Here is a 72,089-nt window from a genome sequence, read left to right as displayed (position 1 = left end):
CATTATTTCACCACGATGTTAACCATCCAAGTGCCTCATCTCTTGGCCAACCGGACACTTACGTGGACCGACTGGTCGAGGGGCGGCGCTCATCCGGCCACATTTGGGATGGATGATATGTCTGAAGCTTTCTTTCAGAGAATCTTTGAAGGTCAAGAATGTCTCTATAATGGCCACCCAACAACTGTTTGTTTCCTTTTTGCTAGGAAGTTTGCTCCCAGTGCTTTGGATCCTTTGTTAGAATTATCGTCCAAAGTTTTTGGATTTTGACTCAGATTTTAGTGCAAATGTTGGATAGGAACATGCATCCGCACAAGAATGTTCAATTATTTTGAAAATTTTTCATGAATTTGGAGATCCTTAGAGAATCAAATCCTGCTGACGTCCAGATATGCATTGAATATGGGCATAGACTACAAGCACCTAAAAAAAGAGTTAATTGCACCATATGTCCTTAAACTATGATCCTCATTTAAAATTAGACCCTAAACTTTTAAATATTCTAATTTCATCCTTAAACTATGCTTTCATTTTAATTTAGTCCACAAAGTTTTGAACATACCAAATTCATCCTCAAACTACAACCCGCATTATTTATTGATCCCCAATTATAATTTCAACTTTGAAGTTTTGAATGATTTAGGGGGTATTATTGGAATGTACAAAAGTTTGGGGACTAATATAGAGCAAGGGTCATAGTTTGTGGGTAAATTTGGAATGTTAAAAAGTTTATGGACCAATTTAGAATAAGAGTCGTAGTTTGGGGATAAAATTAAAATGCTCAATAGTTTAAGGATCAATTTAGAAAGCGAGTTATACTTTGGGGATGTATATTGCAATAACACAAAAAAGAAGGAAAAATCGGATTGTATTGGATTAAATAGGTTTTGACCAGGATTGGTAATCAGGGCGAGCGATTGAGCTGTGCAAATCCTGTGTATGTTGCTAATGATTAATCCATTTTTCCCTGAGTTCACAATCCAGCTTTTGGAAACACTAGAGATAGAATGTTTGATCTTGAATTGATATTTTAAGACGTGGATCTGATTTAGTTACTGTCGACACGTTCCTAAAAAAAATTTAAGGTTGTTTAGACGGATTTGGGTTCCTTTTTAAAGTCGAAAAATGTGGTTTGTGGTGTAACCCAGATCCGATATGTAAGTTAGACCCAAACTTAAATGGTCATATATCTCATTCAGAGATTTTTTTTTTATTTAAAACAACTTATAATACATTAGATATAATATAGAACAAAATATTAATAATACAAATATATCCAAAACGATAGCAAATACATATCACCAAACATAACCGAAAAACATATAGAGATATACGTTCGTACAAAATAAGTAGTTGATCTCCCCTGATGCCAAATCTGATAGCTTATGGTCTGTTGTTATCTGAAAAAGGGTAAAAAGCTACGTAATGAGCTAAAAAAAACCCAGTGTGCTCCATACAGTATAAAAAATATACAAATCAAATTTTTCAATAAAATCGGTTTATGCAACATGTTTTTATTTTTAAACATGAACACTACCCCCGTCCGTTCACATCATAAATGTGTAGGTTCCCCATAACTATACACCTAACCGCACATGCCATTTAGACCCTGAGCACAAAGCCGAGAAGTCTGCAGATAATTTTCCTTCAACAATACCTCCCAATGACAATATTAAAAATGAATGTATTCAAGTGAAAACAATGATTAATCACTTAAAACATAAAAATGTTTCATATGCAGAAATACGGAAATCTGAATTCAAAACAGTAATTTATGGTAATTCAGATGTCAGATAATCAGATCTCAGAAATCGGTATGAAATACCTTAATCTATAAATTATATCAGAATATATAGTAAATCAGATATCAAATACTTGGTATTCAGATGAATCATTTTGAAACAGTAATGTAATACTGTCAGGAAACACACCTGTAACAATCTGAGAAATCAGATAGGGAAGCCTACTACTGGGTCTGTCGATCACGCTCTACTACAGCGCTAGATCCTACGAATAAGAAAAATCCATATTGGAATCATAATATAAATAATCTAAATATTATTTAAATAATATACGGAAACCTACGGGTAATTCTCGTAGTATGCAGTCCAGGTTGATCTAACGAACGAACAACTCCGGACCTAGCTGATCCTCGCTCAGGTGAAACACGAGTACCTTCATAAAATATTTTATTGAATCAATTCCTTAACCAAATCTCAAATAAATAATCAAAATACTAAAATACTAAGCCTTTTGGGTTCACATGCTCGATTCGGGGATTTCAGATCATAATTTGGCAAAACGGACTTCGGAATCATATTCAGGACGTCGAAAAACATAAAGTATGACCTTTCGGTAATTTGAATTATTGGTCAAAATCAAAGTCAACAGGTTTGAATGACGATTTGGAGACTTTCGGGTTCGAATTTGGTGAAACGGACCCCAAAAACGGATTCGGGACGTCAAAAAATGTCAGGATAAATATACTCGGAAAATATTAACAGTCGTTTAATGGCCGGTCAAAGCCGATCAAAGTTCTGGTCAAAGGTGATCAAGATATGATTAACCATTTACAAATTTATCACCCATTTTAAAAAATTTTACAAAAATATCACCCTTTTCAAAATAATTACTAATATCATTTTTTTAAAATTTACGAAATTATCACTTTTTTTAAAAAAAATTACGAAAATGCACCATTTTCAAAATAATTACCAAAATATCACCATTTTCAAAATAATTACTAAAATATCACCTGATCAACGGTCAACGGTCAACGGGTCGGGTCAGAACCGATCAAACCGGTTCAAAACCGGTCATTTTAACCTTCCCCCTGCACAGTGGCGGCGCGTGGGACATGTTCCGGTGTCGGTAAATTCACGAAAAAATCCTAATAATTATTTTAAGTGATTTCGAGGCACTTACAAAGCTCGGTTCACAATTTTGAACGGTGGAGTGCTCGATTTCAACAAATCAGAAACTTTGACCACTTCACCTCCTCACGCGCCACCGTCTACGGAGACCAAGGATGACACCGGTGAACTCGGAACCACAAGGAACACGATGGTGCAGGAGGTGTCAAAAACCAAGCGACGATCGGTGATGAATTTAAGATTTTCTCAGCGATGGTGCTAAAAAAACGTCGAGACTTTGACTTGAAATTCACGACGTTTGGCAGCATTTTACTTCAATTAACTTAAGGGGTTTGTTCCTCGCTCGATGATGAACACGATGGTGTTTTCAAAACAACGATCAGAGGTCGGACGACATCAGGATCGTGGTTGAAAGTTGGGGCTTTGAAGGAGGAAATTTGGTGAAATTCATTCTAATTTCATAATGAATTTCACGCTTATAATGCGTGTATGTCGACACTCCAAGGGTAAATTCAGGGCTTGGTCCCTGAATTTCCTTCATCTCTAAAATAAGCTACAAGTTTTAAAAACTTTCAATTTAGTCCCCAATTTCATCGAATTACTTAATTAAATCTTTAAATTTTAATTAAATATATTTTTTTTCAAATTTTGTGGGTTGTTACAATTCTCCCCCTCTACAAGAAATTTCGTCCTCGAAATTTACCTTATAAAAATAGATGAGGAAATTGAGCCTCCATTTACTCCAAAGTCTCTTAAGTAGCTTTTGAGGGACTACGATTACTCCACTGAACTTTGACCATTGAAATACGCCTATTCTGAATAACTCGCTCATCCCTCTCTAAAACCTGAAGAGGCTCCTCCTCATATAAAAAATCAGGTCTCAGCTTTACCTCATCAACCTAGATGATGTGATCCGGATCTGGACGGTATCACCTCAACATATACACATGAAAAACATCATGAATACGACTGAGCTGGGGAGGCAACTCAAGCTGATAAGCAACATGTCCAACTTTCTTCAAAATACGATAAGGCCCAATAAATCGCAGACTCAGTTTACCCTTACGTCCAAATCTCAATACCTTCTTCCATGGGGATACCTTGAAAAAACCTGATCTCCAACCTCAAACTCGATATCCTTACGTCGTTTATCTGCGTATGATTTCTGCCTATCAAATGCTTCTTTTAAGCGATCACGGATCAATCTGACAGTATCTTCTGTCTCTTGAACCAAGTCTGGACCCAAAGTTTTTCTATCATGCAACTCTGTCCAACATATAGGAGTACGACATCTACGTCTATACAAAGCCTCGTACGGTGCCATGCGAATACTTGCCTGATAACTATTATTGTAAGTAAACTCAGCTAATGGTAAGAAATCTTCCCAACTACCACGGAAATCAATCACACAACCCCGTAACATATCCTCCAACACCTGAATAACTCGCTTAGATTGTCCATCAGTATGAGGATGAAAAGCTATACTGAAATTCAAACGAGTACCTAGAGCCTCGTGCAAAGCGTTCTAGAACCTGGAAGTGAACCTCGGATCTCGATCAGATATGATAGACAACGGTACACCATGAAGTTTAACGATCTCGAAAATGTACAACTTAGCTAGTTTGTCCAGAGAATAATTAATTCGGATAGGAATAAAGTGTGTTGACTTGGTGAGTCAATCAACAATCACCCAAATAGAATCATTTTTGGAAGGAGTCAGAGGAAGACCAGTAACGAAGTCCATCGTAATGCGCTCCCATTTCCACTCAGGAATCTTAATTGACTGTAATAATCCAGATGGATGCTGATGTTCTGCCTTAACCTGCTGACAAGTCAAACACCTTGCCACAAAATCTGAAATATTCTTTTTCATACCAGTCAAAAAGTAACACTCCTTGAGATTATTGTACATTTTGTCCCCGCTAGTATGCATAGCATAAGGACTACTATGAGCTTTCTGAAGAATAATTTGTCTCAACTCATCATCTTTAGGGACGTAACAACGACCGTGAAAACACAAAATACCATCTTGATCCACAGTATAATCTGGACTCGATCCGTACTTAACTTGTTCAATAATGGGAAGCAATGAGCTATCCAAAAGTTGTTTGGTCTTAATCTTCTCGGCCAAAGTAGGTTTAACCCGTAACTCTTCTAACAGACTATTATCATCAAATAAACTCAAGTTGGCGAATAAGGCTATGAGATCTGATATCGCTTTACGGCTTAAGGTGTCTGCCACTACTTTAGCCTTCCCTGGATGATATTCTATCTCTAAATCATAGTCCTTTAGAAGCTCCAACCAGCGACGTTGTCTCAAATTCAATTCTTTTTGAGTAAGAAGATACTTCAGACTCTTATGATCAGTATAAATATAACACTTTTCTCCGTATAGGTAGTGTCTCCATATCTTTGAAGGAAAAACCACAGCAGCTAACTCCAGATCATGAATAGGATAGTTACACTCATGCGGCTTTAACTGACGCGAAGCATAATCGACAACCTTTCCATCTTGAATCAAAACACATCCTAATCCAGAGTGAGAAGCATCACTGTAGACAGATAAATATTTCCCAAATTCAGGCTGAATCAACACTGGGGCATGAGTTAGAACAGTCTTTAATTTCTCAAATTGGTTCTCAGACCAGACAAATGGAACATTTTTCCTCAATAGTTTCGTTAGAGGAGTTGTAATAAGAGAGAACCCCTCAACGAAACGACGGTAGTAACCAGCTAAGCCCAAGAAACTACGGATCTCATAAACGTTCTTGGGTTTCTTCCTTTTCAGAATAGCCTCCACTTTGCTTGGATCCACCCGAATACCATCAGCAGAAACAATATGTCCAAGAAAAGTCACTTCGCTGAGCCAGAACTCACAGTTGCTCAACTTAGCGTATAACTTATTCTCCCTTAGAGTCTGTAGAGCAATCCTTAAATGCTCCTCATGTTCTGCTTCACTTCTAGAATACACCAGTATGTCATCAATGAACACAACTACAAACTGGTACAAATAAGGTTGAAACACCCTATGCATCAGATCCATAAAAGCAGCAGGGGCATTTGTTAACCCGAATGACATCACAAAAAACTTGTAATTTCCCATACCAAGTACGGAAATCAGTCTTCGGAATATCTGAATCTTTCACCTTGAGTTGATAATAACCAGATCTCAAGTCTATCTTTGAAAAGATAGAAGCCCCTCGAAATTGGTCAAATAGATCATCGATCCTAGGCAGAGGATAATTGTTTTTAACCGTGAGCTTGTTCATTTTCCTATAATCAATACAGAGTCTCAATGTCCCATCTTTCTTCTTGACAAATAGAACTGGGGCTCCCCACGGTGATACACTGGGTCGGATAAATCCCCTATCCAACAACTCCTGAAGTTGGACTTTCAGTTTCTTAAGCTCCTTTGGGGCCATACGATAAGGAGCCATTGAAACTGGAGTGGAACCAGGATAACTTCAATTTCAAACTCCACATCTCTATCCGGCGGTAATCCAGGCAACTCCTTGAGAAAAACATCGGGAAATTCCTTACAATCCGGATGCCTTCAATATCATATTGAGAACTCCTAGTATCCAATATATAAGCAAGAAATGCCTCGGAACCTTTCCTGATCATCTTCTCAGCTACCAAAGCAGACATAATATTCGTCAGAAATCTACGGTGTTCCCCGATCATTACAATCTTTCTATTATCTAGGATCTTCAGAACAGCTTTCTTGGTCTCAAAATCAATATTTACTTGATGTTTGTCCAACCAATCTACGCCGAGAATCACATCAAACTCTTCCAAAGGTAACTCCATCAGGTTAGCTAGAAAAATCTCCCCATTGATCTCAATAGGACATTCTTTAAAAATATGATCCAATATTATGGACTTGCCTAAGGTTCTTTGAACTATCACTAAATGCTCAGTATTCTCAACAGGAATATTTAGACCCTCAGAAACAGAAAGCGATACATAGGAATTGGTAGAACCACTATCAACATGCAAAGTGGAACTGAATGAATAATAGTCCTGCAGTCACATATGCCCATCACGATCTTGTCGAAGTCTGGCAGTGTAAACCAATACAGGCTGTCTGGCCTCAGATCTGACTGGACCCCTACTCTGAGATGCTCGGCCTCTGCTAGCCGATCCCGATGATCTCTCTTGAGTACGACCACCTACAGGAGTATGAACAGTACTCTGAGAACGAGCGGGAATATGAGCTGGTGTCTGAACTGTAGAAACTGACACTGGACAATCCCTTATAATATAGTCACCAGAACCACATCTAAAATAGGTGCCAAATTTTTCTCCTGCATTCCCCAAGATGATGTTTCCCACAATAATCACATGTCTGCAAAGGTTGTAACCTAGAAGATCCACCATGTCTAAAAGAATGTACAGCTGAAGAACCGGATGCCACAGGCCTGACACTTGCACCACCTCTCTGAAAGGATTCACCCCTGCCTCTCTTGCTGGGGTGTGTAGAAGAATCAACAGAACCAGAAGGCCTCCTGAATTGGGTTTGAGCTCGATCATTATCTCTCTTGCGCTCTATACCCAATCGCTCTATTTCCTCAGTAGTCTTGGCTATCTCAACCAAGGCATCAAAATTCCTCTCCCGGTGAGTAGCAACTTGGCTCCTGATTTTATACCTGAGTCCATTCTCGAACCTCAAGCATTTATCTGTCTTTGTGTCAACAAGTCCAGGAGCATAACGGCTCAATCGGATGAACTCAACCTCGTAGTCTATAACAAACATATTACCCTGCTCCAGATCCTGAAACTCCTGGCGTCTCTCATGCATATCTCTCTCCCCAATATAGTGACTCCGAAAACGTGTCTTGAAAAAATCCCATGTTAACTGGTTTCTCGGTATATTACCAGAAATTTATTACCACCATCTAAAGCTCTATTTCTTCACCATAATTAGGGCCCTCTTCAACTTCTACTCAGGTCTAAGATCCATTTCATCCATAATCCTCTCTGTGTCATCCAGCCAATACTCAACGTCTGTCGGAGGTCCACCAATAATACCCTCGAATGGAACTACACCAGCAGCGACCAAAGAATTTGAAATCTCAACCACAGTCATATTACTAGGGGCTCTGGCTCTCTGAAACATGCGGAATATAACTCTATTAATGGCATCTTCGTTCATATTAGTATCGTCATCTTTAGTGATGGAAGGGTCTCTCACATGAGTAAACTGATCATTATGAGAAAGGGTCGGATCTACTTGCAGAACAGGAGGATCACGTGGTGATATTGGATCATCGAACGTAAAAGAAGGTCGAGTGACTCGCCCTCGACCACAGCCACGTCCTATCCTACGACCTCTAGCAGCACTCATCGTTGGATCTATAAGGCTCTACAGAAAGAATTTGAAACATATGTCAGATTACCATCAGGGATCTCGAGAAAACTTTGCATCATAAAATAAGGTGACACATTTTTTTTTCTTCAAATTTTCTTAAAAATCCAAATTTCAGGACCCACATACAGTCCGAGCGTTAAGAACCAAAAGCTTTGATACCACTAAATATAACCCCCCAGACTCGTTCTGTAAGTTAGACCCAAACCTAAGTGGTCACATATCCCATTCAATGATTTTTTTTTATATTTAAAACAACTTATAATACATTAGATATTATATAGAACAAAATATTAATAATACAGATATATCCAAAACGATAGCAAATACATGTTACCAAACATAACCGAAAAATATATAGAGATATACATTCCTACAAAATAAGTAGTTGATATCCCCTGATGCCAAATCTGCTAGCTTATGATATGCTGTTATCTGAAAAAGGGTAAAAACTACAGAATGAGCTAAAAAGCCCAGTGTGCTCCATACAATATAAAAAACATACAAATCAAAATTTTCAATAAAATCGTTTATGCAACATGTTTTTTTTTTTAAACATGAACACTACCCCCATCCGTTCACATCATAAATATGTAGGTTCCCCAGAACCATACACCCAACCACACATTCCATTTAGACCCTGAGCACAAAGCCGAGGAGTTTGCAGATAATCTTCCTTCAACAATACCCCCCAATGACAATATTAAACATGAATGTATTCAAGTGAAAACAATGATTAATCACTTAAAACATAAAAATGTTTCATTCTTGGAAACCATATACAAAAATACGAAAATCAGAATTCAAAACAATAATATACGGTAATTCAGATGTCACATAATCAGATCTCAGAAATCGGTATGAAATACCTTAATCCAGAAATTATATCGGAATATACAGTAAATCAGATATCAAATACTTGGTATTCAGATGAATCATTTTGAAACAGTAATGTAATACTGTCAGGAAACACCTGTAAGTCTGAGAAATCAGATAGGAAGCCTACTCTGGGTTTGTCGATCACGCTCTACTGCAGCGCTAGATCCTACGATAAGAAAATCCATATTGGAACCTAATATAAATAATCTAATATTATTTAAAAATACGGAAACCTACGGGTAATTCTCGTAGTACGCAGTTCAGGTTGATCTAACGAACGGACAACTCCGGACCTAACTGATCCTCACTCAGGTGAAACACGAGTACCTTCATAAAATATTTTACTGAATCAATTCCTTAACCAAATCTCAAATAAATAATCAAAATACTAAAATACTAAGCCTTTTGGGTTAACATGATCGATTCGGGGATTTTGGGTCGGAATTTAGCAAAATGGACTTCGGAATCATATTCAGGACGTCGAAAAACATAAAGTATGACCTTTCGGTAATTTGAATTCTTGGTCAAAATCAAAGTCAACGAGTTTGAATGACGATTTGGAGACTTTCAGGTTCGAATTTACTGAAACGGCCCCAAAAACGAATTCGGGACGTCAAAAAATATCAGGATAGGTATACTCGAAAAAGATTAACGGTTGTTTAATGGCCGGTCAAAGTCGGTCAAAGTTCTAGTCAAAGGTGATCAAGATATGATCAACCATTTTACACATTTATCACCCTTTTTAAAAAAATTTACAAAAATATGACCCTTTTCAAAATAATTACTAAAATATCATTTATAAAAAATTAACGAAATTATCACTTTTTTTAAAAAAATTACGAAAATGCACCATTTTCAAAATAATTACCAAAATATCACCATTTTCAAAATAATTACTAAAATATCACCCGATCAACGGTCAACGGGTCGGGTCGGAACCGGTCAAACCGGTTCAAAACTGGTCATTTTAACCTTCCCCATGCGCAGTGGCGGCGCGTGGGACACGTTTCGGCGTTGGTAAATTCACGAAAAAAATCCTAATAATTATTTTAAGCGATTTCGAGGCACTTACAAAGCTCGGTTCACAATTTTGAACGGTGGAGTGCTCAATTTCAACAAATCGGAAACTTTGACCGGTTCACCTCCTCACGCGCCGCCGTTTACGGAGACCAAGGATGACACCGGCGAACTCGGAACGGCACAAGGAACACGATGGTGCGGGAGGTGTCAAAAATCGAGCGACGATCGGTGATGAATTTAAGATTTTCTCGGCGATGGTGCTAAAAAAACGTCGAGACTTTGACTTGAAATTCACGAAGTTTGGCAGCGTTTCACTTCAATTAACTTAAGGGGTTTGTTCCTCGCTCGATGATGAACACGATAGTGTTTTCAAAACAACGATCGGAGGTCGGACGGCCTCAGGATCGTGGTTGGAAGTTGGGGCTTTAAGGGAGGAAATTTGGTGAAATTCACGCTTATAATGCGTGTATGCCGACACTCCAAGGGTAAATTCAGGGTTTGGTTCCTGAATTTCCTTCATCTCTAAAATAAGCTACAAATTTTAAAAACTTTCAATTTAGTCCACAATTTCACCAAAGTACTTAATTAAATCCTCAAATTTCAATTAAATATATTTTATATTTGTTTTTCAAATTTATGGGTTGTTACATGTGGAGTCATCATTTAGAGTGATTGAAATACCTAAAAATATATCATTTTAATAAAATTTGATAAACATTTGCTAAAACAAAATTTTTTTTAAGTTTGTGTACTAAAAAAATAGTTCATAAGTTAATTACGTGTGAGGAATAATATTACCACTCTAACACCATAAATTAATAATTAACCGATTAATATATTGTATTTGCAATGAAAAAAATCAAATTCAAATTTAATTCAATTAAAGGTCTCTTTTATAAACCTACGATCATATTTTTCTCCATTCAAATTAAAAAAGAATTTGTATTTTCCCAAGAGAACTCAACTACTACACTTATTAGGTCAAAATTAAAGAATTAAGATATTAAACAAATTAATTAAAATTACTTATCCATTTAAAAAAAGTAAAGAATATTCGATTATAGAAATATTAAGAGTAAGGTCTTAATATAAATTAAATGACTTTTTTTTCCAATAAATTTAAATAAAGAAACATTTTCTTTCCTCTTCTTTATTTCGATTGATTTTAAACTTTATGAATTTTTTTTAGTTTCGTTGAATAGAGTATTCTTTTATTTTAAATTATTGAAATATGATTTCTAGTTATATTTAAACATTTTTTCAATAATTTAAAATAATAAAATATTATCATTTTTTAACCACTGGTATTCGATCTATTGGTTGACTATTCCAAATCGGGTTTTACAGAGATTTTTTTAACAACTACTATTCATGATCTATTGATCAACTATTTCAGATCTGTTTTGTAGAGACCTATAATGGTGGCAACCCTCCCAACCCAATTTACTCCATTCACAAACGTCATGATTCGAACTTCTAACATTGCTTAAGGGATCTAGTATCTCATCCCACTTTACTAACAATTTTCTCTCCTATTGGATATTGAACTCATATTCTAATGAAGAGGAGATTGTATCAACTGAGAACTTTTAACCGTCTGCTCTTGAGATTGTTGATAATCAATAAAAAAATTTATGAGAAAATATACTTAAATAAAATACTTGCATGAAAATATATATATTGATCGAAAAATATTTAACATAATTTACACAAAATATAACTTATAATATAATAATCAAATCATGCTTAGATATAAATACATATATAGATGTAGATGTAGATGTAGATGTAGATGTAGATGTAGATGTAGATGTAGATGTAGATGTAGATATAGATATAGATATAGATATAGATATAAGATACAAAATATATTTAATATATATAATGTACTATATATATATATAGTATAAAGTAACAATATGGTGGATAAAATGAAATAAACAAAAAAATAAAGGTGCTGGAAATTAAATAAATGAAATTAAAGAAAGGACTAAAATGTAAGAAAATAGAATCAAAGGAAGAAATTAAAAATTGCATGAAGATATAAAGAAATAAAAATGCTAAAAGATAAACTGCTGAAAAGTAAATTGCAGAATTAAATGGAACTAAAATGAAAAGGAATAAAATAAATAAATGAAAATTTAAATTGTGGAAATATAAATACCAAAAACTTAAAAGGGATTAAATAGTAAATAAATAAATAAACATAACAAGGGACTAAAATATAATCTACAAAAATTAAAGGGCGAATGTTCAAATAAATGAAAATAAATAAACATGGATGAAAATGAAAAAAATAACAAGGCATGTATATGAATAGTAATGAAAACATACTAGATTGAAATAAAATCAAAACTAGGTGCATTAATTAGAAAATAAATAAAATGGAAAGTGAATAGCCAAAGCAATAGGGATTAAATTGATTAAGAAATCAAATTATAGTTTACAAATGGGTGATTAGTGCAGTGACTAAATTAAAAAAGGCTAAAATTCATCGAGCGGCGGAAACAGTTTTCCCCTCTCAATTTTAAAACACATGTGCTACATACAAAGGGTCGGGCTGCCCTAAGTCAAACTATGTAGGTTCATTTTTTTTTGAGAAAATAACCTCAGTGATCAAAAATGCCTTATAATATACGATTTTAACCAATTTTTTTTGGATTGCCAAATGACAACTAATCGCAATGCGATCGATAATTCGCAACGCGATCTCCGGTATCGCAAATCAGTTTCCAGATTCGCAACGCGAACATCGACTATCGCAACGCGAACTTCGACTATCGCAATGCGATTTTCCAAATTCGTTGCGATAGTCCAAGTTCGCGTTGCGATAGTCCAAGTTTGTTGCGATAGTCGAAGTTCGCGTTGCGATTTATTCCAAATTCGTTGCAATAGTCCAAGTTCGCGTTGCGATAGTCAAAGTTCGCGTTGCGATTTATTCCAAGTTCGTTGCGATAGTAGAAGTTCGCGTTGCGATTTATTCCAAGTTCGTTGCGATAGTCGAAGTTCGCGTTGCGATTTATTCCAAGTTCGTTGCGATAGTTGAAGTTCTCGTTGTGATTTATTCCAAATTCGTTGCAATAGTCCAAGTTCGCATTGCGATTTATTCCAAGTTTGTTGCGATAGTCGAAGTTCGCGTTGCGATTTATTCCAAGTTCGTTGCGATAGTCGAAGTTCGCGTTGCGATTTATTCCAAATTGCGATAGTCCAAATCGTAACGGGTGGATTGCATTTGTTTCTTAAGAATTTTCTCTAAAAAGATAGTATTCGCGTGGACGTGTTGAAGACACGTATTACCACGACCATGACCACGACCCGAGACGAGACGAGACGAGACGAGACGAGACGAGACGACGGCGGCAGCGCGCGAGAGTCCCCCTTGTTCTCTATCACTCAACAAGGAAGTGGGAAAGCCAAGCCTTAAATACCATTGCCAATAGTGTTTCCAATACTATGTGGGATTGAGCATTACCAACACTTGTTCCCAATACCATGTGGGATTGAGCCTTAAATAGTGATATTATTTGTGAATTATAGTTAATGACTTTAGTATTTGTATGAAAAGTATTTGTGGTTCGTTTAGTTTTCATGCAATTCTAATTTATTTTTAATTGATTGTAATTGCACGATAACAATTCTTTTTATTCTCGCGAGTGATGCAATTTTTTTTGAATGTTTTGCTTAAAATTGTAATAATCGCGATTGATTGTAGATTGACTTTTAATTATGACATATTTAATCGTAATACTAATGCATTGGTTGCTGATTCAGTTAGGTGCATGATTGTTATTGTTTCCTGAATAATCACATAGTATTGGAAACAAGTGTTGGTAATGCTCAATCCCACATAGTATTGGAAACACTATTGGGAATGGTATTTAAGGCTTGGCTTTCCCACTTCCTTGTTGAGTGATAGAGAACAAGGGAGACTCTCGCGCGCCGCTGTCCGTCTCGTCTCGTCTCGTCTCATGGTCGTGGTCGTGGTAATACGTGTCTTCGACACGTCCGCGCGAATACTATCTTTTTAGAGGAAATTCTTAAGAAACAAATGCAATACCACCAGTCGTTGCGATTTTGGACTATCGCAACGAATTTGGAATAAATCGCAACGCGAACTTTGACTATCGCAACGATCTTGGAATAAATCGCAACGCGAACTGGGACTATCACAACGAATTTGGAATAAATCGCAACGCGAACTTCGACTATCACAACGAATTTGGAATAAATCGCAACGCGAACTTCGACTATCGCAACGAACTTGGAATAAATCGCAACGCGAACTTAGACTATCGCAACAAATTTGGAATAAATTGCAACGCGAACTTCGACTATCGCAATGCGAATATGTAAATCGCAATGCGATAGTCGAAGTTCGCGTTGTGAATCTGGAAACTGATTTGCGATACCGGAGATCGCGTTGCGAATTATCGATCGCATTGCGATTTAGTTGGTCATTTTGGCAAATCCAAAAAAAGTTGGTTAAAATCGTATATTATAAGGCATTTTTGGTCACTGAGGTTATTTTCTCTTTTTTTTTAAATCCTCGTAATCTCCAAACCAAAGAAATAAAAAGGAAAAACTCTCTGAAATCCCTATTGCTTTAGGCTTTTAGAGGCTTTTAGAGAATGGGGGAAGCCATGCTGCCGCCGCCGCCTTTGGCCATTCATTAGAGATCGCCTCAAGTTCTCTTCTCTTTGGTGTCCAAGGCTACACAATTGAAGGCCAAGAGACCATTTGCTTGGCTCGAAGCACTTCGAAAACTATTATAGGATGTGCAAGGGTTTACAAGTACTCTCTATAATTGTTCAAAATATGGTTATATGTGTGTATTTATATGAATAAATTATGATGTTTCTTAATAATATTTAGATATAAAATTCGTAATTATCGACTAATTCAATAAAAATATTTTGTATAATTATTGATGATGTGACTATATAGTAATGAAATTATGTTTAGTATGCATACATGTGTGATATAAAAGTGTATAACATCTTTAGAGATGATTATATGTATATGAAATTAAAAAAATAATGGTTTGTTAAAAGGAGTATATGAATATGATTAAGTTGACTTTGTGTCTATGTGTTACATGCATATATTATGTATAATATATGTTTTTCAGTATTTTTAATCTTTTTATAACTTATAATTTATATTTTATAATTTTTGATTTTTTTAATTTTTAATAGTGTTTTTAGTTTTTTTTACAAAAATTTTAATAATTTAATTTTTATTTTTAGTATTTTTATATTAATTTTTTTGAAATTTTGAATATTTTTATATTTTAAATTTTAAAAAATATTTTTCTAAAAAATTGAATAAGTTTATGAACTTTCAAAAAAAATAATTTGACCCTTAATCTTAAAGCAAAAAAAATTAATTTAGCACATCTGTCAAATCATTAGCTACTGTGGATTGTCACGTTAGTAATGTGGATTGTTACGTTAGTAATGTTGATTGTCACATTAGTACGTAACGACCAACATTTGATTTTGTTGGTTAATAGGCCAAATTGTTTTCCCCCTTAACTTTAATGGCCATATTAGTTTTTTTTTAAAAATATTTTGGAGGCTTCATATACCATTAAGCAAAAAAGAAAAAAAAATGAAGAATTTTTGTGTCTTCATAATATTCTTAATCTTAGATATCCTAAAAGTATTACAAAAATGATTTTTTTCTCTCCTTTAGTTTAAGCCTAAACCACCTAATTATATTAATTCAACAATTCAACTAAAAGAAAAAGAAAAAATGTTGATAAAGGATTTCAAAATTAAATTGTTAAGGAGAAATTATCGGCGTCCAGGAAAGATTCAAGAGACTTGACGATATTATCCATGGACTTATTGATGGTGGACTTATTGATAAGTTAAAACCTTGGGTTGCACGTAAAAGCTCGGCAAGCATGGATAATCCAAGATGTTTGTCGCTGATCAAGTAGTTGGTCATGAATAATGCCTGGGTTCAAGAGAAAATAGAATCAAAATCATGTTTGATTGAAGTGTGTCTAATCAGAATTTTCAGTTAGGACGAGCTTCTGTTGATTTTCGTACCCAAGATTTAACTAAATTACAAGACAGTCGACAAAAGAGAGTTCTCATTTGAAAGAAAAAAAGGAAAATACCCTAGAATTGCACCATTGCACACATTTTAGGCATAAATAGGATCATAACATTCATAAAATACATGATAATGATAAATGCAATTAAGTACTTGCAGGTTCTCTAAAAGGAAAGGTTGGAGAAGTTGAGACCCAATATAAAAGTAACTAATTCAGATTCCCATAGTTGGTGTTTGTGAGACAAGCTCCAGCAAGAAAAATCAATTTGCCAAAGATTATCCTCCCAAAACGTACAAGTAAAATGTTTTCAAACATATACTAACAAGGGTTAATGTTTAATTTTCATATTTTATATTCTTAAAGAAAAGAGAAGCAAATCGAACTCGATTCAATATTCCCTGAAGAACGGTGGAATGAATCAATGTCTTCATATCTGATTTTCCCTGAAGAAGAAATGGAACAGATCCCCTCTTTCCATATTTGATCTTCCCTGAGCAGCAGTGGAACAAGTCTGCCTCGATTCAATCTTCCATGAAGAACAGTGGAATGAATCAACGTCTTTAGATCTGATTTTCCCAGAAGAAGCAGCGGAACATATCCCCTTTTTCCAGATTTGATCTTCCCTGAGTAGTACTAGAACAAGTCTACCTTGATTCAATCTTCCATAAAGAACAATGGAATGAATCAACGTTTCTCGATTTTATATACACTAAAGAAGCAGTGGAGCAAATCTCTTTTCAAACTACATCTTCAAAAATCTCTCTTGAGATGTTCATTTCCCATCTCATTTGAGACAATATCAGATCGCCAAGTACATATTTGATTGGGCGAAAACTCATTGTCTCTTCGTCTTTGCCCTATGCTTGTTAACACAAGGATGGTCAAAGAGGGGCAACTGTCGACACCCATTTTTATCCCGACATCATCATCATCATCATCATCATTATTATTATTATTATTATTTTATATTATTATTATTATTATCATTATCATTATTACTACTACTACTACTACTACTAATTTGTACATGCATATACAACCAGCCCAAAATCGGGCCCCAAAATAACATCCAAACCCGAGCCCAGCTACCAATCAAACCTAGGTCCAAACAAAACCAAGCCCAGACAAAATCCTAACTCTCTTCTCTTTCCCTGGCACCACACGACCACAGTCGTTGGATCTGAGAGAGATCCAACGACCCATATTAATCGCCAGCTAGGGTTTTACCTTTAGCTCCAGCCTTCACTCATCGTGAATCGTCCGATCTGGACCCCATCCAACGATCCTCTTCAAGCAAATCAGATCTGTCACCACCTTGCTACACCAGTCCCCTACCACCGTCAATTCCACCAACCCCGCGCTAATAGCCCTGTTGCCAACCCTGCCATATCGGTTCACCCAAATCAGCAAGCAACCAAATCTACATGAAAACTGTGTAATGATTTCATTTTATTGAAAAGAAAAAAAGAAATATCTATAATATCAAGGGTTATAAAACCCGAACGCTATTGTCCCTTTTTCAATTTTCCAGAAAAGCAATACATCCAGAAAACCAAAACTTTAAGGTATTTTTTCTTTTTTAGTTTAAATAAAAATAAAAGAACCAAGCATATTTAGGAAGCAAAAAAATAGAAGATGAGGGTAGATCTATTTACCTTAGAGTGGGGAGTCGAACCGGAGGACCAATTCGTCTTCGCAGCGGCTGGAGCATGTGAGAACTGAAAGGTCAAGGCTCTTTGGGGGTCTTTAGGGAGCTTTTTAAGTGGTTTGGATCTCAAATTTGTGTTTAGGAGGGTATATCGGAGTGAAAGAAACATTTTTAGGCTTGGTTAGGGGTTCTGACAGTTGTGTGTGGTGGCGAGAAAAACGGTCGGACGACGGTCGAGTTGTTGTGAGACGAGCAGAGAGGGATCGATCGAAGGGAAAAAGAGAGAGGGGAGAGATTCTTTTAGGTTTTTTATAAATATCGGTTGAAATGAAAAAAAAAATGAGAAAGTGGAATATATAGGGGAACTTTAGGGAAAATCACGCTTCCCCCTATTTTAGCCATGTTTTTTCATGTTAGTCACCTGTAAGGACCGAACTTGCTATTTATCCATTTTTATGCATGCTTTATATTTTTGGGATATTTTCTCTTTAGTCCCACATAGTTTAGCGTGTTTTTGCATGTTGGGCACCTGTAGGGATTGAGTTGTTATTTACCCTTTTTCGTACATGTTATGTGTTTATTGGGTTATTTTCTTTTTAATCCCTCTATGTTTAGTGTGTTTTTACATTTTGGTCATGTGTACTGATGATTAATTTTTTTAAATGTTTCTAGACTGATTTAGTAATTTACCAATTTTTCTTTAAAAACATGTTTTAGGCTAGAAAAAAGGGAATAATTATGAAATGGTCCATGTAGTTCCACATGTTTTATCGACCTATGATATGTTTTTTATTTAATTTAATTTAACCATGCAATTTCATTTTATTTTAATTCGGTCCGCATGTTTTATTTATTTTTATCTTTTGTAATTTGAACATTTAATATTAAAAATGTTAATTTTAGTCACTTTTGCATTTTATTTTATTTTAATTTTTGACATGATGATTTGTTTGTTTTTATTTTAGTCCTATTTGCTTGTTGTTTTATTTCAATTTTTGCATGTCACTTTCATGTTATTTCATTTGTCTCTATTAATTTGCATGATACCCTCATAAGCATTTATTGACTCGAATCAAAATAATTTGACTATAGGCAATATTCATTCATTTTAATATTGTCGTAAAGTGACTGTCTTAACGTATAAGAAAGTTACTTTCGATAATTTTAAAATGAAAGTCTATCCCATTTAATGACACGAATTAAATTGAATCCATTTTAAATTTTGTGGATTGAGAATAAGACCTTGTTCTTTTAATTAAGTTCACCAAGAAAAGATTGTTAGATCGAATCTAAGGTCTCGTCTCGTTGTATTTAAATAAATGAATATCCTTATTCTCATTAAATGTTGGTAAAATAAATAAATTAATTGTACTTGTTTGATGTATGCTTTTAATTTATTTTATTTTTACATGTATTTTTCAATGAGATTTCAAAATAAATAACACTCAAATTAATATTGAAAATAGTAAACCTTTTCATTTCGGTTGGAGTAATAAATGACTGCTTTAAGGCATGAGATGTCATTTATTCTTGATTGGAAATAATTAGATATTATCGTTTTCTCTCGAATCAATATTGAATTTTAAGATGAAATAGTGATATCACTTCATTTCGATTGGAGTAATAAATGACTGCTTTAAGGCATTAGAGGTCATTTATTCTCGATTGGAAATAATTAGATATTACCATTTTCTCTCGAATCAATATTGAATTTAAAGACAAAATAATGATATCTCTTCATTTCGATCGGAATAATAAATGACTGCTTTAAGACATGAGAGGTAATTTATTCTCGATTACAAATAATTAGATATTATCGTTTTCTTTCATGAAATTATTTTGTGTTGTTATTTTGAGTTAATAATGAACTTTAGGATTTAATTATAATATTTCCTTATTCCGATTGGAGTAAGAATCGACTGCTTTAAGGCATGAGATGTCGATTCTTCTCGATAGGAAATGATTAAATATTATTATGTTTCGTCCTAAAATTCACAAAATATTATGAGTATGAGATCTTAAATTAAATTAGACTCGAATTCTTAAATTTCATTGCAAAACTAACTATTTAATCGACTAGGTATGTATTTAGGGCGCTGTGAGGTGCTAATCATTCCCACACGTAACCGACTCATGAACTCTACTTTTTGGCAATGCAGATCACACATTTTTTGTTTTAATTAAAATTAATATTTTTATTAAAAAATATTTTTTGAATGCCCAATCACACTCTGATCAAAGATTGGTGACGAATCCTCGAATCACGATTTATTGTTAACCGATGATCAAATTACTCAAAACGAGACTCCTTTTCTAAAAATTGTTTCGACAAACGTAATCAACCATCAATAACAATAATCTGATAGCTCACCACGTTCTTCCTTGCATCATAATATAATATAATCTTTTATAGCGTCTTTAGGACATTTATTGTCCATAAGGGTTCTAGTAATTTTCCCTTCTTAGGGGTATTTTAATCTTTTCTAAACAGAGGCCTCTCCAATCACATTATTCTTATATGAGTATTCTTTCTCATTACTCTTGTATTATTTCTTAGACCACGTTATTTCGGCCATTTCAATATGTTAGGCTATTTTAGTAATTTCACCTCTAAAAGCCTTTTTTCCTTTTACTCTAATTACATGATTATTTCAGATGATTTACGACTTGAAGCCTTTTGTTTACATTTTTTAATAATTTCTTTAATACTTTAATCATCTCGCCTTTGAGGTATTTCAGAACTTACTCTAATTTATTCCTTTAACACTTAAGGGTGGTCTAGTAATTTGGCCCATAAAGGGCATTTCGGACATTCACTCATCCGTAGGATTGCTACAGTTATTTCCATTTAGTATCCCATATTCCGTTCACATAATTAAGCCCATAAAGGCAATTTAGTTATTTTAGACACGTTTGGTTCGCTGGAATATTTATGAGGGAATTGAAATCTGTAGGAATTAGAATCCAATTTCATATTCTGTTTGGTTGGCAGGAAATGGAATTGGAATCCAATTCCATATTCTGTTTGGTTCGCAGACATGTCAGATGAATTTGATTTCAGTAATGTAAAATGACAGAATTGTCCTTTTTTTTGCTTTATTTTAGTTTATTTTATAACTTACATGTAGTAATATATTTTAAAAAATTAAAAAATATTAAACTTTCATTTTATTGATTGATTATTCATTTCAATAAATTATAAAAATCATGCTAATAAACATTATAAGTTAAAATCATCGCAATCAAAATATGTTAATAAGTTACCAAAAGATAGAGCAATATTTCGATACATTCCAATCGGAGTATGTTAATTAGTTAACAAAAAATATACCAAAAACTATTTTTATTCAATATATGAATTAGAAAATCGACCCGACACGACTCAAAATAATAAAAAATTATTTTTATTCAATAAAAACATTGACTTAATTGAAAAAAATTATATATAGAGGGGTATTAATGTAATTATTCCTAAATATATAAGGTAAAATTATATATTTTTTTTGGGTCGGTCCGGTTTTTTTCACCCTAAACCTGAACCCGACCCGACCCGAATATCACACTTAAAAAACCCCGACCCGACTCGACCCGAATATCACACTTAAAAAACCGACCCGACCCGAACAAAATAAAGTTTCATCCGACCCGATCGGACCTGACCCGAATATATGAATTAGAAATCCGACCCGACCCGAAATAATAAAAAATTATTTTTATTTAATAAAAATAGTGACTTAATCTGACCCGACCCGAATTATATATATTTTCGGGGCGGTCCGGTTTTTTTCACCCTAAACCCGACCCGACTCAACCTAAATATCACACTTAAAAAACCCAACCCGACCCAAACAAATTAAAGTTTCATCCGACCCGACCTGAATATATGAATTAGAAATCCAACCCGACCAGACCCGAAATAATAAAAAATTATTTTTATTTAATAAAAACAGTGACCTAATCCGACCTGACCTGAATTATATATATTTTCGGGTCGGTCCGGTTTTTTCATCCTAAACCCGAACCCGACCCGAATATCACACTTTAAAAAACCCGATCCGACCAGACCAAAATAAAGTTTCACCCGACCCAGCCCGACCTGAATATATGAATTAGAAACCCGACCCAACCCGAAATAATAAAAAATATTTTTATTCAATATATGAATAAGTTACCAAATGATTGATGAGGGTAGTATGGTCAAATTTCAATTCCCTCCAACAAGAGAATTGAATTTCATCCATTTTTTGATGGAATTCACTTTCCCTCATTTGATGGAATCGAATTCCATAAGGGATTTCAATTCCCTTGAAAAACTTGAACCAAACATGGAAAAGTGGTGGAATTGAATTCCAATTTCCACCAATTCCAAAGGATTTCATCCAACCAAACGCTACCTAAACATATTTTGGCAATTATTCATATATTAGAGAATACAAGACATTCTACCGCTTATGTGGGAGTATTTAATAGTTCATCAAATTTCTAGAATGTTTACCTCACAATTAGTGATTTTCTTATTAATTATTATGACTAAGGGCATTTTGGTTATTTTATCTACTCGAAGGCAATTAAGTAATTTATTACAACTTATCACTTGATTGTTATCGTCTTACGACTTTTCCTTAATCCTCGCTACTCTCGTAGTCATTTCTGATAACTTAAACCTATTATTCGTAACTAGGGGTAGTTGGTAATTTACCTTTTTTTCTAATTGAATATTAAATCGAGTGTCCACACATGACGGTCAATGCATCATAATTATGAAAGCCATGAAACAGTTTGAAGTCTAAGAGATATTCACCTTAATTTCTTGAATTCGGGCTTACCCGACTTTAATTCCAAGCTTCTAGCCTTCTCCCACAAATACGAGTTCTCCACAACATGGACACGACTCTAACCAATTACCCTCGATAATAAAATCAGTTATTAATATCCAATTAACAAATTATTGAGAGTAACTCGATAGAATAGAAACTATCAGGGCTTAATTTGCATTTAAATAACTTCAAATGTAAGCAATTAGAACCAAAATAAATTATGCTTTAAACTATGAGGGACCAAGGACGAAATTACCTCAATTATAGCAGAAACACGCGGAGGTGGGTCGGGCGCTTCACGAATCTTCCTTTCATCAAAATGGCTATGTTTTGATTTGGGTCTATAAACCCCCAATCAGGCCTATTATAACCATTTCTTTCCTCTTATCCACACTCTCGTCGGGATTCTCTCCACCATCAACGGATTCCTCACCGCTACTTCACTAGCCGTCGTAGCCAATCACCAACACATTCAATTGATTCGTCGTGGTCTCCCCAACATGGGTTCGGTTTCGAAATCTCCAAACGGCGAACTAATTGGCGTAAATCTACGCCGAACCCTTCAGCTGCGAAGAAGGGAAATCCTTTTTTCCCGTCGCAATCTGTCATCCGATGAAGTTGACTTTGTAGTATGTTGTTTGCCTCAACGAGAAGAGTCTTTCCACCAAACTTATTTCCCATTAATATATGAACCTGACTCATCCTTCAGACTATCATGTTCAAAGCAGAACGATGGTAAAATGATGTGTTATAGTCACCTACACACATCTAGCTCTTTTGTCCACATTGAGTCTAATACAATTCATCACATATAGTATTAAATTATAGCTGCAATGTAGCATAAAAACCAAATCATAATAGTTTCCAAGATCACCAAAATGCAACATTGATGCAACACGAAGAGAAAATCGCATAATGACTTTTGAATTATTTATATGTTATCCGTTAAAGATTTAATACAAAAATAAGTGTTTAAATAATGTCTCAAAAAATATTTTTGTGTCTAAAGAAATTTTTGTTAAAAATATGTATATAACATTTTCTCATTTACACTTTTAGGTGTCTACCATAATATTTTTTTTAATTTTTTAATAATAAAAATATTATTTTAAAAAACTTAAAAAAACTTAATTTATTTATAAAAAATCCAAACTTTTAATGAAATTATAAAAAAAAAACTCTAAAAAAATTAAAATATCTCATTTCAACCCCATTACCAATGGTCACCGTCCATTTCCAGCTACCATCATCACCGAACACTTAGGTTTTGATCATAATTGTACGGAGGATCGAATGGTGGTGGCAATGTGCCTTTTGGACGTCGGGATTGGCCAAAATCAATGAAAAACAGTGACGGTGGCTTAAATTTGATGAATCTTTGAACTCTCTATGGCAAACGGTGGTACTTTACGATGAAATGCAAATGGGGGTTTGGTCGGGGGTTGACGCCCTTGTCGATGAAGGTGATAGTGACAGTCACTGATGGTCGGCCAGTGATCATGGAAAGGGAAGGGAAATGAGAAGGAAAAGAGAAGAAAGGAGGGGGAACGCGAGGCTGTGGTGTTTTCTAAATAAAAAATATTTTTTAACTTTTTAAATAAATTTTTAAAATTACCAGAACGTGACATGTGCCACTTAACGACTAAATTTAACGCTCGTCACGATATATGCACCTAAAAATCTCCGATGAAAACATTAGACACCTATTTTTTAAAAAAAAAATTATTTAGGTACTAAAACGTTTTTCGAGACAAAGTTTAGGTACTTGTAATGTACTTGTAATGAAAACATGTATTAAACTTACATATACAATAAAAACAGATAATATACATTTCACCATTATACATTAGTTTAATTCAAAAGCTTTTCAAAGCGTCTTTACTAAAAAAAATATATTAAATATACTTGAAATTTATAAACCATTATAATGTACTTGTAATGAAAACATGTATTAAACTTACATATACAATAAAAACAGATAATATACATTTCACCATTATACATTAGTTTAATTCAAAAGCTTTTCAAAGCGTCTTTACTAAAACTATTACATGCCAACCAAAATATATCAAAAGCAGACAAGTATGTCATACTGTTACTGATGAGGCGACTCTGACTTGATGTCTGACGATCTCCTTACTTAGTTAGTATTCCACCTACGCGTGAAATAAAAACATGTTAAGTATTACTTAGTGAGGCATAAGTAATCACAAGTAAAGTTCTAAACACAAATTATTTCCCATATGGAAATTCATTCACTTAGTATGAATTTCTTATCATTCTAGCACATAAATCACCCTATATGGAAATTCATTCACTTAGTATGAATTTCTTATCATTTTAGCACATGAATCGCCCTATACGGAAATTCATACACTTAGTATGAATTCCATCTGATGTTAGCACATGAAGTGCCCTATATGGAAATTCATGCACTTAGTATGAATTCCTTCTCATGTTAGCACACGAAGTGCCCTATATGGAAATTCATGCACTTAGTATGAATTTCTTCTCATGTTAGCAAACGAAGTGCCCCATACGGAAATTCATACACTTAGTATGAATTTCTTCTCATGTTAGCACACGAAGTGCCCTATATGGAAATTTATACACTTAATATGAATTTTTCTCATGTTAGTACACGAAGTGCCCTATATAGAAATTCATACACTTAGTATGAATTTCTTCTCATGTTAGCACACAAAGTGCCCTATATGGAAATTTATACACTTAGTATGAATTTCTTGACATTTTAGCACATGAAGTGCCCTTTTAGTAATCACCATACATACATCAATATTTCATACCATTATGACTATTATAGCATATACGTACATAATTAAATGCACTCACCTGGTTCGCCTTGCTTAGATATCCAAACTGGGAAGATAATTACTCCGGAACTTGGCCCTTGCCTTTTGCCTTACTCGACTCGGGAGCTTGATTTCGATCTATCCCAGATTCATTAAATATATGTATAATATCAATTGTTCGTGTATTTATTAACAATTATAACTTATTATTAATCAAAAGTACTTATTATTAACCTTTCTACAACAATATCAACATAACTTAAAATTTCTGGTTCCTCAGTATCGATACTCCCACATGATACTACCCCACTATGGTATCGATACCCCTTCCAGTATCGATACCAAAATTAGATTCGATGTGGCCCAGTATCGATACCCTTACCATGGTATCAATTCTACTATACTATGGTACCGATACCCCTATATGGTATTGATACCAAAATTAGGTTCGATGTTACCTGGTATCGATACCCTTACCATGGTATCGATACTACCTCATTCGGTATTGATATTGATTGAATCAATATAGATACTTCTCAGCTGATTCAGCCCATTTTTTGCCTATAGTATCGGTACTGTTCTATCAATACCGATACTCATGCCCAGGTTTTCTAGTTTTCAACCTGATACATACCCAATTTTGGCCAATTTTCCTCTCATTTACCTCTAACAATACTATGTAACTCTTCTCTACTTAACCATACTAACTTTCCTTCATTTAGACACTTAAAACATCTAGTATTCCTCAATAGCATTTGATTCTAAGAATCACACCAAAATTTCTAACTTGTTTTTACACTCATCCAATGCTTCTAATCTTTCATTTACCTATTTAACAAGTCAAAACTACTAATAATCATCTATAAATACCAATATACTAACATATCATAATAAAACCCATTTTCTAAAATCTCCTTTATTTCCCTTATCTCATTGTTTTAATCCCATCTAAACCTTCCTTAAGCTTCCATTATATACAAGGATTCAATAGCCAACAAAAATTGAAGGAATAAACCATTAAATTAAAAACTTGCCTTTGAGCTATGGGAGAACACTTCTACGGGGAAAGAAGAAGAAGAAGAAGAAGAAGAAAGAGAACTTTTTGCAACCTAATTCTCTTTTCCCCTATCTTTAATACCAATTTAAAAATACATTTTAATTTCTCTTTCATTTAAAAGACTAAAATGCCCTCTTAATAATCCATTGTCACAATTTAGTCTAAATCAATAATCCTAATCATTCTCATCTTATATCATTTAATCAAATAAATCCTCCTATTTTTGAATCATTTCAATATAGTCCTTAAATCGATATTTGGGGCATTACAGTTTATATACTAAAATTGATAGTTTAAGTACTAAACACGCAATTTACCCAAATATTAAATTATGATTAAATATCTATTCTAGATGTAATTATTATATTAGAATTTATGAATATGATGTCTGAAATATTTTTTTAGAAATTAAAATATTTTTAAATTATGAATATAATTTTAATATTAGTATAATTATTTTAAAAATCGTTATAATATAAGAGTAATTATTATGTGATGTTGTTGCATTTAGTTCTATGATAAAAAGAAAAAAAAGTAAACTACACATTTAGTACTTAAATTGTTACTTTTATCATGTTTTGGTATTAAACTTAACGGAACTATTATACGTGGCATTTTTTATGGGTAAATTACATTATTCATCACTCAACTATCTTATCAATTCTATTTTAGTCACTAATTTGTTTTTTAATTTAGTCACTTTAAAATTTATTTTTTATTTTAATTATATATTAATAAAATATTTATAAAAATGTCATGTCTCAAAAATTATTAATAAAATAAATTAGAGTGATTAAAACATGAAAAATTTGAAAGTTGAGTAGTTAAATTAAAAAGTTTTAAACTTTAGTGACAAAAATATGAGTGAAAAGATAGTTAAGTGATGAATGATGTAATTTACCCATAAAAATGCAACATACAATGGTAGAGGTGGCAACCGGGTCCTTTGGATCGGGTTCGGGTTAGGTTGGATCAAATTTGGTTCGAGTTTGGTCTATGGAAATTCAGTTTGGGTCAGGTATCGGGTCGGGTTAAAATCGGATTAGTTGGTTTTTGGGTTGGACCAAAATCAGATCGGTTAGTTTCAGGTCGGGTTAATATCGGATCAATTGGCTTAGGGTCGAGTCAATATCGGATCGATTTGTTTCGACTCAAGTCAACCCTTAGATTTTTTAGGTCAGGTTAATATCAAATCAGTTGGCTTAGGGTCAGGTCAATATCGGATCGATTTGTTGCGGCTCGGGTCAACCTTTAGATTTTCAGGTTAGTTTCAATTCGAGTCAACCTTTAGATTTTTGGGTCAAACTTTATATTTTTAGGTCAGCCGTTGTCGCTCTATGTCGTCATAACTTTTGGTGTTGCTCTATTACTTATAATTCAAAAATTTTATGTGAATATATATTGTCACATCCTAAATTCACAGCTAGAAATTTTAGTTTAAATCAATTGAATCATTAAATCTTTAAAATCAAAACTTTTATGTGAATATATATTGTCATAGTCTAAATTCAGAGCTAGAAGTTATTGCATCTGTTATAGAGATGATCTTTTAAATGAGGAAAGATTATATTCACTTAGACTCAATTATCATGTTAAAATCAGGTTGAAGTTCGATTCAGATTGGATATGGGTAAACTAAATTCGGGTTGCTTTCGGTTCAGACTTATTTCATTTTAGGTAGTTTCGGTCCAACTAAAATTTGATTCTATTCGGGTTATTTTGGGTTTGGATCAATTTCGGGTCATCTTGTTCAGGTCTCGAATTTGGTAAATTGGTTCGGGTAATTGGGTATGGGTCAAATTTGTCTGGTCTATAAAACATTTCGTTAAGTTTATAACGATGGGATATCAAAATGAAACTAAAACTAAATGTTAGATATGATTTAAGAAAATAAAGTTTAGGTACCAAAGCAGATCAAAAGTAATAGTTTAGATATTAACCGTTTAGTTTACCCCAAAAATAGAGCACAATCTGATTTGGACTGACAAACTCGTCTAAAAGAGTAACGTATATGGTTGTAAAATCAGGCAATCATTCAAGTTTCAGTCGAATCTTGTCATGCCAGGTCAAATCAGATATAGGTTGAGTCAAGTTGATTTAATGGTTCAACTCGGATCAGGTCGGATCTTTGTTAAATAAGTTCGGGTCTTTTTCAAGTTGATTTAACATCAGATTCAGGTCGGGTTAATTTCAGCTCGAATCGATGTCAGTTCAGGTCAAAACAGTTCAGGTTTGAAGCAGTTAAATACCATGTTAATGGAATTCAGTCGGATCTCGATCAGATTTGGTCACATCATTGTCAAACAAAATTTAGGTCGGATCTTACCGGATACGGAGTGACTTCAAGTCGGGTTATTTTTGGGTTAATTATTTTTCATCTTTTAATGTTTCATGAACGTGAGAACGTCAAATTGTAATTTGTAATTGTATATGATTTAGAATAAATTACAAAAAAAATAAATAATTATGGGTCAAGTTTTATAAAAATATAATTAATTTGAAGTACTAAATTGAAAAAATATGAAATTAGAAACAAAATTTTAAATAAATTAAAACACACACATGAATGAGGGATCAAATCGAATTAATTATAAAATGTAAAGTTGAAATTAATATAAAAATGAACTAAATTGCATACATTTAAAAGGTTGGTGAACAAAAGTTTATAGAATTCGAAATGAAATTTATTATGTGATTTATAGGGTTTGAAGTAAATTACAAAAATATAAATAAGTATGAGTCTATTTCAAATACAAATATACTTTTAAGGATTAAATTGAACAAATATGAAATTATAAATTAAAATTAAAATAAATTAAACAACATAAAATGATCAAATCAAAATAATTGTAAAATGTGAGAAAAATTATAAAATGAACTAAATTTCATTCATTATATATATATATATATATATATATATATATATATATATATATAGTATAAGTGGCAAGGAATAATGCCCATTGGATCAAATCCTATCAAGAGTCCAAATTGATTTGATTTTTTTCACTAAGATTGGTGACTTAACACCTAAAAAGATGAAGTCGTTTAATGGATTTGACTTTTGTATCATGTTAAGCTTGTAATTTGAACCAAAGATATTTTTTTGGTAATGGATTTCATTTATTCGGTCCTAATATATGTAAATGGACTTATGTGTAATATAAATGGGTTTTTATTATTTTTGGACTTGAATAAAAGTAGGCTATATTTATTTATAATATGGGTAATATATGTATATGGATATGGAATATGAAAGTGGTATATATATATATATATATATATACTAATATATAGTTTATATTAATGCCATGACCCGGATAAAATGGGTGATGACAAGAGCATGATTTTTAACATAAATTTGTCTAGTTGATTTTATTGTAATTTTAATGTATTAAAGTGTAATAAATTTTATTTATTCATTTATAAATTATTAGTTTTATTATTTGTTATGTTATTCAAATTTCCAAACTCAAATAAATTCATCATATATATATATATATATATTAAAATTTTAAGTTAAATTATATTTATATTATTAATCAATTATTACACAAAAAAATAAAATAGACTTATTAATATCTTAATTAATTTTATATAATCTAATAAAACATTTTTAATAACTAAATTATATAATAAAATTAATTTAATAATTATAATTAAAATTTATAATAGAAGAATTATAATTAATATAGAAAGAAAATTTATTAATTTAGTTATCATAACTAACAATTTATTTTAAATTTCAAAAATTAATCATATAATTTCAAAAATTATATTTTACATTTCGGTTTTCTCAATATTGGTCTCATATTCGTGGACTTCGGAGCATGTACTGACAAAATGGATGTAAGATTTGGACTCAGGGAATTGAGGCGAAGCGACCCATGAAACCTGGGATTGAACGATCACCATATAAGATGATCGATAGCGGTATGCATTTCGATTTTCTCACTTTTGATCATATTCAAAGCATATTCCGACAAAATGGAGGACAGATTCGAACTCAGGGGATCGAGACGAAATGATCGATGAGATATGGGATCGAATGGTCACTATCTACGACCTCGACGGTGGCGTCCAACACCGAGAAACAGTGGATGACCATCATCTAATTTTATTTTATATTTTAAATTATTTTTATATTAAAGAATAATAAAAAAATCTATGACATACCAAAATCAAGTGAGAAATGGTCTAGTTTACCCTTTTTAACGTATAATTCATCCCTATAAAAGTTAGAATGAACAATTTACCATTAATATTTTATTGAAAATTGACCTAATTAAAAATAAATATCTAAATCATATTTATTAAATGCTTAATATTTTCCATGTTATTATTTAAATGTTTAATTTATCATAACTGTTAAAAAATTCGTTAACTATTCAAACTATGACACATGATACACTTATAAATTTTGGCTTAATATAAAAATAAATGCCTAAATTATACTATTTTACCCAAAGTTGTGCCTAAACTTTTTTTTGGGTAAATCCAAATACCTAATATTACAAACATTACCACTTTAGGTGGATTGGCCATAACGACCATTTAAAAACTCCATTAAGTGACACATGTCACATTCTAATATTTTTGAAATTTTTTATTTAAATAAAAAACTTAAAAATACAATTTCTTTTAAAAACCCCAAAAATTTCCAAAATCTTTAAAAAATCTCAAAACTTTGAAAAATCTTTATTTCAATCCCTAAACCCACGCCGACCGCCACCCTTTGCAGTCATCGAACCTCCACCCGGCCTCACCTTCACCCAATAACCAATAACCGCACAAACATTCACCAGAACAAGAGCCAACAAAGGACTAATCATACGACCCCCTAACGAAGAATAAAGTTGCAAATCGCGACCCCACGGGATCCTGATGACCAATCGACGATAAGGATGATGACGTCTGACTAGGGAGATGGTAGGACGACGTCGACAACGACAACCAACAAGGGAGGTAAGGTTAGGATTTTTTGATAATATTTTAAAGTTTCTTTTTTCTTTTGAAAATAAAATTTTCAAAATTGCCTACGGGCGACACATATCACTTAACAAGCTTTTTCAATGGTTGTTATAGTTGAGACACCTTAAGTGATAATATTTGTAATATTAGGCACCTAGAATGACAGAAAAAATTTACACACCACTCTGGGGTAAAACAATATAATTCAGACACTTATTTTTATATTAAGCCACAAATTTTTTAATTGAACCTTAAACATCTACTTTGATAAAAAAAATACTTCATGACAGAAAAATTACATTAGTTTTTAAACAAAAAAAAAAGTATAGTCCTATACATTAGTTTTTAAACAAATATTTTTTTATTTTACTTCCATATTCCTTTTTCAGTCATCAAAAGTTAATCAACCACAACTTTTCATCATTGTATTTATTTTTATAAATTAAGTTTACTACCCAAACAATATAAGAAAAATAATTGGATAACAAATAAAATTCTCTACATCAAAATGGTTAGTTGCACAATTAGATTAAGGGTAAATTAAACTCTTACTCACTGAATTTTACTCTCTCTCCTATTTCACTTACCGTACTTTCAATTTTTTCAATTTGCTCACTGACTTTAGACATTGAACATTTTTTGTCACTCGACCGTTAGATTTCTAACAATGTTATGTTGTTGCTAAATTAAAATTAAAAAATTAAAAGTATAGAGAGTGAAATAGGAGAGAGAAAGTAAAATTCAGTGAGTAAACATGTGGCATGCTTCATTATTAAAATAAGCCACGTAAACACCCTGTTACTGAGTAAACGGTCGAGTGACAAAAAAAATTCAATGTCTACAATTTAGTGAGCAAATTCAAAAAATTGAAAGTATGACGAGTGAAAAAGGAGAGAGAATAAAATTCAATGAGTAAGCATGAAATTTACCCTTAAATTAAGCATATATTTCATTAAATTCGTTTGTACTTAAATAAATTGAGATCCACAATTCAATGCATGTTTAAATACATACCATGGTTAATTGTATAATCCATTTTATCACATGTTTGTAATTATATGAATTTATTAAACTAGATTAAATGTACAACTGAAAATAAAACTCATTCAACATTTCTAATATTGGACCTATCAGATGAACTAGATAATTAAAAGGAATGTTATTCTTCCTAAAAGTCTTAAGTTTAAATAGTTGACAAATGTGTATACATTGTCAATGACAAAGAAAGATTCTGAATAGATAACACATTGTAATCACTCAAGACTATTGAAAAAAAAACATTTCAAATATTGAACTCATCAAGTGACCTCAGTGGTTAAAGAGAGTATTATTCTCCCTAAAGGTCATGGATTCAAACAGCTAACGAATGTGTATGTGCTTTCAATGACTAAGAAAGATTCTGAACATATACTATATTGTAATCACCCTAGACTATTAAAAAAATAAACATTTCCAATGTTTAACCCATCAAGTGACCTCAGTGATTAAAATAAATGTCATTTTCCCTAGAGGTATTGGATACAAGAAGTTGACGAATGTGTGTGCATTGTCAATGACTAATAAAGATTCTGAATAGATACAACATTATAATCATCCTAGACTATTAAAAAAAATATTTCTAATGTTGAACTCATCAAGTGGCTTCACTGATTAAAAGGATTGTCATTCTCCCTATAGGTTTTGGATTCAAGTAGCTGACGAATGTGTATGTGCTGTCAATGACGAAGAAAAATTCTGAACGATACTACATTGTAACCATCCTAGATTATTAAAAAAAACAAACTTTCCAATGTTGAACCCATCATGTGGCCTCAATGATTAAAGGGAGTGTCATTTTTCCTAGAGTTTCTGGATTCAAGTAGTTGACGAATGTGTATGTGCTGTCAATAACTAAGAAAGATTCTGAATAGATACTGTATTGTAATCACCTTAGACTATTAAAAAAAGAACATTTCCAATACTGGAATAGTCAATACGGACTTTGATTTGGTTCGGATTGTGAAGTCAGTTGAGAAGAGCAGCTAAAAAGAGATACAATTATGTAAAAACTAAAGGATGAAGCTCCAAACATGAGGAAAGAATCAATAAAAAAATTGAAACAGTTCCTTCCCACCTTTAAACCTAAGTGGAAAATATAGATAGAACATCCTCTAGTTTTTCTTGTAGGAGAGCTACAAATCTAAAAACATTCATTACTCCATCTTCTATTTTAAAAGAAGGTGAAGCAAGTAAAAAGAAAACAAACAGGCCGAGGGGATGAGACACAAGATTACAAGAATTAGGCAGCGCACACCTGGGAACAGTGATAGGTTTGCATCCTCGTGGATCTGTGACAGCCATTTCTTAATCTTGAGACTACATCGCGTGCTACGTAGACACATTTTAGCCTTTATGTCGCTGCTTGGAGGGAACGGGAAAGGAACTTCCACCGTCAACAACCTAAAAAGGAAAAAGTTATACCAAGCAAGTGCACTTCTTGGATCAGCTTTATGCATAGTACAAGTATAAGCTGTTTGCAGCAGCACAGGCAATCAAGTTTTCAATCGGGTTCCATGCAAGGTGCAGCAGCTTTGTTGTGAAATCAAAAGAACTTCCATTCGCATCGGCTCCGGGAGTCTCTGATCCTGATATACCACAAATTCACCACCATAAAAGCTTCAGAGTACAATTCAAGAACTGAAAAAAATTCATTAAACCGTCCCAATCATAATTATAAAGGCTTCAAAGGAAGAAAATACTCGAAAGGATAAAAATGAAGAACAAATCATAACCTCTTCTGACAACACGTGTTATACTGCTTAGGGGTCTGGAAGGCCTTGAGGGAGTCTGAACCTGTCTCCTGGAAAGACGAATGGATGCTTATAAATACTTGAGTGTCATATTTTTATCTAATTTTATTTTATGTTTGAAAGGCCGCCCTGCAGTAAAATTTTACCTCATTGGATTTTTGTTGGCTTCTAAAGTTGTAGACTCGGTGCTTCCAGGGGCACAACCAAATACACGGAACAGGTTGCTGAAAGTATGCGGACATGTATATTGTTACATGGAAGAACACAAAACAAGAAGTTAGGAGACAGCTTTTGGATGAAAACAAACCTGTAGGAACCTGTTGCCACTCGCAATCCATCACCACTTAGGCAACATTCAAATTTGTCAAAGATTGAATCATTTTCATACAAATCACACAGCTGAAACAATTAAAGAATGCAATAATCAGCTCTGTCAAAGCATAATATAGATATGGTTAATTTCATCATCTGTTTTAGAACATAGAAATCCCACCTTAGGTCGTAAATATTCATGAACCTGGAATGTTGCAACTGGACATAAATCCATATTGATGTCCCACAGCTGGCAACCAAGTGATATGTAATCAGGTCAGACGACAAGTCCTAAATGCCCGTTAAGGACATATCAAATGTATATTATATCAAGGACACTTAGTTTAAAACCAACATCGGAAGTCTTACAGCTGAAAAGTAGGCATACTGGTAAAAAACTTAACAAAAAAAGTAGATACTGATATGAATTAACAGTATTATGAGGGATTCAAATTTATGTTCAAAGATTAAAAAAAAATGAAAGGAAACAGCATGTGATTGATTCAAACAAAGAATGGGGAAGGAATACGGAATAGACTTTAAAAATCATATAATTGTATACTTATGGTCAATGAATAGAAGAAGCTATCATAACATTTAATCTTAACCCCCGCTTGTTTCATGCCTTCATGATAAGCTCTCTACAGAATAAATAAAATTTTTAGACTATCTGAGTCCAAGCCAAAATGCCAGCAAGCCAAATTGTTGTTTCCATTTTAATCACATTTGTGTTAAATGTCTAAAAACCTAAGATGTTTTGTCAGACAGATATTTGTAGAACAAGACCACTGAATTGAATCACATTTGCGTTAAATGCCAAACAACCTAGAATGTTTAATCAGACATATATTAGCAGAAAAAGACCATTGCAGTTTCATGCTTTCTGCATAAGACATTGCACTGATGCAGCTGTAGACACTAATTTTTTAGCGCCACATGTCTCCTTTCCGAAGACTCCTCCTGCAGCCAATTTTCACAGCAACCAAAGAGCGTTAGAAGTCTATTTTGTATAGGATTCTAAAAATAGTCTACTTTTTCCATTATAAATACATGTAATCCATATCATTTGTAACACACGAATGGAGATACGAAATACAAGCAGAAATTACGAACAATCTTAGAGCGAAATCAGAGTTTTTTTTCCTGCAAGTTTTCGAAGAGAAATACAAGGTAAATATAGTACCTTTTTCGAGTTTACGCTTGCATGCTTGTGTCTCGTTACATTTTGTATTCTAAAAACACCAAAGAAAACGATTTTTTGCCGATGAACAGGGGCATTTTTCAGGATCTATTTTTATAGATCTAGCCCCCGAGGCTTCTTTTCTTGAGAAAATACTTTGATTTTCGGAATGGGGGTGAAAAAGGGGTAATCTCACTCTTGGTCCCCTTGTTTATAAAGGATTTAATTTTCACCCTGAAATCCCAATTCATCCTCAAAGTGCTCCAAAATTTGTCATTCAATTTTCTTTTTTTACATTCTAGTCCGTTTTCTAGATTTGAATTTCAATTTTCTTCTTATTTTATTTAATATTACATTATAGTATATATTTGATATTACTCCTGTATATTATTATTATTTATTTCCTTTTGTTGTTATGTATATACATGTATCATTATTATTTTATTATTTACTTATTTTATTTATATGTTATATTATATATATATATATATATTTTTTTTTACGTTATTTCTTAATATTTTTCTTTATATATTTTTTAGTTTACAAGCTAATATGTATGTATTTCCTTTTTTACCTTTTTCCCTTCGTTTTGTTTATTTATTTTATTTTTATTTTCTTTATTCATTGATTCATTTTTTCTATTTTATTTATTTATTTATCTTATTCCATTGTCTTTATTTTTTTATATATTCCTTTTATTTTCATAATCTCCATATCAACTGTGTTGTTTACTTTTCCTCCTTATTTGTTAGTATTTTTTTTGTTTATCTCTTCTTTATTTCATTTTCTTTATTTTCAATTTATCTTCATCGTTTTTGTTTTTCTAACACTTTTCTTGATTATTTAAGGGTTCGTTTTCCAAACCTTAGAGGTGAATAATTTGGATCGTCATTTTATCTTTTAATTTAACTTACAATTTACTTAATCAAAGACAACTGGAAATTACGTAGTACCGAAAAGGTAGTTCAAGGGTGCTAACCCTTCCTTGACTGTAACCGACTCCCGAATCCGACATATCTTTGGTAAGACGCATATCAGGTAAGAAATAAGGTGTCCGATCAACCCATTTTCTTTAAAATAAATGATCGGTGACGACTCCTAATCCATTTTCCTAAGTCGAAGCCCAATTTCGGGGCCCAACCGAAAGACAGTTGCGACAGCTTGGCGACTCCGCTGGGGATACAGGTAAGTGAGTCAGGCTAAGGTAATTTCCAGTTGTCTTTTTAAAAGGGTAAGTTTAAATTTTAAGGTAATATTTCGATCCTTATTACTTACCTTTGATTATATTTTTTTGAGTAAATAGTTGAACTGGCCATTTTCTAGTGATTTCAGCTTTCCAAACTTTTTCATTCAAGGCTCTAAACCCGAGCTCTGAACCCATTTTAAGTGGGGGTGAAAGAGACGCATTTGTGTGAATTTATTCACCTCATATGCCAAGCAAGTAGCCTTCGTGATTCATATACCTTATGTCTTCGTGTGAATTTATTCTCCGTATAGACATAAGGGAATGTGTCCTCTCGAGTTTAACTTAGTCCACACAAGCCTGTGATTGGTTTAGGACTAAGGGTCTGGTAAGCCCAAAGGGGAACCAGCAAGGAGAACTCGGGTACCATTTTTTAGAACCTAAACCGGAAGAATTTGAAGAAATAGAGCCTACCCCAAAACCACATTCCAAAACCTAGGACATTTCTTTCCTAACCATGTTTTTTTTCTCTTATGTTTTTTTTCTTGCAATTTTTTTATTATTATTTTTATTTATTTATTTTTATTTCTATTTATTTTTATTTTACTAACTGTTTGCCTTTTGTGTTTGTTTTTAAAGCATTTGCATCATAACAAGAGGCCATTGATCCCTAAAAAGGCATTTGTTACATAAAATAATCTGAATTAATGGATAAAGGTGTTGTAATACAAGAGATTAAAAACCCCGAGGTACGACTATGGTCCGAGAAGACTCAGAAGGAAAATGGAGATAGTCTTCAAGGAAGCTATGTGTCAGAGCTGGTTAGCTACGCCTCTATCAGCCTAAAGCAGAACGATGTGCAAGAGCTTCGGGACATCTGGGGCAGTTAGAAGAATGATCAGAAATAGAAGTTCAGCCAACGGTACGGTGACATTGCATTGTTGTTTCAAATCAAGACTGATGAGCCCTTGATCAGAGCCTTGGTTCAGTTCTGGAACCCAGTATACAGTTGCTTCACTTTTAATCAAGAGGACATGGTGCCCACCATTGAAGAGTACACTACACTGTTGCACTGTGAAAATATCAGACTGGAGCGAGCTTATATTAAACACATCAAAAGTCAGCCTTTCAAGAGTGCACTAGCCAAGGTTACTGGGGTTGACGAAAGATGGGTAGACCGAGCTCGATGTAAAGGCAGTGGGGAAGGAATTGCCTGGCTTCATATCAAGCAACTGATGAAGGACCATCCCGATGAGTGGAAGGCAATAGACCTGTTTGCACTGGGTCTGCATGGCCTGATTATATTCCCGAAGACTTTGGGGTACATTGACGCAGCCGTGGTGGAACTGTTTGAGCAACTTTCGAAATGAGTCAACCCAGCACCGACCATCTTAGCCGAGACATTTCGGTCTCTCAACCATTGCCGAAGAGCTGGCGGAGGTAGATTTATTGGGTGTGTTCAGCTCCTTCAAGTCTAGATTCACAGCCACTTCTGGAAGACTAATGGGGTTGCCTAACGCCGATTTAGCACTACGTATTCACCTTTGAGAGAGTTAATCACCATGAAATGGCATGAAGGCGCTTCAAAAGAGAAGTGGATGAAAGTCTTCACTCATCTCCAAGATCAGGATATTACCTGGAGAGCCCCCTGGTTGTTCCTCAGTGACGTTCTTTTTCGATGTGGGGACTCCGACACTATGACCTTACTTGGACTTTGGGGTGCAGTTGGGTATGCTCTGTTGTTAGCACTTAGACAGTATGGGGCACGTCATTTTGTCCCAGCAACATGCGGACTAGCCAGATCAGAGTTTGAGTATCACGGTGACAACTATAAGATGATCAAGAAAGCAGTCGATTCATGGAAGAAAGTATTCCGGATGGATGTTGTAGCTGCCAGAAACATGCTTACTTCGGACTATGTGGAGTGGCGAAGATTGAGAAAAAATGACAATATCACGGTGCCAGACTCTGAGGACACCCGAACCTTGGAAGAATATCTCAGGCCCGTATTTTTTGAACTTGAGATAGCCAAGACAGAGTTTGAAGCTGTGAATAACGAGCTGAAGCAGAGGGTAAAGGATCTTGAAGCTGAGCGCTATTAGTGGAAGCTAGATGTCGACTCTCAGAAAGATCGAGCAGAAAAACTTGAAAAAGAACAGAAAAAGTCTGTTTAAGATAAAGTCAAGGATAACTCCAAGTTGAAAGTGGCTTCTGAATACTGGAAAGAAGAAGCTCATAGCCTGAAAAGAAAGTTCGAAGGGCTTGATGAGAGAGCTTGGAAGGAACAGATGAAGACTGCCCAAGAGGCGCTTAGCAGACAGTCAACATCAAAACCAATGCTTGAGAATCCAGATGGCTGATCTGGAGAAACAACATGAGAGAGATGGAAAAACAATAGCCGAGTTAGAAGCTATTGTTGATGGGTTCAAGAAAAAAGTGAGGGAGCTTCAGATAGTGCTCTTCGACGGAGGTTTACAATGGCGTTTCCATTGGGAGCAAGCACAACAAAGGGTGAAGGCCAGAGACACGGTCATCTAAGACTTCCTGGATCAAGTACAGAAGGCAGCTCGTCATCTACACGGCCTGGAAAGGGAAGCTGGAATGGTCCGACAAGGCATACAACTAGTGACAGATGAAGACAGAAAACTTGTCAACCTACTAGAAGCTGTTCGGGGTCTAGAGGATTTAGTCCGAATGTACCTTTGATCGTTTTTATGTCTCTTACAAGATAAAACATTTTTGTCTAAGTAAAGATTATTTATAATAATGGACTCTTTTCTGGATCAATGCCTCGAACATTTCATGCATTCTTGCATTTTGCATTTTTTCCTTTTTGCATCTTCATCTACATTTTTAAGCATTTTCACAAACATGAAATTAAGTCATGAAGGACTCGATGAAGTGGATTTAACCACATGGAAGCAAGATTGTAACATTAAAGAGCCAGATCAGCTGATGGTAGGACAAAGCCGGCCATGATGATCTAAGAAAAGAATCCCCATATCCTAAGGACTACGATGTTGAAGTTGTTAGTTGTTACCACATAAGAAGCCCCAAACATTCCTCTAAAACCTGATGGATTCAGGGGCATAAACGGCCAAAGAAGGGGGCATGGCATATACCATTTGCACTTAAAGGATTGTTTTGTTTAAACACGTCTCTAATCTTTCATCGTTTGCTTAATCTTTTAAAGGATTGAATTTATGCTACTTTCTAAGGTGGAGCAATTGAACAAATTCTAATCTTTAGTTCTTCGAATATTAAATGAATTAAGGATTCTTTTAATTCTTCAAGAATTATAGATTTTTGACATATGGCAAGGTTAGACCTTTCTTATCCTGTCTCAAACCCCAAAACAAAATACCTTGATTCTTTACCCAAAATAACTCATTTTGACATTACCTCCCTTTGAAATTCTTGAACATTACCTTTATCTTTTTAATACACCTACACCTTTCTTTGAGTCAATAAGATCACACTATTGTCTTTTTAGACTCAAAATTGACATTTTTACACCATTAAAGCCCACAACATCGAGTTGTTCATTTGAACATGAGCATTCTTCTAAGACATAACTTGGGGCATCTCGCAGGGAGCTTGAACATTAAGACATCTGGGGGAAAAAAGAAGAAGAATTCATCCGAAATAATTCTATCATGCATTAATTACACTGTTTTCATGTAAATAGAATTAATCCTAAAAATCTATCCCCCTGGGGATACCTCTTCTATGAGGAATTCCATGTATGAAATGATGAACGACTTTCTTTCTTTATCCCTTCACAACAGGAGAAAAAATATATCCCTTGTGTCCCCTTTTGAGCCTATAGTATTTTTCTTCTGATTCAACCCTAACCAAGGATCACCCTCCACACTGGGGGGCAAGGTGGAAGAAATCTGCTCACATGAGTGAAGACATCAATCCAAAGGAAATACCAAAAGGTGGGCCAAATACCAAGTGCGAAGATTCAATCAAGAACAAAAAAAAAAAAGAAGCAAAAAAGAAAAAATAAGAAAAGAAAAGAAAAGAAGCAAAAATCAAAATGAAAAGGCACATGCAAAGATTCCCTAAAGACAAATGGCACATCAAGCTTCAAACTATGAGATTGATCAAGCATAATCATTCTTGAATCACTGAATCACTTCACTCGAAGATCATAGAGCATTAGGAGAAAGAGACATTTTGAGCAAGACAAGATCGAGGGCATCAGAATGAATTGATCCTTGGTTCAATACCCTGAAACACTTATTTGGGCCTATTTATCATTTTCTTTCATAACCATGAGCCCTGGCCTACATTACGTGCCTTAAAAGTCCCTTCTAATCATACATGGATTTCTAAACAGAAGAGACTATCTTCCGATTTCATCCCGCCCATCAGGATTAATTTGCAAAAAACAATGTAATTAATGCATGGTAGAGAAAAATATCAAAGGGGGGTTCAAGACGTAAATCCTGAATAACGTCTTGAAACCAAAGGAGGGTTCGAGTTGAAAACCTGAAAAGGTGGCTCGAATATAAAAATTGTGCAACAGAGGCGATCACACAAATTCCTTGATAAGGCATCGCACAATCCGAGTGTGACAACGAAGGTTGGGAGTCAGAGAACACTTCCAGCAGAGAAACATGCAAGCTACCCCAACAATCCTTTGAGCATAAAATGCCAAACCTTTGACCAAACACGATAATCTGAGACTTTTTTATCCGTTCCTTACTTAACCATTTCCCAAAGATAGCTTTGATCTTGACACTTGTCAAATAGCTATATTTATTGAAGGATTAACATTGTAATTAATTCTTTGATATCCGATGAACTCTAGTTTTATGATTCGTCTCAATTGTAAAACCGTGAAAGTGACAATATTTTCAAAACTTTTGGTTAAACATTTTTAGAAACTCTTTTAATTGATATTTTCATAACTTTGAAAATAAAAGAGAAAGAAAAACATTTTTTTTTCAAACAAGACAGTCTCTCTAGAGTGGATCTTGGTAAATGACATGTGACTCTTAGACACAAAGCTCGTGCTCAGAATCAATGCTGAAGCAAGAAATGAGGATATTTGGGGCATCTTTTGAAGATTCAACATCAAATATTAGGGCATTTTTGGATATTGGGGCATCTTTGGGGATTCAACATCCTAATGCGAATTATCAGACCTTCTGAAGGCATTTCCTCCACATGCAGGACAAACAGGCAAAAATGAGGCTCTATCCAAGAGATAAATGACAATAATTCATGTTGCATGCATCTTAGACATACTTGAGAGCATCACATTTATCATTTTTAGCATACATAATTTTTGTAGCTTTAGAGTCAAGTTTCAACTTCAATGCGAAAGATACCTGATTCAAAAAAATTTGTAAAAATCGATAGTGGTTTCTTAACTCAGTAGCAAGGAGCTACACCTCAACTAATTTGATATATTGAAAGATCGACAGATCTTAGAATCAACTTCAGACGAGTTGGAGAGCTAATTCAGAACCGATCCAGTTCACATTTTCAAGTTGGATTTCAACTTCACGACCAAGGATATCCAATTCCTGGCTCAACTTCACAGCGAAGGGGCCACCCACGGTTTCAACTTCACGACGAAGGGAATCGTGCTCACCATTGTCTCTCTTTAGACAGTTTCCCTTGAAACAAACTTTGTCTCTCTTGAGACAGTTTCCCTTGAAAAAAACCTTTTGAAATTGTTTCTCATGAAACACAAAAACCTTTGAAACATAAACATTGAAAACATTTCCCTTGAAATGAATTTTGTCTCTCTTGAGACAGTTTCCCTTGAAACAAAATCTTTGAATATGTTTTCCTTGGAACTAATTTCATCTCCCCGTGAGACAATTTCTTTTGGAACTAAGTTTTGTCTCTCTTGAGACAGTTTTTCTTAAAACAAAATTTTGTCTCCCTTGAGACCGTTTCTCATGAAACAACAGATATCTTTGAGATCGTTTCCCTTGAAACGAATTCTGTCTCTTTCGAGACAATTTCTCTTGAAGCATCATCTGAACCGTTACACTCAGCTCAGGCACATCAGATTTGAACATTTAAAGAATTCGAGATCAGGGATCAGAACTTGAAGATTCTAGAACTAAGATTCCAGAAAAGCAACCGAAGATCGAGATTTCTCTCCTGAGCCCAAAAATAACATATGTTGCATATGCATTTTAGGCATACCTAAGAGCATTGCATCCATCTCATCACATATATGCATAACTTTTTCAGGTTTTAGCTAGAGTCAATTTCAACTTCGCAGCGAATGATATTGAGCTCAAAGCTACACAATCAACTCGAGAGTAGATTTCAACTTCACGACGAAGGATATCTAGCTCAAAGCCAAACTTCACAATACTTGGATTTCAACTTCACGACGAAGGATATTCAAGTAAAGGCTCAACTTCACGACGAAGGGGTCATCCACGATTTTAACTCCACGATGGAGGATATCGTTCCCACACATCCACGATTTCAACTCCACAACAAAGGATATCGCGCCACCCAAGACAACACAAGTTCAACTTCATAACGAAGGGATGGCTGGTTGTCAACAAACAACTTCCCAATTTCAGAGCCAATTTTAACTTCGCAGCGAAGGATATTGGACTCAAGACAACACAAGTTCAACTTCACAACGAAGGGACGACTGGTTGTCAACAAATAACTTCCCAATTTCAGAGCCAATTTCAACTTCACAACGAAGGATATTGGACTCAAGACAACAAAAGTTCAACTTCACAACGAAGGGACGGCTGGTTGTCAACAAACAATTTCCCAATTTTAGAGCCAATTTCAACTTCACAGCGAAGGGAATTAGACTCGAGACAACACAAGTTCAACTTCACAACGAAGGGATGACTGGTTGTCAACAAACAATTTCCCAATTTCAGAACCAATTTCAACTTCACAGCGAAGGATATTGGACTCGAGACAACACAAGTTCAACTTCACAACGAAGGGACGGCTGGTTGTCCACAAACAATTTCCCAGTTCCAGAACCAATTTCAACTTCACGGCGGAGGATATTGGACTCTGAACAATACAACCTACTTGGATTTCAACTTCACGACGAAGGGTATCCAATTCCAGACTTAACTTTACGACGAAGGGGTCACCAACGGTTTTAACTTCACAACAAAGGGAATCGTGCACACAAGCAACATCCATCTCTAGATTGGATTTCAACTTCACGACGAAGGATATCCAACTCAAAGAAGGAGCGTCTGTCAACACACTTTTCAGTTTTAGAGTCAATTTCAACTTCACAGCGAAGGATATTGGCAAAAAAAAACGCAACTTACATTGGATTTCAGCTTCACGACGAATGATATCTAAATTCAAGGCTCAACTTCATGACGAAGGGGCCATATTCGATTCCAACTTCACAAACAGATTGACCCAACTTCACGATGAAGGAGTCATCTGTAACGCAGCAACACCGAAGTCTTCAGGACAAGTTTCACCTTCACGACAAAGTATCTTGATCCAGAAGATGATTCAAAGGTCACTCGCCAAAAGCTTTGAGTTCGATTTCAACTTCACGACGAAGGATATCGTGCTCAGAAGCTTCTAGTTCAACTCGACCTCACGACGAGGGAGTCATTCCATATTTCAGTTCAATTTGGCAAACCAATCAAATATCGGATTTTAACTCTGCGATAGAGGATATTCGATATGAAGGAAAATTTGTCATTTATCTTTTCCTTATTTTTTGTTCCACGAAAAAGGACAAAGAGGGGCAGCTGTAGACACTAATTTTCCAGCACCACATGTCTCCTCCCCGAAGACTCCTCCTGCAACCAATTTTCACAGCAACCAAAGAGCGTTATAAGTCTATTTTGTATAGGATTCTAAAAATAGTCTGCTTTTTCCATTATAAATACATGTAATCCATATCATTTGTAACACACGGATGGAGATACGAAATACAAGCAGAAATTACGAGCAATGTTAGAACGAAATCAGAGTTTTTTTTTCCTGCAAGTTTTCGAAGAGAAATACAAGGTAAATATAGTACCTTTTTTGAGTTTACGCTTGCATGCTTGTGTCTCGTTACATTTTGTATTCGAAAAACACCAAAGAAAATGATTTTTTTCCGATGAACAGGGGCATTTTTCGGGATCTATTTTAATAGATCTAGCCCCCGAGGCTTCTTTTCTTGAGAAAATACTTTGATTTTCGGAATGGGTGTGAAAAGGGGTAATCTCACTCTTGGTCCCCTCGTTTATAAAGGATTTAATTTCCACCCTGAAATCCCAATTCATCCTCAAAGTGCTCCAAAATTTGTTATTCGATTTTCTATTTTTACATTCTAGTCCGTTTTCTAAATTTGAATTTTCTTCTTATTTTATTTAATATTACATTATAGTATATATTTGATATTACTCCTGTATATTATTATTATTTATTTCCTTTTGTTGTTATGTATATACATGTATCATTATTATTTTATTATTTACTTATTTTATATTTATATGTTATATTATATTATATATATATATATATTACGTTATTTCTTAATATTTTTCTTTATATATTTTTTAGTTTACAAGCTAATATGTATGTATTTCCTTTTTTTACCTTTTTTCCCTTCGTTTTGTTTATTTATTTTATTTTTATTTTCTTTATTCATTGATTCATTTTTCCTATTTTATTTATTTATTTATCTTATTCCATTGTCTTCATTTTTTATATATTCCTTTTATTTTCATAATCTCCATATCGATTGTGTTGTTTACTTTTCGTCCATATTTGTTAGTATTTATTTATTTATTTTTGTTTATCTCTTCTTTATTTCATATTCTTTATTTTCAATTTATCTTCATCGTTTTTGTTTTTCTAACACTTTTCTTGATTATTTAAGGGTTCATTTTCCAAACCTTAGAGGTGAATAATTTGGATCGTCATTTTATCTTTTAATTTAACTTACAATTTTCTTAATCAAAGACAACTGGAAATTACGTAGTACCGAAAGGGCAGTTAAAGGGTGTTAACCCTTCCTTGACTGTAACCGACTCCCGAATCTGACACATCTTTGGCAAGACGTAGATCAGGTAAGAAATAAGGTGTTCGATCAACCCATTTGCTTTAAAATAAATGATCGGTGGCGACTCCAAATCCATTTTCCTAAGGTGAAGCCCAATTCTGGAGCCCAACCGAAAGACGGTTGCGACAACAACCAAATCATTTCATTGTCTTACTGAATACAGTGATAGATAATTAAGTGGGGGTCACATAAAGTCAATGTGGCATGTTTAAGAAGAATTATATTCATAATGCGAAGCTCATGCAAAGCAAAGTATAATAACACATCAACAACAAAAACAAGAAACTAAAGCAAAACAAGAGAAAGAAACAAAGAAAAACCTTAAGAGTCATGTAATCACGACTTAGAATATATCTTTCGTCCTTTGAAAATTTAATATCAGAGATTGAAGCAATTATCTCTGTAAAAAATGATCTAGAACCAGGTGCTTCCGGTTCTTCAAACCTGTTGGCATATAATATTACTTATACTTCAGAAAGAATACTGAAAGAAAATTGTAAATATATAATACCCTCACATATCAATACTATAGCATGGTATTTTAATTTGTTTATGCAAATCTGAGTAAATTCAACAAAAGAAGCGAAAATGGTATTGCACTTACAATTTGGTGTGAGAATGTTAGCAGTATACTTAGAAGCTTCCTGAAGATGAAGCTGTTATAACAGCTAAGGTTGTTAGCAAGTTAGTTTTGTTAGTTTTGGTTAGTTGCTCGGTTAAGGTGGTTATATTAGCAGCTGATACAACTAAGAGTAGTAGTATATAAGGAGCATCAATCTTGTACTCAAACACACGTTTTACATAATAACAATATTCAGATTATATTCCCCTGTTATTCACATTTCCAATATGGTATCATTTGCCAAACGATCCTGACTTTATTTTGTTTTCTACCGCTGCATGGAAGAGGAGGAGAAAATGTCATCGGCAGCGGCAACGGTTGCTAGACTGGTATCGTTCACATCCAAGCCGATCTAGCAAATGGTGAGCTTCATCCATCAAGAAGTGGAGGAGAGAGCTAACGAGATCTCTATTTCAGTTGATGTAACAGCAGTTTCATTTTGTTTCTTTGCGGTGAGGAAGAAGAGGGGTTTGGCAAAAGGAATTAAGAGTGCAATTCCTAGAGTTCAAACGAACAATGTACCAACAAGATGGTCACTCGCAGAGATAAAATCAGCTATAATGGGGTTTCATAATAGTCGAATCATTGGTAAAGGTGGTTCAACAGTTGTTTATAAAGGTTATGTTCCGTCGACTGGAACTGTCGTGGTGAAGCGATTTGATCAGTTCAACGAAAAACCATTCACTCGTAATCTTTTCAACACAGAGTTTGCCATCATGACCGGTTGGCTAAACCACTGTAACTTGATTCAGCTTCAAGGATGGTGTTATGAGGAATCTGAGTTGGTCTTGGTCTATGAGTACTTGTCCAATGGAAGCCTCTACCAACACATTCACAAAACCTCAGTTTCATCAACAACTACCCTTTCATGGAGCTTGAGATTAAAGGTAGTTCTCAGGGTTGCTTCTGTTCTTTCAATTTTGCATGAAGAATGTGAAAGACAGATAATACACAGAGATCTGAAAACTTACAACATCATGCTTGATGACGAGTTCAATGCCAAGCTCGGAGATTTCCGTTTAGTCGAAGTGTACGAACATTGTTGCGCTTCAAAAGATGCAACAATACCAGCCGGGACGATAGGATATCTGGCACCCGAGTACGTTTATACTGGTGTTCCAACTGTGAAAACTGACGTTTACAGCTTCAGAGTGGTTGTCCTGGAGGTGGCTACGGGAAAGAGGCCCGTGGATGAGAATGGAACCATGTTGGTTGACTGGATTTGGGACCTGTGGGTGAAAAAGAAACTAATTGAGGGCGTTGATTCAGGAATGTTGTGTAGGTACAATGTTTTAGAGATGGAAAGATTGTTTGTGAGAACACCTTGGATGCACGGTTGGATGTTGCATTCAATAAAAAGCTTCCAAAGATACGCAAGTGGCTCTTTGGTCAGGTTGGTGCTTGAAGGGTAGATGTTGAACAGAATCCAGTTTCTATACTGGTGCCAATGGCAAGGCTATCACCGCTATTTCTGCATAGTAGTATAATTCTTTTGTGTGTGTAAATAGAAGTTTAATTTTGTATTCATTTTGTTACTTTTGTTTCTTCTATCTCAAAGTGTCATGAGACTTGAAAGCTTCACAACTAAGAGTCCATAAAAAAATTCAAGGAACCTTGTAAAAGAGGATGAAGAAGAAAGAAATGAAGGTGAATAAGAAGTACGAAAGGAAGCATCAGCACTTTCGATTCAAAGTGAACGGAAGGAAGCATAGACAATTTCGATTCAAGAAGAACGAAAGGAAGCATCGGCACTTTCGATTCAAAGTGAACGGAAGGAAGCATCAGCACTTTCGACTCAATTGTTCATCTTTTCAATTGTTCAGATTTTGAAATGTTTCGTGACAAGATTGGAGTGCAAGTCTGTTCACGATCAGGAGAGGAGTAGAAGAAGAAGAAGTAGAGAGAATGTTAGCAGTATACTTAGAAGCTTCCTGAAGATGAAGCTGTTATAACAGCTAAGGTTGTTAGCAAGTGAGTTTTGTTAGTTTTGGTTAGTTGCTCGGTTAAGGTGGTTGTATTAACAGTTGATACAGCTAAGAGTAGTAGTATATAAGGAGCATCAATCTTGTACTCAAACACACGTTTTACATAATAGCAATATCCAGATTATATTCCCCTGTTATTCACATTTCCAATAGAGAATCACACAAAGCTGATTGTCGCAAATCAATGAGACGAATTAAACCCTTTGAACTACTATAAGCTAGCATATTACAATGGGTAGGGTGAAACTCAGCTGATGTTATAACCTCTACTTGATAGACATGGCAATAGTTCAAACCTTGCTTTTGTGAATTTATTAGATAGCACTGAAGTTGCATATACTTTCATAAGCCAAAGCATAGATGAAAGTACCAACATGTAAGAGGCTTACTAGTTAGATCCTCCATGTTTGCAGGCTTTATATCAACAATATTGAAACTTTGACTGCTAATTTCCAAGTTCCAAAGATTTATACGTGGATCATCAGCTGATATACAAGTTTCGCCATCACTAGGAAATATAAGTGAGACAGAGAGAGTGAGAGACTACCAGTATATCTTTGAAAATCAACTAATAGGAAAGCAAAACACTGAAAAAGTATGTGTTTTTCAACATAACGAGCAAGCTTGTCACACGAGAGCTTACTATTTTCTGATAAAATACAAACTGCATACAAGCCTAAAACTCAGCATAACGATTTCCAAAAATTACATGAATAAGAATAACAGCAGAAAAATAATGTTCGACTTCAAGATAAGTACTGGATAATTCTATGATAAAAGATTAATACTTTAGATTCAAATATTTCGCATGAACTAAATAATCTAATGCCTCAAGGGTTGCATCGGACAAAGCATATTCAGAAGATAGAGCCTACAAGTTCTCCTGCAAATGTGATGTCTCCAAGGCCTAAAAAGGAGATGAATAATTTCCAAGGAAAGCTGCATCCATATCATTTATATTATATCGTTTAGAAGTTCTCCAGTTTTCTCATAATCATGAATCGGCCTTTCATTTCTAAAGTATGAACAGTGTCCCCGAAGATCCATTTCAGAACGGCAGCTTCTTGCTCGGACATGACAACATAAGTCCAGAACCTAAAACACAAAGTTCATTATATAATTACTTGAAAAATCAATCATCCTTTATCATTATTAATACAGATTCATATGCCTTAACAAAACACAAAGTTTGGATGGAAAATGAAAAGAAAAAAAAATAGAAGCACAATCAATGCCGGTTTTAATCTCTACTCCAATCTAGAACCTAAAACTAGATAACATCACTTTCTCAGCAGACACCTCAGATTTACACTGCAAAGTACTAAGAAAACATATCAACAAAAATATAATAGAGGTTAAGAAATTATCAGTCTAAAAATCTTTATAAGCATATTAAAGTGTGGGCTGATGAAGACCTTTTGTCTATCAGTGAAGGATAAAGTAAGATGCATGATACTCCAACATATTATCTAGGAAAATGAAATAATACTTCTCTACAATTGATTTACAATAATCCAAATATAAGAAGACAAAACACCACAAAATTCAAATAATAATAATAATAAAAAAGAAAAGAAAATAGCTACCTGTTATTCGAAATAGAATTGATGTGATAATCATGAGCATGGCCATATACCCTTTGACATCTGGCCTCTAGGCTGGTATCTTGATTTGTTACCTAGATACAGTGAAGATTAAAGGTTGAGAAGCCAAGACATTTAGACAACAAAAGAAATGTTCCTGATTATTTGACAACAAAATCCTAACACTCTCCCCCAGCACACCAAAAAAAAAAAAAAAAAAAACAAACAAACAAGCAAACAAAAGAAAGGAGAAATAACAAGGTGATCTTCAAAGGACTTGTGTGACCAACGGTTATGAAGGCCCCATCATACAAAAATTATGCAGAGCAGAAAGTGGTAGATTCCTCAATAATAAAAATGATAACAGAATCTAAAATCTAACAGAATATTACATAAAACATTGAAGTGCATATCTATAGGAAATGAATAAAAAAAAATGTGTAAAAGGCTGAAAACTGAATATCATTTGCCTTCATCGCCAAAAGATGGGGTAAAGAAACACGGGCTTTGCCCCTAATTCAGTTTGGCAAGAGAGAGTAAGTCCTATACCTAGTTGAAGTACTGCTCTTGGAAATAACGGGTGCAACAAAGTAGTTCATCACCCTATTTTGCACTCGTATTACAATTAAAAAAAATTTAACCCCCAACCTTGAGATTGTTTAAAACTCATACGGTTCAAAATGTATACAAATATTAGCCTAAAACTTCATCGCAGCGAATATAAAAAAAGATTGTTTAAATACGACTACCAAAGGTAAACACAACGATGGAAGGCCTCCAGGTGGGAAAACGAAGTCATTGCTCAAATTGTTGTAGGATCCATCAAAGGAGCTTCCATTTGCAAGACAAGGTTTAGGGCTACTTGAACTAGCAATGCTGCCATTTCCCACAGCTTTTGATGGATCCAAATTCATGTTAGAAATTTTCTTGACTTTCTTTTCTTGTACCTGTTGAACCCCCTCATACAGACAGCAGATAAATAAGTGGATCAGAACGCAAGGGCAGAGGTACCCACAGATCATAATATCAACCATTAAATATGCTCAACACTAATGCTCATAAGATTCGCTAGGATAAAATGAGAATTATTGCTTAGTTTCTTTTCTAAGCATTTCCAAGGAATCAATCTATCTGTGGACCACTAACTTTACTGTGGTTTTGCAGAAAATATTTGTAACAATCCGAAAATTTCAAAATAATGTTTAATTGAAATTTGAGGTTAATTATGAAAATTGGTGAAATTTGGGGACTAAATTGGAAGTTCTTTAAACTTGTAGATTGTTTTAGAATTAAAAGAAAATTCAGGGACAAAGCCCTGAATTTACCCTTAAATGTTAGGTATGTTTTGGTTTATATATATGAATACGTGGTTTTCTGTTTTCAAAACAGAAAACCACGCCCAAATTTCCCTTCCCCCACCTCAACTTCCGACGACGATTCCGACGCCGTCCGAATTTCGATCGCCGTTTTGAAAGCATCATCGTGTTCGTTATCGAGTCAGGAACAATCCCTTCAATTTAATTGAAGCGAAACGTTGCCAAACACCGTGAATTTCAAGTCAAAGCATCGACGTTTTTTTTAGCTCAATCGCCTAGAAAATCCTAAATTCATCGCCGATCGTTGCTCCGTTTACAACACCTCCCGCACCATCGTGTTCATTGTGTCGTTCCGAGTCCGCCGGTGTCATCCTCGGTCTCTGTCGACGGCGGCGCGTGGGGAGGTGGATCAGTCAAAGATTCGGCCGAGTCTAAATCGAGCTCTCCGCCGTTCTAAATTTTGAACCGATCTTTGTAAGTATCTCGAAATCGCTCAAAATAATTTTTAGAAATTTTTTCGTGATTTTTAGAGCCCCGGAGGACGTCGCACGCGCCACACGCGCCGCCGCAGGGCGAGTGAAGTATGGAAACCGGTTTTGACCGGTCACGACCCGACCCGTTGACCCGAACCGTTGACCCGACCCGAACCGTTGACCCGACCCGTTGACCGTTGACCGTTGACAGGTGTTATTCTAGGAATTTATTCGATTTTGGTGTTATTTTGGGAATTAATTCGAAATGGTGCTATTTTGGTAATTTTTTTGAAAAAAATGATATTCTAGGAATTAATTCGAAATTGGTGTCATTTTGGGAATTAATTCAAAAAGGGTGCTATTTTGGTAATTATTTTAAAAAGGTGTTATTTGTGTAAAATGTTTGACAGTTTGTTGACCTCCTTTAACCAGAACTTTGTCGGCTTTGACCGGCTATTAAACGAACGTTAATCTTTTCCGAAAATACCTATCCTGACAGTTTTCGACGTTCCGAATATATTTTTGGGGTCAGTTTTGCTAAATTCAAACCCCAAAGTCTCTAAATCGTCAGTCAAACCTGTTGACTTTAATTTTGACCAAGAATTCAAAATTTTGGAAGGTCATACTTTATGTTTTTCGACGTCCTGAATCTGATTCCAAAGTTTGTTTTGCCAAATTCTTACCCGAAATTCTCGAATCAAGCTTGTGAACCCAAAAAGGCTCAGTATTTTAGTATTTTGATTATTTATTTGAGATATGGTTAAGGAATTGATTAAGTAAGATATTTTATGAAGGTACTCGTGTTTCACCTGAGCAAGGATCAGTCAGGTCCGGTGTTGTCCGTTCTTCAGATCAGTCCGAACCGCGTATTACCAGAACTACCCGTAGGTTTCCGTATATTATTTAAGTAAAGATTAAGATTATTTTTTTATTAGAATTCCAATAGGGATTTTTCCAATTCGTAGGATCTAGCGTTGCAGCAGAGCGTGATCGACAAAACCAGTAATAAGCTTCCCTATCTGATTTCTCAGACTGTTACAGGTGTGTTTCCATACCAGTGTTATCTTACAGTTATAAACTATATATCCGAACTGGTTTATATTATGAGAATATAATATACTTTATGAGGAAATATCCGGTATTTTGAATAATGTTTATTAAATGTCTGATTTACCATATAATTTTTATATGGTTTATAGTTATAGTATTTTTGGTACATGATTTCTAAATATGGAACATTTCCATATTTAATGGATTAATTACTGTTTTTACTCCAATGCATACATGTTTATTTTGTCATTTGGGGTACAATTGAAGGAAGTATTATCAGGTCCCTTTGCTGTGTGCGAAGGTAAGCCTTACAGTTTCCCAGGTTCCTTTGCTGTGTGCGAAGGTAAGCCTTACAGTTTACCAGGTTCCTTTGCTGTGTGCGAAGGTAAGCTTTACAGTTTACCAGGTCCCTTTTGCTGTGTGCAAGGGTAAGCCTTACAGTTTCCCAGGTCCCTTTGCTGTGTTCGAAGGTAAGCCTTACAGTTTCCCAGGTCCCTTTGCTGTGTGCAAGGATAAACCTTACAGTTTTCCTAGGCTCCTCTGCTTTGTGCACAGGTTAAGCCTTACTGGTGTATAGGCGGTGTACGGTTCAGGTGAACCTACACAATTTGGTGATTGGATGGGGGTAGTGTGCATGTTATTAAAATATATTTGATAAATTGTTTTATCTTATCTGAATTATTTTGTTGTGTATATGTTATACAATGTATGGGACACACTGGGCTTTTTAGCTCATTATGTAAATTTTAACCTTTTTCAGATAACAGCAGACCGTAAGCTAGCAGATTTGGCATCAGGAGAAATCAACTACTTTATTTTGTACGAACATATATTTCTATATGTTTTTCGGTTATGTTTGGTGACATGTATTTTATTATCGTTTTGGACATATCTGTATTATTAATATTATGTTTTATATTATATTTAACGTTCTATAAGTTATATATAAAAAAAACCTCTGAATGGGATATGTGACCCGCTTAGGTTTGGGTCTATCTTACAGACCGGGTCTGGGGGTTACATTTGGTGGTATCAGAGCTTTCGATTTTAAACACTCGGACTGTATATGGGTCCTAAACTTTGAATTTTTAAGAAAAAAAATGTCACCTTATGTTATGATTTAAAGTTTTCTCGAGGTCCTTGATGCTAATCTGATATATATTTCAAATTCTTTCTGTAGAGCCTTATAGATCCAACGATGAATGCTGCTAGAGGTCGTAGGACAGGACGTGGACGTGGTAGAGGGCGAGTCACTCGACCTTCTGTTACGATAGACGATCCGATGTCACCACGTGATCCTCCTGTTCCGTAAGTAGATCCGACTCTTTCTCATGATGATCAGTTTACTCCTGTGGGAGACCCTCCTGTCACTGAAGATGAGGATACTGAGATGAATGAAGATGCTATTAATAGAGTTATCTTCCGCATGTTCCAGAGAGCTGCTAGAGCCCCTAGTAACATGACTGCAGTGGAGATTTCAAATTCTCTAGTTGCTGCTGGTGTAGTTCCATTCGAGGGTATTACTGGTGGACCTCCGACAGACGCTGAGTATTGGCTGGAGGACACAGAGAGGATTATTGATGAGATGGACCTCAGACCTGAGCAAAAGTTAAAGGGGGCCCTAACTATGTTGAAGAAAGAAAGCTTCAGATGGTGGCAATCCATTTCTGGTAGTATTCCGAGGAACCAATTAACATGGGATCTTTTCAAGACGCGCTTCCGGAGTCGCTACATCGGAGAGAGATATCTACAGGAGCGACGCCAGGAGTTTCAGAATCTGGAGCAAGGTAATATGTCTGTTATGGATTATGAGGTGGAGTTTATCCGATTGAGCCGTTATGCTCCTGGACTTGTTGACATGGAGACAGATCGATGCTTGAGGTTTGAGAATAGACTCAGGTATGAGATCAGGAGTCGAGTTGCTACCCACCGAGAGAGGAATTTTGATGCTTTGGTTGAGATAGCCAAAACTGCTGAGGAAATAGAGCGACTGGGTATGGAGCACAAGAGAGATAGTGATCGAGCTCAAACCAGATGCATAAGATCTTATGGTTCTATAGATTCTTCTGCACATCCCAACAAGAGAGGCAGGGGTGAATTCTTTCAGAGAGGTGGTGCAAGTGTCAGGCCTGTGGTATCCGGTTCTTCAGCCGTACATCCTTCTAGACATGGTGGATCTTCTAGGCTGCAACCTATACCGACATGTGTGCACTGTGGAAGATGTCATTATGGTCAGTGTAGGCTGAAATTGGGGACATGTTTTAGATGTGGTTTCGGTGACCATTTCATGAAGGATTGTCCAGAACGAGATCGTTCAGTTCAGACGCCAGCTCGTACTCCCACTCATACTCAGAGAACTGTTCAGACTCCTGCGGGTGGTAGTACTCAAGAGAGAGCACCTGGATTAGCTAGTAGAGGCCGAGCATCTCAGAGTAGGGGTCCAGTCAGATCTGAGGCCAGACAACCTGCATTGGTTTACATTGCTAGACTTCGACAAGATCGTGATGGGCCTAATGTGACTGCAGGTACTGTTACTATTCATTCAGTTCCATACTTTGCATTGTTTGATAGTGGCTCTACAAATTCCTATATATCACATTCTGTTTCTGAGGGTCTAAATATTCCTGTTGAGAATACTGAGCGTTCAGTGATAGTTCAAAGTCCCTTAGGCAAATCCATCGTGTTGGATCGTATTTTTAGAGAGTGCCCTATAGAGATCAATGGGGAGATTTTTCTGGCCGACCTGATGGAGTTACCCTTTGAAGAGTTCGATTTGATTCTCGGCGTAGATTGGTTGGACAAACATCGAGTAAATATTGATTTTGAGACTAAGAGAGCTGTTCTGAAGACCCCAGATAATCGAAAGATTGTAATGATCGGGGAACGACGTGGATTTCTGACGAATGTTGTGTCTGCCTTGGTAGCGGAGAAGATGATTAGGAAGGGTTCCGAGGCGTTTCTTGCTTATATTTTGGACACTAGGAGATCGCAATCCGATATTGAAGGCATCAGAATTGTCAAGGAATTTCCTGATGTTTTTCCGGAGGAGTTGCCTGGATTACCTCCAGATAGAGAAGTCGAGTTTGTGATTGAAGTCTATTCTGGTTCCACCCCGGTTTCAATGGCTCCTTATCGTATGGCCCCAAATGAGCTTAAGGAACTAAAAGTTCAACTTCAGGAGTTGTTGGACAGGGGATTTATTCGACCTAGTGTATCACCGTGGGGAGCTCCAGTTCTCTTTGTCAAGAAGAAAGATGGGACATTGAGACTCTGTATTGATTATAGAAAACTGAACAAGCTCACTGTTAAAAATAAATATCCTCTGCCCAGGATCGATGATCTATTTGACCAATTTCGAGGGGCTTCTATCTTTTCAAAGATAGACTTGAGATCTGGTTATTATCAACTCAAAGTGAAAGATTCGGATATCCCGAACACTGCTTTCCGTACTCGATATGGGCTCTATGAGTTTTTAGTGATGTCATTCGGGTTAACTAATGCCCCTGCTGCTTTTATGGATCTGATGCATAGGGTGTTTCGACCTTATTTGGACCAGTTTGTAGTTGTATTCATTGATGACATACTAGTGTATTCTAGAAGTGAAGCAGAACATGAGGAGCATTTAAGGATTGTTCTTCAGACTCTAAGGGAGAATAAGCTATACGCTAAGTTGAGCAAGTGTGAGTTCTGGCTCAGCGAAGTGACTTTTCTTGGACATATCGTCTCTGTTGATGGCATTCAGGTGGATCCGAGCAAAGTGGAGGCTATTCTGAACTGGAAGCAACCCAGAAACGTCTCTGAGATTCGTAGTTTCTTGGGCTTAGCTGGTTACTACCGTCGTTTCGTTGAGGGGTTCTCCCTTATTGCGGCTCCTCTGACGAAACTATTGAGGAAAGATGTTCCATTTGTCTGGTCTGAGGACCAACAAGCTAGCTTTGAGAAATTGAAGACTGTTCTAACTCAAGCCCTAGTGTTGATTCAGCCTGAATCTGGGAAGGATTTTTCTGTCTACAGTGATGCTTCTTATTCTGGATTAGGATGTGTTTTGATGCAAGATAGGAAAGTTGTTGCTTATGCGTCACATCAGTTAAGGCCGCATGAGCGTAACTATCCTACTCACGATCTGGAATTAGCTACTGTGGTTTTTGCTTTAAAGATCTGGAGACACTACCTCTACGGAGAAAAGTGTTATATCTACACTGATCATAAGAGTCTGAAGTATCTGCTTACTCAGAAAGAATTGAATTTGAGACAGCGTCGCTGGTTGGAGCTTTTAAAGGACTATGATTTTAAGATAGAATATCATCCAGGGAAGGCTAATGTAGTGGCAGACGCCTTGAGCCGTAAGGCGATATCAGATCTCAGAGCCTTATTTGCCAACTTGAGTTTATTTTATGATAATAGTTTGTTAGCAGAGTTACAGGTTAAACCTACTTTGGCCGAGGAGATTAAGGCTAAACAACTCCTTGATAGCTCGTTTCTTCCCATTATGGAACAAGTTAAGCAAGGATCGAGTTCGGAGTATACTGTGGATCAGGATGGTATTTTGTGTTTTCACGGTCGTTACTACGTCCCTAAAGATGATGAGTTGAAACGGGTTATTCTTCAAGAGGCTCATAGTAGTCCTTATGATATGCATCCTGATGGGGACAAAATGTACAATAATCTCAAAGAGCGCTACTTTTGGACTGGTATGAAGAAAAATATTTCAGATTTTGTGGCGAGGTGTTTGACTTGTCAGCAGGTTAAGGCAGAGCACCAGCATCCGTCTGGATTGTTACAGTCAATTAAGATTCCTGAGTGGAAATGGGAGCGTATTACGATGGACTTCATTACTGGTCTTCCTCTAACTCCTTCCAAAAAGGATTCTATCTGGGTGATTGTTGATCGACTCACCAAGTCAGCGCACTTTATCCCTATTCGGGTTAATTATTCTCTGGATAAACTGGCTAAGTTGTACATTTCTGAGATCGTTAGACTTCATGGTGTTCCGTTGTCTATCATATCTGATCGAGATTCGAGATTCACTTCTAGGTTCTGGAAAGCTTTGCACGAGGCTCTTGGCACTCGTTTGAATTTCAGTACAGCTTTTCATCCTCAAACTGATGGACAGTCTGAGCGAGTAATTCAGGTGTTGGAGGATATGTTACGAGGTTGTGTGATTGATTTCCGTGGTAGTTGGGAAGATTTCTTGCCGTTAGCTGAGTTTGCTTACAATAATAGTTATCAGGCGAGTATTCGCATGGCACCGTATGAGGCTCTATATGGACGTAGATGTCGTACTCCTATATGTTGGACAGAGTTGCATGATAGAAAAACTTTGGGTCCAGACTTTGTTCGAGAGACTGAAGATACTGTCAGACTGATCCGTGATCGCTTAAGAGAGGCATTTGATAGGCAGAAGTCATACGCAGATAAGCGACGTAAGGATATCGAGTTTGAGGTTGGAGATAAGGTTTTCCTCAAGGTATCTCCATGGAATAAGGTATTGAGATTTGGACGTAAAGGTAAAATGAGTCCGCGATTTATTAGGCCGTATCGTATTCTGAAGAAAATTGGACCTGTTGCTTATCAGCTTGAGTTACCTCCACACCAGTCGTATTCATGATGTTTTTCATGTGTCTATGTTAAGGCGATACCGTCCAGATCCAGATCACATCATTCAGGTTGATGAGGTAGAGCTGAGACCTGATTTGTCATATGAGGAGAAGCCTGTTCAGGTTTTAGAAAGAGATGAACGAGTTCTTCGGAATAGGCGTATTCCAATGGTCAAAGTGCAGTGGAGTAATCGTAGCCCCTCAGAAGCTACTTGGGAGACCTTGGAGTCAATGGAGGTTCAATTTCCTCATCTGTTTTCATAAGGTAAATTTCGAGGACGAAATTTCTTGTAGAGAGGGAGAATTGTAACAACCCGAAAATTTCAAAATAATGTTTAATTGAAATTTGAGGTTAATTATGAAAATTGATGAAATTTGGGGACTAAATTGGAAGTTCTTTAAACTTGTAGATTGTTTTAGAATTAAAAGAAAATTTAGGGACCAAGCCCTGAATTTACCCTTAAATGTTAGGTATGTTTTGGTTTATATATATGAATACATGGTTTTCGGTTTTCAAAACAGAAAACCACGCCCAAATTTCCCTTCCCCCACCTCAACTTCCGACGACGATCCCGACGCCGTCTGAATTCTGATCGCCGTTTTGAAAGCACCATCGTGTTCGTTATCGAGTCAGGAACAATCCCTTCAATTTAATTGAAGCGAAACGCTGCCAAACACCGTGAATTTCAAGTCAAATCATCGCCGTTTTTTTTAGCTCAATCGCCTAGAAAATCCTAAATTCATCGCCGATCGTTACTCCGTTTACGACACCTCCCACACCATCGTGTTCATTGTGCCGTTCCGAGTCCGCCGGTGTCATCCTCGGTCTTCGTCGACGGCGACGCGTGGGGAGGTGGATCAGTCAAAGATTCGGCCGAGTCTAAATCGAGCTCTCCGCCATTCTAAAATTTGAACCGATCTTTGTAAGTATCTCGAAATCGCTCAAAATAATTTTTAGAAATTTTTCCGTGATTTTTAGAGCCCCGGAAGACGTCGCACGCGGAACACGCGCCACCAGGGCGAGTGAAGTCTGGAAACCGGTTTAACCGGTTTGACCAGTCACGACCCGACCCGTTGACCCGAACCGTTGACCCGACCCGAACCGTTGACCCGACCCGACTCGTTGACACGACCCGTTGACCGGTGCTATTCTGAGAATTTATTCGATTTTGGTGCTATTTTGGGAATTAATTCAAAATGGGTGCTATTTTGGTAATTTTTTTCAAAAAAAAAATGATATTTTGGGAATTAATTCAAAATTGGTGTTATTTTGGGAATTAATTCGTAAAGGGTGCTATTTTGTTAATTATTTTAAAAAGGGTGCTATTTGTGTAAAATGTTTGACAGTTTGTTGACCTCCTTTGACCGGCTATTAAACGATCATTAATCTTTTCCGAAAATACATATCCTGACAATTTTTGACGTCCCGAATCCGTTTTTGGGGTCCGTTTTGCTAAATTCAAACACAAAAGTCTCTAAATCGTCAGTCAAACTTGTTGACTTTAATTTTGACCAAGAATTTGAAATTTCGGAAGGTCATACATTATGTTTTTCGACGTCTTGAATCTGATTCCGAAGTTTGTTTTGCCAAATTCTGACCCGAAATTCCCGAATCAAGCTTGTGAACCCAAAAAGGCTTAGTATTTTAGTATTTTGATTATTTATTTGAGATATGGTTAAGGAATTGATTAAGTAAGATATTTTATGAAGGTACTCGTGTTTCACCTGAGCAAGGATCAGTCAGGTCCGGTGTTGTCTGTTCTTCAGATCAGTCCGAATCGCGTATTACCAGAACTACCCATAGGTTTCCGTATATTATTTAAGTAAAGATTAAGATTATTTTTTTATTAGAATTCCAATAAGGATTTTTCCAATTCGTAGGATCTAGCGCTGCAGCAGAGCGTGATCGACAAAACCAGTAATAAGCTTCCCTATCTGATTTCTCAGACTGTTACAGGTGTGTTTCCATACCAGTGTTATCTTACAGTTATAAACTATATATCCGAACTAGTTTATATTATGAGAATATAATATACTTTCTGAGGAAATATCCGGTATTTTGAATAATGTTTATTAAATGTCTGATTTACCGTATAATTTTTATATGGTTTATAGTTATAGTACTTTTGGTACATGATTTCTAAATATGGAACATTTCCATATTTAATGGATTAATTACTGTTTTTACTCCAATGCATACATGTTTATTTTGTCATTTGGGGTACAATTGAAGGAAGGTCCCTTTGCTGTGTGCGAAGGTAAGCCTTACAGTTTCCCAGGTTCCTTTGCTGTGTGGGAAGGTAAGCCTTACAGTTTACCAGGTTCCTTTGCTGTGTGCGAAGGTAAGCTTTACAGTTTACCAGGTCCCTTTTGCTGTGTGCAAGGGTAAGCCTTACAGTTTCCCAGGTCCCTTTGCTGTGTTCGAAGGTAAGCCTTACAGTTTCCCAGGTCCCTTTGCTGTGTGCAAGGATAAACCTTACAGTTTTCCTAGGCTCCTCTACTTTGTGCACAGGTTAAGCCTTACTGGTGTATAGGCGGTGTACGGTTCAGGTGAACCTACACAATTTGGTGATTGGATGGGGGTAGTGTGCATGTTATTAAAATATATTTGATAAATTGTTTTATCTTATCTGAATTATTTTGTTGTGTATATGTTATACAATGTATGGGACACACTGGGCTTTTTAGCTCATTCTGTAAATTTTAACCTTTTTCAGATAACAGCAGACCGTAAGCTAGCAGATTTGGCATCAGGAGAAATCAACTACTTTATTTTGTACGAACATATATTTCTATATGTTTTTCGGTTATGTTTGGTGACATGTTTTTTATTATCGTTTTGGACATATCTGTATTATTAATATTATGTTCTATATTATATTTAACGTTCTATAAGTTATATATATAAAAAACCTCTGAATGGGATATGTGACCCGCTTAGGTTTGGGTCTATCTTACAGACCGAGTCTGGGGGGTTACAATATTCCAAAAGAAATGAATGAGCAGCCAGCCACTACTTATTGCAGGCATAGTGTTAATATGGACAATCTACAATCAACCTAAAACAAGACAGAGCTAAGACAGCAGCTACAACACATATTTCATTCCTACCTTCCAAAACTTGATGGTTTTATCATTAGTGGGAAGGAGGAAAAAGGCACTATTGACTGTTTGACACCATCTGATTTTATTGATTTTTCCCTCTATTTCCAAGCTCTTGAGATAGTCAAACTGCATTATCCAAAAAAAAATGAGATGGTTAAATTGGAAAGAGAAGGGGAAAACTATTCAGATGAAGATGGAGCAAAAATCTTGAGCCTAGTGGAATACAGGTTCTAAGGTTGTATGTGTATGTGTGTGCATGCATCATTGCATTTTAAAGTAATGAGAGAGCACCTCAGGCTCATGGCTCTGGAATTCTGTCTTGTAACGAAACTCAGGGTGCTGACTAATTGGATAATCCATTCTCTCCAGATCCCTTCTTGATACACCTTGCTACAATTGTAGTCAAATAAATTAATAATAGTTGCAACCCGAGGAAAACAATAAGGTAATATATCAACATCAACAAAGGTAGCAGAACCCACATCCTTTGTGTCTGTCCTCTCGAACAGAACAACACGACCCCCGCGGTCACCAGTGGCAAGATGATCCCCAGTTTTATCAAATTCAATGGCAGAAATAATATCAACTGCAGGAGGAAAAATATTTTCTTAGTTACAATATTGTACTTCCAGTAAGAGAAATGGTAAATATAAACTATTTTTCTCTCTATCAAAGAATCACAACTCTCAGTCTCTACTCTCTTGTCAACAATTTTATTTTCTATACAACATAAAATATTTCTGGCATGCCTAACATGAAGAACCCACACATTGTAATGCATATTCTCATTGCCATAGAATCACTACTATTCTGCCAAGCTTAAGAAAAATGTCATTGGGGCAATAACAAGCTCAATTTGGAGAGACAAGAAAGAATGAAAAGGGAAGTACCACACGGCTAGTGACAAGCACTAGGATCATAAGAAAGTCCAAGATAATTCCTTTCCAAAAGAATCCTAGCCAGAGAATATGATTCATTGTTTTTCAGAACTCAAAATAGAATTCTGCATTATTTAGCTACACTTTAGTCACTATTGGTAAATAAATAATTCTCCTTTCCACCAGAATCAACAGAAATGTTTCAGAGAGTTATCCATACCTCACTGAATCCAACCTTAAATATCGCCACACATACTTCAATGTTTCTGAAAGCCTACAGTCTTTATTCATCTGTTTCAGTGGCATACTTCAACATTTACACACATTATACTTACACAGGTTGAACTTTTTTTTATAAGAATGCTAGGCCTCGTTAAAAACCCCCTTTTTGATTAATGGGTATTGTAGGAAATCTCCTTAATCAACGGAAGGGGGAAAAGAGTGCCTAAATATTATATTCATCATAATAAATTACAAAGAAACAACAATAGGAATCCCCTAACAAAACACAGGAAACCAAGAAACAACCCTAAACAACCCTAAATAACAACACTAACTCATCATATGCCTTCTTTAGCTAAGGCATCAACCTCTAAATTGGTTGTCCTATTAACCCATCTAACAACACCTTCAAAGGCATTAAGCCTATGAACAATATCTTTAATCAAGAAGGCATAAACAACAGGACATAATTCAACCTCCTTGATCCAATCCACTGCCACCTTACTGTCACTCTCAATAATCAAACGGTCCTTGATCCTCTCTCGAAATTTGCAAAGAAAGACAACCCCTTAAGAATAGCCTTTAATTCCATCAAAGTAGGAGGTCCCGGACCAGCAGGTTCCTTGAAAAATCCTAAAGTAAAACCTGAGGAATCTTTTAAAACTCCTCCTAACCCGCTTTTCTTCCAATCCCTTGCAGTGGCAGCATCAACATTTAATTTAACAAAACCCATAGGAGGAGGAGACCAAGGTAAAATAGGTGCAATCTGATTAGAGTGGAGAGAAATAGAGTCCCCTAAAAAAGGGTCGGCAATGAGTGAGTCCTTAGGAATAGTCAATTCTTTATGCTTTGCTATGAACCAAGAAGAAGGCCTAAACCTTGCTAAAAAGAAGTATTCTGCCTTGTCAAACTTTCCCCCTTCAAACACAACAAAATTCCTAATTTTCCGAGTGGTCCAAAGAACGACCCCAGGAATAAAAGGCTATATCGTAGAGTTAGACTTCAAACCATCCGAAGATAGAAAAAGCTTTTAGCATCCGCTGGAAAAAAAGAACAAATCCTCCAAAAATTTAAAAACTTATTCCAAAGAGACCACACCACCGAACAAGAGAAAAACAAATGAGAGGAAGGCTCATCCAACATCTTGCATAGGGGGCACAACACATCTTCAATTCCTTGAACTCCTCTTTTGACAAGCTCTATCCTAACAGCCAGGTTCCCATGAACAATCTGCTAAAGAAAACACTCTACTCTTGGAGGCAGCAGACCTCTCCAAATAATCTTCTTCCAGAAAAAGACCTCCTCCGATCCCAAAGTCTTCGATGAACAAAGATTAACAACTGATCTAACAGTAAAGACCCCATCCCCAGTACCTTTCCAAATCAAGCGATCAAAAAATTCCGATGATGATGAAAAATTTGTAATGACATCCAACAAGTTAGACCACTGTTCAAGTTCCCAGTCATTCAGATTCCTTCTAAACTTCACATCCAAAATCCATACGAAAGTGATATACTCCCCAAATTTAGATAATTTCCCATACTTATTTGTGGAAATAGAAAATAGTCTTGGGAATATGACAGAAAGTGGATGATCCAAAGCCCAAATATCTTGCCAAAACCGAATAGTTTTTCCATCACCAACATGATAACTACACATGCTTCTAAATTTAGTGCTAAAATAGTCTTCTTTAAAATAATTATTTAGCACTGATCTCCAAATCCAGGATACCTTAGGTGGAATCTTACTGTCAAAAAGTAAAAGTGAAGAATCCGGTCTATATTTAGCACAAACAACTTCCCTCCAAACTGATTCTCTATCATTGGCAAACCTCCAAGTCCATTTCCCTAAAAGCGTTCTATTCATCAAGTTTAGATTAAGAACTCTTAAATCCCCTTCACTCTTCGACTTGCTTACATTGGACCAGCTAACCCAATGAATTTTTCTAATGTCATTTCCCCCTCCCCATAGGAAATTGGACATAATAGAGTTAAGGGTTTTAAGAACCGAAGCTGGAATTTTAAACATGGATAGATATATGTAGGAAGCGAACAAAGAACCGCCTTAATTAACACTAACCTCTCTGCTAATGAAAGAGAGGTTGCCTTCCACCCGGATAGCTTGTTAAAAAAATTATTGATGACAGGATCCCAAATAGCTGCAGAGTTTCTACTAGCACCAAGAGGAAGCCCTAGATATTTTGAAGGAAATCTTCCCACTAAACAACCAATAGTAGTTGCCCATTCCAACAATTCCTCTTCATTAACATTAACACCAAACAATTTACTCTTCTTCAAATTCAGCTGTAAACCAGAAATCACTTGAAACACTCGCAGCACCCTCTTAACATTCAAAATTTGTATTTTCGAAGCACCAGAAAATATGATCAAATAATCAACAAACTGTAAATGGGACACATTAACATACCCCTATTCCCTGTAAATCACCATTCCAAAAATTAAACCCTATGATACAAACCTTCAAATCAATAAATTGAGTAGCTCATCTACTAAGGTAAACAACAAAGGAGACAAATAATAACCCTATCGAAGACGTTTAGACATTGAGAATTCCTCGAAATGAACTCCATTAACAAGAACCGAAACAGAAGCTGTGGTTACACACTACTTTATCCAGCCCCTCCATCTAAAACCAAATCCCATTTTCTCCATTATTATAAATAAAACTGACCACTCAACTGAATCGTAAGCTTTTTTGAAATCAACCTTGAAAACACAGCCCTTAAGTCCATTTTTCCTCCAATAATCTACTACTTCATTAGCAATTAGAGAACAATCCATAATATGTCAACCGGGAATGAAGGCAAACTGAGTTGGACTAATGATGTCTGATATACAACCCCTAAATCGCCTGGACAGACACTTAGAGATGATCTTATACAAATCACCAACTAGGCTAATAGGTCTAAAGTCATCTAAACCGCCAATGTTAGAAACCTTTGGAATGAGAGTAATAAAGGTATGATTAACCCCATGTTCCCAATCTTTCCCCAAGTAGAAATTATGAAAGAACTTCATAATATCTTCCTTGAGGACATGCCAAAACCTTTTGAAAAAGCCTATATTTAAACCATCTGTTCCCGGTGCTTTGTTACTATCACAAGACTTTAGGGTTTCCCAGACTTCCTCCGCTGTAAATTCATTCTCTAAACACAGATTCTGCTCAACTAAAATACTTGGAAAATTCAATCTTATTTCTTTCACTTCTAAAATCAAATGTTCATTGAAAATTTTAAAGAAGTGGTCTTTGATAGTGGTTTTAATAAGTGACGGTTCTTGAATAACATTACCCCCGATATTCAGAGCATTTAAAGCATTCCTCCTCTTCCTAATTGAAGCACAATTATGAAAAAAATCTTATATTTCGATCTCCTTCTTCAATCCATTTTGATCTGGAATTTCAGAACCAAATATGCTCATCTATTTTATATAGTCTCAACAGTTCTATTTTTGCTGAAATTAACTCTGCTTCTTTTTCACTAATAACACCATCCTGCATCTGTTGGATATCCATTTGTAACATATGGATCCTCGATTCTAACTCTGAAATATGAGCCCCTGGAAATTGATCCCTCATGTATGCCCAATTCTTAATAGACGTTTTTGTATTTCTCAGAATACTATAAATTCCAGCCTTCCTCTGATGATTCTTGCTTTCTTGAATTGAAGAGCTGACCAAATCCTCAAACCTATCTTCTTCCATGAGATAATTAAAAAGTTTAAAAGGTTTTTTACCCCAATTGACACCTCCATTTTCCAACAGTAAAGCATTATGATCTGAAAGAGACCTTGGCAATAAGGATTGAACAATATCGGGAAATGCAGCTAGAAATTGACCATCAACCAAAAACCGGTCCAATCTAACATAAGTAGGGGTATATTGGTTATTGCACCAAGTAAACCTTCCCCCATTCAAGGGTAGATCAATTAAGCCTGTTTGAAGCAAAAATGTTTGAATATCCTCATTGAATTCCTGTTCTGAGTTCTTCTGACCTTCTCTTCTTCATGTAGATATACATTAAAGTCCCCATCTACACAAATAGGAGCACTCTGACCACCTATGAAAATACTCAACTCTTCAAAAAACTATCTTTCTCCTCCTCCACTGAAGGGCCATAAACATTGATGAAGATACAAATGAAATTATTGACATGAAATTTTCTTGATAAAACAATGAATCTTCTACAAATAAACTGATTTTACAATTAAAAAATTTTATCGTCCTAACAACTCATTAAACCCCCTGATGAACCAACCGATGAAGATTCAATAACACCTTTAAAATTACGTAACCCCTTTCTTCTAAGAAAAGATCTAGGAATCTTCTCCATTTTCGTTTCTTGCAGCCAAAGAAACTGTGGGTGATTTTTATCAATTATCCTCTGAACAGCCCTCTGCTTTTCTTTTCTCCCCAAACCTCTAACATTCCATGAGACAATGACAAAATTAATCTTCATCATTAAATAGTCAACAATCTAAACCCCCATCAAGATCACCTTGATTGACCATATTAAAATCTTTCTCCAAGCTGATAATCTTTTCCAGAAAAGCCTCCTTCCCTTGCTTAAATGACACCCCCAATAGCTTGCTTATTTCCCAAGTTGCTAGGGCTTCCTCAATTACACTCGAAAAAGCTGAAGAAGACACTGTTGAAATGGTCACCTGTTCCAAAGCTTCCCTTAATAGGTGCCTTTTAGCACTTCTGATGTCAACACCCGAAATGAATCTAGTGTTTTCTCCTACCGACAACCCTCCTTCAACCACCGCATCCACTATTTGTTGAGTAACTTTTGAGGACTAAAACTCCCATTCCTTACTGATTAAATCCTCCTCTCTTTCAGGAATAACAATCAAAATGCTTCCATGCCATAATTTTCTGTCCCTAGACCTTGTATAAACCCTCTTATAGCTGCTTGTTCTTCTTCTCTCTAATGGAACACTTTTTTATAACAACATTCTTTTATTTCTGTACCGATTTCTCCCCCTTGAAAAGATTTCTATCATATTAATACTTGGATCTAACAACATTAACTCCGATCCAATAAGCCCTAATCCAGTCTGAAGACACTTCTCTGAATCTGACTCATTCGCCTCTTCTTTATTAGTATTTCCAGAGTTAACAGAATTATGCTCGTGGATCATTCTGCCAAACTTATCTATATTAATTGTTGGACCAGCTGGAATTATTTTTGAGATAAGAGGCCCAGAAAGTCCCTCATCATCTGATTGGGTCTGTGATCCATAAGCAGAAGATTTTGAATTTCTAATTCCTAACTCGGCAAAATCACCCACTTTTATACTCCCAATATTCTGATTTTCTGACAGTCCACAATTAATGCCATTCCTATCTATGGTAAGTATTGGGAGTTGTTTTTCCCCACCAACTCCCCCAGAACCAAGAAAAGCTCCATTGTCAAACCAATTGTCAACTCTTTACCGAAAATCTTCTACTGAACAATCTGTATCTTTCACACTTCCTGACATCAATTTGACTTCTTCCTCTACAGTGATCTTCTCTCCAAAATGTCCCCCACCGTAATCTTCCACCGGAGAACTGCTAAAAAAAGAACTTGAAGCCTCGCACGCCGATCCAACCTTGATGCACACTGTAAATGATCTTCCATATGAACCAAGAGAGATCACCTCCGGAACATCAAAACAACTTGCCACCCTCAATAAAATTTTTGCCCTTGTGAGGTTTTCTTTTTTCCTAGTGGCATCATGAATGTCAACAACTATTCCCCATCTCCCGACTATTTGTTCGAAGAACTGATCATTCTAGCATAACAGAGGAACCCCCACTAATTCCACCAGACAAAAGGCCATTGGGACTCTCTCATCATTCAAAAAAGGTGCCAATCGATCAAACCATAACTCAAATTCTTCTTTCCTCTTCAACCAAGTATCCCGCATCTCTTTAGATGAATTAAAGACAATAACACAAGAATTCCACACATGTCCCCATCTAGCAATTTGGACTTCATAGCCGTCCTTATGTAAAGCCTTCCGAACTGACTTAATCTGAAATGAATGTTTAATAATCCCGTTAATGACCTTTTAACCCAGCTTGAGCTTTCGGAAGGAATATGCATTTCCAGAATATTTTTCTTCTCTTTCCCCCTATGAATATAATCGGATAAAGTCGCCCTGTTCCCCATTGCATTTCTGTTTGATAAGAAAGCATCTTTATAAGACCTAACATCCCTAAAATAATTGTTTAAAACTTTCGCCTGATTGGAATTGGATGTTTCAACGATATTCTGGCTGAGAACCTTCTTTTAGGCAATATTCTTCCCCTCTAACTAGGAAGGAGCTCCCTTGTATCTTGCAGGACCAACTAAAATCTTCCTCCCATCTATCAGTACACCATTTAAGACCTCGACTGCCCTCTTCAAACCTGCCTCACTCTTAAACTTAACAAAGGCAAACGTTGAAAATTTGTATTTTGGATTCCTAGTTACTTTGGGAATGAAAACTCTCTCAATAGGACCATGGACTAGGAAAATTTCCCTTAACGTACATTGGGACACCCTCCTACTAAGATTGTCGATAAACACCGTCCAGTTTTCATCAGAGACTGACTTTCCTTTGAAACTCTCTCTCTACATTTTTCTCTTTCTCTCTCATCTTTCTCATTACACATGTTGAACTCAAATTGTAAGTCAAGTTTCAGTACTGAGTTACTAAAATAAATGATACAAATTTAAAATAGAATCTAAAAGATCAAATATCTACCAATCACTGAATTACATCTTTCTTACAAGCACCATACAATCTCACATTATTCAACTTATAATCTAACTCACTTTCTGTGTATCCCATTTACTTGGAAGTTAACCATAATATAACCAATTCGTATCTAAAATAAACCACCACCAAGAAAACCTAGGAATCTGTAAATTATAGCCATCTTTATCCTCCATCATACAAATAGTAAGCCCAAGCAACACCACTATTTTCATTCATCCACGAGTTAAGCCTTAAGGTGACATAAACTCATGAAACATAGTCTATCTCCATCCTAACCGAGTGACAATACCCAGATTCTAGTTTTAATTAAAATATGAATACTGTAAATGAATTGGCATGCACCAACCTCCCCTACCCCTCACCCCCACAAAAAAAAAACAGAAAATAGGTACAGAAATGACTCAAATTCAAGGACTGCCATTAACACAGAAAAAATGGCACAACCCTTTATGCATGCACCATCACTAACTTAAAGTTCACTTCCATCCTACCTTATTTACAACAAAATACCCAGAAATGATTGAAAGCATTATTTGGTACCAAAGCGATGCAAAATATAAAGCAAACAAAAAAAGTCACAACTTTTTCCAACCCATTAACCTAAACAATAATTACTCAATAACCCATAATCCCAAATGGATCCAAAATACCAAATTAAACCCTAGTTCCAATAAAATCAACAAATTAATAGTTGGATCCATAAAACAATAATAATCTACCTTCTTGAACTTCTTCTCCAGCGATTCTTTCACCAAAAACCTGAGATAATTTCTAATCCAACGGTTGTGGCGGTCCTGCCGCAGCTGCGACCACCTCATCACCTCTGTGCATTTATGTCTGTTTCTTTATTTAGTTTTTCATTTTCCGAGTTTGTATGAACCTGTCATTCTCACTATCCAATAATGAATCACGAAAATGAAAAAGCTAAAGGCCTAGATTCAACCATACTCCCAAAATCAAATCAAATATGTCATCTTGAGTTAGCTATTTTCGTTTTATCTCCCTTCCTAAATTCGAAAGGGGAATAAAATGAAATATTTGTTTCGATTTTCTATAATTCAACCATTGAAAGAAACACAAACAATAGAGACCCAACTTTTCTTCCTCTTCTAGACAATTTTTTTTTCTCTCTGTGAAGGAGAAATTTGGATTTTTTTCTTAAAAGGATTGAAATGACTGAGCAGCAAAATAAAATTCCATCTCTATAGTTTTTGCCTTCTCTATTCTATAATGTTTGAGTATATGATAGCATTACGGGCTGTGACGCTTTCTATTTGGACTGTTTGGTTTTGCTTGGCTGAATTGAAGGACCACAGGCGTATCAAAAGTGGAACACAGTGAGTGCGACGGGAGTGCGACTTGTGAATTACATATATATAATATAGTTTCCATGTTTCTGTTGTTCGCATTTAGATCTGCCAAGATTCCATGTTCGCATTTAGATCTGTCAAGATTCCATGTTCGTATTTAGATCTGCCAAGATTCCATGTTCGCATTTAGATCTGCCAAGATTCCATGTTCGCATTTAGATCTGCCAAGATTCCATGTTCGCATTTAGATCTGCCAAGATTCCATGTTCGCATTTTAGTCCTTTATGGCTTATATATGTATGTAATGTATTACATATATATAATATAGTTTATTTCATATACATACATATTAAATATATTTTATACCTTAGTTATTGTATTTTTTCATGTGTATTAGTACATATATATATTAAGTATGCTTTAATCCTTGTATTAATTTCTTTTTCGTATTAAGTGTAATATGATGGGTATTTTCCTTTAATTGTTAGATATATTAATTTGTTAGTATTAAGTTTATTTATTTAGTATAGGTTTAGGGTATATCCATGTTTATATTAATTTTTAGCCAAAAATAAATACTTATTAATTATTTTTTATATGTTTACAAATACTATATATTTGTATTTGTTTGTACGTATACGTTTAGTTGCATGACATCTTTTAATTAGTATGTAAGTAATCCCCATGCGTATAACTCGAATTGAGCACATAATTAATTTAAAGTCTATATTTTCATTATTTTAAAATATTGAGGGAATGGTGGTCTTAAGACAAATAGATATCCTATCTCGACATTTTAAAAAAAGTTGGCTTTGTAACACAAAAATTATATTTGTAGGTCCCTAAACTTTTACAAGGTTTATACTTTAGCAACCAAACTTTCAAAACTTATATTTTAGTCACTAGTCAAAATTTGAGGTATTACAGGCTTAATTTTCATTTGGCATTTTAAAACAAGTGCTTTATATCAAATTCTTTAGGATAAATTATGATATTCCTTTTATTTCAATTAGAAAGAGAGATAGTTGTCTTAATATACATTAGGAGGTTATTTCTCTTCGATTGTAAATGATGGAATATCATCTTTTTTCTTCTTAGAATTCTCAAATTAATAAAATGATATGTGTTTGCTTGTTTAGGAGGGATTATGACATTCCTTTTATT

General features: G+C 35.3%; 1 protein-coding gene, 3 long non-coding RNA genes and 1 pseudogene across 4 annotated transcripts; 2 read left to right on the top strand and 3 right to left on the bottom strand.

Annotated features, from left to right (window-relative positions):
• LOC120198399 overlaps window positions 1-270 on the top strand; it is a 1,574-nt pseudogene extending 1,304 nt beyond the window's left edge.
• Window positions 271-28,058: 27,788 nt separating this feature from the next.
• LOC120198343 lies at window positions 28,059-48,042 on the top strand. Its single transcript, XR_005523362.1, has 3 exons — window positions 28,059-28,071; window positions 30,471-30,472; window positions 47,933-48,042. It is a non-coding gene; the product is annotated as an uncharacterized LOC120198343 (long non-coding RNA).
• LOC120198280 lies at window positions 33,900-34,467 on the bottom strand. The gene is made up of 3 exons (XR_005523357.1): window positions 34,446-34,467; window positions 34,282-34,349; window positions 33,900-34,134 (listed from the first exon to the last, which is right to left on the bottom strand). It is a non-coding gene; the product is annotated as an uncharacterized LOC120198280 (long non-coding RNA).
• LOC120198216 lies at window positions 34,473-46,462 on the bottom strand. Its single transcript, XR_005523343.1, has 4 exons — window positions 46,335-46,462; window positions 34,793-34,861; window positions 34,607-34,698; window positions 34,473-34,523 (listed from the first exon to the last, which is right to left on the bottom strand). It is a non-coding gene; the product is annotated as an uncharacterized LOC120198216 (long non-coding RNA).
• Window positions 48,043-61,840: 13,798 nt separating the features above from the next.
• LOC120198117 lies at window positions 61,841-70,433 on the bottom strand. The gene is made up of 4 exons (XM_039199526.1): window positions 70,335-70,433; window positions 62,228-62,331; window positions 62,037-62,135; window positions 61,841-61,871 (listed from the first exon to the last, which is right to left on the bottom strand). The coding sequence occupies exons 1-4, from the start codon at window positions 70,431-70,433 to the stop codon at window positions 61,844-61,846; spliced, it is 330 nt and encodes a 109-aa protein (XP_039055457.1). The 3' UTR covers window positions 61,841-61,843.
• Window positions 70,434-72,089: the final 1,656 nt, after the last annotated feature.

This window comes from Hibiscus syriacus, unplaced genomic scaffold (genome assembly GCF_006381635.1).
Source record: "Hibiscus syriacus cultivar Baekdansim isolate YM2019G1 unplaced genomic scaffold, ASM638163v2 tig00000340_pilon, whole genome shotgun sequence".
NCBI classification, from domain to species: Eukaryota; Viridiplantae; Streptophyta; class Magnoliopsida; order Malvales; family Malvaceae; genus Hibiscus; species Hibiscus syriacus.
The sequence above is the reverse complement of the archived record's forward strand: the minus strand, read 5'-3'. Positions and strand labels throughout refer to the sequence as shown.

Excerpts from the sequence above, each read along its gene's own strand:
- LOC120198117 (XM_039199526.1), bottom strand. The coding sequence starts at position 70,433 with ATGAGGTGGTCGCAGCTGCGGCAGGACCGCCACAACCGTTGGATTAGA. Across the intron at positions 62,332-70,334 it reads TGGAGAAGAAGTTCAAGAAG|TTGATATTATTTCTGCCATT; the intron begins GTAGATTATTAT and ends TTCCTCCTGCAG. Across the intron at positions 62,136-62,227 it reads AGAGGACAGACACAAAGGAT|CAAGGTGTATCAAGAAGGGA; the intron begins GTGGGTTCTGCT and ends CTACAATTGTAG.